At 38.8% G+C, this 72089-nt stretch overlaps 1 protein-coding gene and 1 long non-coding RNA gene across 2 annotated transcripts; one reads left to right on the forward strand and one right to left on the reverse strand.

Annotated features, from left to right (window-relative positions):
* Positions 1-23863: 23863 nt before the first annotated feature.
* Positions 23864-26886, forward strand: LOC309653877. The gene is made up of 2 exons (XR_014259587.1): positions 23864-24536; positions 25110-26886. It is a non-coding gene; the product is annotated as an uncharacterized lncRNA (long non-coding RNA).
* A 4502-nt stretch (positions 26887-31388) lies between these two features.
* LOC309653878 (serine palmitoyltransferase 1-like) lies at positions 31389-54567 on the reverse strand. Its single transcript, XM_082478648.1, has 7 exons — positions 54412-54567; positions 51624-51731; positions 48553-48647; positions 41319-41412; positions 40662-40734; positions 32058-32190; positions 31389-31929 (listed from the first exon to the last, which is right to left on the reverse strand). Exons 1-7 carry the CDS (start codon positions 54466-54468, stop codon positions 31920-31922), a joined length of 570 nt encoding a protein of 189 aa, XP_082334774.1. The 5' UTR covers positions 54469-54567; the 3' UTR covers positions 31389-31919.
* Positions 54568-72089: the final 17522 nt, after the last annotated feature.

Consider the following 72089-nt stretch of genomic DNA (forward strand, 5'->3'; position numbering starts at 1 on the left):
CATTAGAGAAATGCAAATCAAAACTACAATGAGGTATCACCTCACACCAGTCAGAATGGCCACCATCAAAAAATCTACAAACAAGAAATGCTGGAAAGGGTGTGGAGAAAAGGGAACCCTCTTGCACTGTTGGTGGGAATGTAAATTGATACAGCCGCTATGGAGAACAGTATGGAGGTTCCTTAGAAAACTAAAAATAGAACTACCATATGATCCAGCAATCCCACTACTGGCATATACACTGAGAGAACCATAAGTCAAAAAGAGTCATGTACCACAATGTTCATTGCAGCTCTATTTACAATAGCCAGGACATGGAAGCAACCTAAGTGTCCATCGACAGATGAATGGATAAAGAAGATGTGGCACATATATACAACGGAATATTACTCAGCCAAAAAAAGAAATGGAGTTATTTGTAGTCAGGTGGATGGACCTAGAGTCTGTCATACACAGTGAAGTAAGTCAGAAAGAGAAAAACAAATACCATATGCTAACACATATATATGGAATCTAAAAAAAAAAAAAAAAAAGTTCCGAAGAACCTAGCGGCAGGACAGGAATAAAGACGCAGACGTAGAGAATGGATTTGAGGACACAGGGAGGCGGAAGGGTAAGCTGGGACGAAGTGAGAGAGTGGCATGGACTTATATATACTACCAAATGTAAAGTAGATAGCTAGTGGGAAGCAGCTGCATAGCACAGGGAGATCAGCTCGATGCTTTGTGACCACCTAGAGGGGTGGGATAGGGAGGGTGGGAGGGAGACACAAGAGGGAGGAGATATGGGGATATATGTATATGTATAGCTGATTCACTTTGTTATAAAGCAGCAACTAACACACCATTGTAAAGCAATTATACTCCAATAAAGATGTTAAAAAAATTAAAAAATAAAAGAATCTGAACAAATAGTTTAAAAAAATAAATAAAATAAAATTCTGCCACAAGAAAACTGAAACAATAAGAATTTGTGAAAATGTAAAACATGAATGAGACAATGGACTAAATATGTCAGAATAAGAAATGAAGGTCTAGAGATAATCACAAAGAAATAAAATCAAATTAAAAAGAACAAGTAAATTCAAAATAAAATTTATAGTCAATAAAATGAAAAACTCAATTGACATTCAAAGAATAAAATTAAAATAACTGAAGCAGGTCTGGTGAAGAATGGGTTAAGAAATTTAGCCAAGAACTAAACCTACATAAAATAATTAAGTAGGAATTTTAGGACTTACAAATGTAATAATTGAAATTAGGAGCTTAGTGGATAGGTTAAATGAATAGATCAGACAGAATTTGAATCTAATGGACACATCTAGGAAGAAAACTGTGTCCAATTCTTCAGAATACATATTCTTTTCATATATATACATAGAACATATGTGAAAATTGCCAAATGCTGTTCCATAAGTCAAGCCTCCACAATTTCAAAGGAATGAAATCATGGAGTACTTTCTATGACCACAGTGGAATTAAGTTAGAAATCAATAATAATCAATAAATAATAATCAAAGTGGGAACTAAAAACATTTTTATGTTAGAAAATTGTGAAACAGCAATCTAAATAATCCAATGGTCAAAGAATAAAACGCAAGAGATATTTTTAAATATTATGAGCTGAATGATAATGAAATAATGGAAAATCAAGACTTGTGGGATGGGGCTTCCCTGGTGGCGCAGTGGTTGAGGATCTGCCTGCCAATGCAGGGGACACGGGTTCGAGCCCTGGTCTGGGAAGATCCCACATCCCGCGGAGCAACTAGGCCCATGAGCCACAGCTACTGAAACTGCGCGCCTGGAGCCTGTGCTCCGCAACAAAAGAGGCCGCGACAGTGAGAAGCCCGCGCACCGCGATGAAGAGTGGCCCCCGCTTGCCGCAACTAGCGAAAGCCCTCGCACAGAAGCGAAGACCCAACACAGCCATAAATAAATAAATAATTTTTTAAAAAAAGACTTGTGGGATGGCTTAGAGGGACATTTATAATAGCTTTAAATGTGCATATCTGAAAAGAATTTCTTAAAAACAATAATCTAAGCATCCATCTGTGTAAGCAAGAAAAAGAACAGCTAAAGCAAAAGAAAGAAGGAAAAAATAAAGATGAGAGCAGAAATCAATGAAGAAGAAACACAATAGTTTTAACATTGCAAAAACTAGTCCTTAGAAAGACTATAAAATTAATAAACCCAGTGGCATTTGGTAAATTTTTCTTATAATCTGGAAACCTTCTATCAAGGGACATTTTGAATCTGGATCTGAAAGATCTTCCCACCCTCCACACCCCATCATATATAGGGCTCACAAAACTCTGTGCTGTCCCTCATTTCACGTTTTTTCCATTCCAGAGCATTTATTTTAGAATGCAGTTAATAATGGAAAAAATGAAGATGCAACTAATTATTTCTGGGTTTATAAAAATGTGAGTTAGAATGTTTCATCCATTCAAAATAGCCAGTTGTGAGATTAAAAACCTAATTCATTCATTTAATGCTTTTCAGCAGACATCACAAGACTGAAGACATTCTCATAGCTCAAAACCTATGTCCAGGACATTTTTTCTTGCTTCTGATTTCAGCAGCTATGGAGTAAAAACTCTTTTATCTCCAGGGATTGTGTCACTTAACATAAAGCCTCCAACAATAACAACAAAAAGAAGTAGAAGAAAACATGAATTCAGCATACTAATAGTGATCATAGGTATGAAGATATATATTTTCCAAACCTGATAACTGTAATACTGTTCAAGTTACTATGTTTTTAGAATAAAAAATTACCTTTCTGAAGCCACTTGACTGATATAAGAACAAGAAAAAAATGACATCCACGTTAACAGGAGCTGTCAACAAATGGATTAGTCAAATGTACAAACTAGATCATTCGTTTTGTAACTTTATGTCTTCCAAGCAACATGGTGCAGAAAGTTGAGGTTATAGTGTTCAGAAAATATAACAAACATGAAAACTTTGATCCTGTGGTCGCTGTCACATGCGTCACATTTGTGACATTTGAATGTATATGCCACAGAATAATTACACACACACATATCCACACACATACACACCCACTTACACACAAATACTCACATATGTACACATGTATATACACATGTAAACACAAAAACAAACAGAAACGTACACATAGATATATACACACATACATTTCCACTTACACACATAAACACCTACTTATACACATGAACATATTTATACATATGCACACCTACTTACACACACATACACCCATGCATGCATACACATACTACACACACATACCCTACCACACATACACACACACTACAGGGTGTGTGTATAGATGTCCAAAAAATAATTTTTAAGATTGGGGTTTTGAAAATATGGAAACATCCCAATAAATGCTGCATTAAAACCAAGTAAAATATGTAAATGCTCATTTGGACAACAGAACCTTTAGCAAAAGAAATGTCCTTGAAAATATTGTGATTATTATGAGCCGTGAGTACAAATGTACCCTATAATATAAAGCTCAAATATTCTCATTTGTAGAGCTGTTCCATTTCATCCTATCATCTTTTCTTATTCTGTCTCTGCCCCAGTTCTCTCTTCTCCCCCCACGATGTTTCATCCCTGACTTGAAAGCAGCAGAAGTTTAATGCTGAAAGTAACCAGCATTTTACAGGCTGATTGCCATTGCTGGGCTATTAGTAGAAATAAAAATGGCTTAATAAACTCTAGCATTCCACTCTAGTTAATGTCATTCCAGGTGTAGAGAGAAAGAAAGAATTCTATGTCTTCATTGTAATGATATTAAAACAAACTACTGTGTATTAAATCATGCTTGGAAATGAGCAGACACTGCAGCTAGAAGCAAGCTCAAGAAACCATGGGAAACTATTTTGACTACTTCATCCAGTTTCCTTTTGAGGGAGAAGGCTCTGTATAAGGAAATGAGCTGCCTCAGAGCCCCATCTTGACTTACACAAAGACCATCACTGACTTGCTGTGATTCTCAAACACTCAGTGGAAGAAACAGGGGCAGCATGGAGAGGAGATGCAGAGGAGCACGAGGATGGACCACTGGGCAAGCAGTGATCAGAAGAAAAAGCTTATTTCTCTAATATGCAGCAATTCCTAGTCATTTGTGTTCTAGGCTTGCTCCACCATAAGAACTGAAACACTGCCAGGAAATGCACAATATTAGATTCCTTGAGAGAAACTTCCTTGGGCCTGGACACATGTGCACTGTCTTGGGTCATTTTACATTTATCCACAGAGCTCACAGCAGAAGACTGAATAGTTAAAAGATACAACTAATCTTATTTTTCACTTAAAGATTCTTAAATTCTACCAGTGCAGCGTGGCTAATAAATTGGGAAAACAAATCTAACTTTAAAGCAGTGCAATCCTCTATAATAATTTGAAAAATCAAAACTCTTTCCTCTCTGGAATTTTAAACAGATGATAGACTCAAAACCATTTAAAAATATGTTATGTTATGGAAATTGACAAATAATTGATTATCAGCTTAAATTGAAATAACAGTCTACTCTAAATCCAGGACTAAGTACAGATGAAAAGCTTAACTTTGGGGCCTTATTTTTGGACATTGAATTAAGACAGACCAGGAGCAGCAGGCGTGTAGTGTAGGGAAAGGTGGAAGGGAGGCATAAATACTGGGAGTGCAGAGGAGGAAAAGTCGACACCTGTTTCACCCTCCCCCTCTATTTCTACTCCAATGTTCCTGGCTCGGGTACTACCATCTTTCACCCAAATGACTCATGGACCCCACAGCTGCCTCCTTAGCTGATGTTTTGTTCCATTGCTTTCATGTACAACAAAGTAGTGGATACGCTCTGCTTTATGTAACCTTTTTGTATTTTCGGCAGTCCTCGGTGCAAATCTGTTTTATTAAAAACTCTGAATAAACATGGAATTCAGTAACTGCCCAAATTCTAGAAGGAAGTAAAAAAAAGATGTAGGAGGGATGATTCATAGTTCAAGTTGTTTTTTAAACATAATTTCTATAAACTCTGTACATACTGGAAAATATAGAATCAACGCCTTAATCCTTCGTTAGTGTCTGGCTGTGTCCATTAAGGACCGTGCATAAGCACAGACACATATGTTACCCAGCTGTCTGCTTTGTGGGAGTCACAGGTCTCCTATGTCTACGTGCCATCATCCAGGGAGAAACAGGATCACGCCATTTCAGAGAGGCCTTACGGCTGTTGAGCACCCCTTCCTCTGACAGCTCAGGATTGGTAGTGAGTGGTCAGAAAGAAGTGTTCATTGAGTAAGTTTTTTAAGGACTGGATGAAATGTTTTACAACAACAACAATACACATTTGGGGCATAAAAGAAATAGCTCAAAACATTAAACATGCCAATATTGGAAACTATTAGCATTTCCAATCACTGCTAAATTATCCTGATTCAGCTTCCCAGTGACAGTCCTATTTCCTTCACTTTTTTGCTGGATCATATGGTAGTTTTATTTTTAAATTTTCGAGGAACCTCCATACTGTTTCCCATTATGGCTGTACCAAATTACATTCCCACCAACAGTGTACAAGGCTTTTCTTTTCTCCACACCCTTGCCTTTTTGGAACTTTAAGGTAATCCAAAAACATTATCCCTGCATTGTATGTATGCAGTTAAGGTAGAAGCACCAGGGAATGGAGAGAGCAACAATCTCCTTAAGTCAGTGTTTGCATCTGAAAAAACACGAGGGGATTTACGCCTGCCATTATTTTTTAAAAGGGCAGTAGAATGCTGATCACACACAGGTGGGATGCTTAAAGTAAATCCTGCATGTGGACTAAAAAGGAAGAGGCTCCGCCTGGCCCTTGCATGGAATATTCTACCTATTCTTTTTTTTTAAATTTTTATTGGAGTCTAGTTGAGTTACAATGTTGTGTTAGTTTCAGGTGTACAGCAAAGGAAATAAGTTATATATATACATATATCCACTCTTTCTTAGATTCTTTTCCCATATAGGCCATTACAGACTACTGAGTAGAGTTCTCTGTGCAATACAGTAAGTTCTTATTAGTTATCTATTTTATATATAGTAGTGTTTATATGTCAATCCCAATCTCTCAATTTATCCCTCCCCCCCCCTTTTCCCCCCTGGTAACCATAAGTTTGTTTTCTACATCTGTGACTCTATTTCTGTTTTGTAAATAGGTTCATTTGTACCATTTTTTTAAATTTCACATATGATATCATATGATATTTGTCTTCCTCTGACTTACTTCACTCAGTATAACAATCTCTAGGTCCATCCATGTTGCTGCAAATGGCATTATTCTTTTTTATGGCTGAGTAATATTCCATTGTGTGTGTGTGTGTGTGTGTGTGTGTGTGTGTGTGTGTATATATATGTGTGTGTGTGTGTGTGTGTATATATATCTATGTGTGTGTGTGTGTGTATATATATATATCTGTGTGTGTGTGTGTGTGTGTGTATATATATATATATATACACCAAATCTTCTTTATCCATTTCTTTGTTGATGGACATTTGCTTCTACTGATTCTTAAAGTAGTCCTCTTCCCGACCTAACAGGTTCAGTGGTGGTTACATGAAGCATATTAGCTATTACATACCTTGTTCCTCTGTTTCTCATTAAGCAGAAGCCCTTTTGGAGTGGGAAATGTCCTGAAGTGAAAGAATTTATTCTAAGATGACTCTCATTGTCTTATAGATAAAATGTCAATACGGCATCAATTCATTAAACAAAAAATATAGATTGTGAAGCAGTTTCCATGAGGTTTCAGGATTAGAGTCACTCCCTAAAACATGCTCAAGTGAAGACGAATCCTTCACCTCTCCAGGATGTGCATGGCCAGCCTTCCTAGCAGTCCCTTGTAGGGGGCCTTTAGGCAGCTCCCCCAGAGCCTGAGGGCCAGGACAGGCAGACTGAATTTTGATCTCCCACAATTAACCACTTCTACACTTCATTCAGCCATTTCTTTGTGGAGCACTTCTGAAAGCTGAATTATGTGATGTGGAGAAGGACAGTGACTTTAGCACCAGCCAACAGAAGTATAATTTCTTCAAGATTACAGTTTTCTCCTCCAATGTTTTAATAGTTTGAGTATAAATATTTCCACAAAGAACATTTATGAGCTATTTTATTCTTTGAATGTGCTCTGTACAAATGAAATCGTCTCTAGCCTCACTGGGATAATAATTTTGGCTATAATTTAATTGTCATGCAGAACCTAGAGCAAACCAAGCATTGAAGAAGAGAAGAGGAGAAGGAAGACAAGACTTGTAGGTGTGGGAAAAATAAAACTAAAGTAGCATTGTTAGTATATTAATGTTCTTGCATTTTTCTAGCAGCTTTTCTTTTTCTAATAATCTTGAAGTATTTCATGAACTGTTGCTGTAGGAAAGCCATGAGATGCAGATTATTAAGAAAAAAAGACATCAGGATTATCCTAACACCACGATTCTGCATGACCTTTGCTACAGTTCCTTTGACAGATAATTACGTGAGAAGGAGAGAAGTAACAGCCATGTGCTGAGCGCCTCTGAAGTCCAAGTATTTTCTCCAGCATCTTCACTGCTAACCTCTACCCTGTGAGGCAGCTGTTACCGGCATTTTACAGAGGTTCCCAAGAATCAAGAAAATGGCCCCAAGTGATGTGTGTGTGGGTGTATGTGTGTGTGTATATATATATATACACACACACACACACAATGGAATATTACTCAGCCATAAGAAAGAATGAAATAACGCTATTTGTGGCAACATGGATGGACCTAGAGATTATCATACTAAGTGAAGTAGGCCAGACAAAGACAAATATTGTATGATATCACTTATATGTGGAATCTACAAAAAATGATACACATGAACTTATTTATAAAACAGAAATAGACTCACAGACATAGAAAACAAACTTATGGTTACCAAAGGGGAGGGGAGGAGAGGGACAAATTAGGAGTTTGGGACTAACTTATACACAGTACTATATATAAAACAGTTAAACAACAAGGGCCTACTGTATAGCATCAGGAACTATACTTAATATCTTGTAATAACCTATAATGGAAGAGAATATAAAAAAGAATACATATATTTATATATATGTATAACTGAATAACTTTACTGTACACCTGAAACTAACACAAAAATGTAAATCAACTATATTTCAATAAAAATAAAGAAAAGAAAACAATAAATTAACCAAATCACATTAAGAAAAAAAAAGAAAGAAAATGGCCCGAGGTACTCTGCCTTGTGGATCTTGGGAGAACAACTGAGCTCCAAATCAGTGCGTATTTCCTTCTCCATTTATGCTCATCCCTCAAATGAAATATGAGACATGTAACTGCTATTTGGCAAGGGTATAGGGCAGGCAGGCTCCAAAATGCAACATTCTTGGCATTACAAAAAGTTGAGGCGTATGCCAATTCCAGAAGACTCAGAGGGAACTGAGCAAGTGCTCAGACTGACCAGTATCACTGCCCAAGGTGACCTGGACATCTTTATGCCAAGGAACAATGTACAGAAATGGCATCGATGGCAGAGGCCAGCAAGGCATGGGTCAGGGGCTCCTTTCCACCCCTTACCAACTCCCCATTCCATAATGCATGTAAGCCCCTCGCATAAAAACAGATACACAAAGAACTTGGATTCCCAAGCAAAACCTTACACTGACTGAGAAATTTCTGCAATGAATTGAGAAATCTGAAATTGACTAGATTATTTTCTACTGTCAAGGAGAAATGAAATGTTATGATGAAAAATGAGATATTTTTTAAATTACAATTTTGCCTCCTTTACTGGCTTTTTGGACTGCAACTATGAAACTTAAGCATGGTTTTAGACTTATTTTCAAAACAGAAATGTTTTAAAACCTTTAATGAAGTAGCAGTAACATAAAATAAACTGCACTTACAGTGTACAGTTTCATAGGTTTGATATATGTGTGCCCATGAAGCCATCAGCCTAATTAAGATAGTGAACACATCCATCACCCCCAAAAGTTTCCTCATGCCCTTCTGCAACCCCTTCCCACTCCCCTCATTCCTTCCATCCCCAGGCAAACATTTAACTACTTTTTGTAATGACAGATTTATTTGCATTTTCTAGGGCTTCATACACATAGACTCATACAGTATTTTTTTCTAGCTTCTTTCTCTCAGCATAATTGAGATTAATCATGCTGTTGTGTGTACCAATAGTTTACTTCCTTTTATTGTCATGTATTATTCTACTGTAGGGATATATCATACTCTCTTTATCCATTCACTTGTTGACGGATATATGGGATATTTACTGGTTTGGGCTGTTACAAATAAATCTGCTATGAACATCCATACACAAGTCTTTGTGTGGATATATGATTTATTTGTCGTGGGTAATATCTAGGCGCAGAATGGCTGGATTATATGATGGCTTTATATGATGGATTTCTGCTTGGCTTTTTAAGAAACTGCCAAACTGCAAAACAGGTACCTTCTAAGAATATTAAAATCAACTGACTGATTTTTGCCAAATGCCAAAGGAAAGTGTACAATCTTCTTTTTATCCCTTTGTTTTTCTACTGAAATGTATTATGTTTTCACTTTGAAAACAGGATTCCCCTCCCCTCTTAATACTGAAACATTTTACTGACCAAAGCAGGCAATGTAAAAAGTATCTCATCCCTTTTAATATTATAAGCCTTTGATTGTTACAACTTTTTTGCTCCTCAGAAAGCCATCCCCTGCTATTCCAGACCCACAGATATGGGAATGGAGTACTGTATCAAGCAGCCTCCCAAGGAACAGGACATTAACCACTGAGACAAGAAAAACCATGGCCTAATTATCATTAATCCAAGTGCACCTCTATTCTAGAAAAACAGAGTGCCGTGAAGGGCAGAGAATATGCCCATTCATAACATTATGTCCCTACTAAGTAACTCGTGATCTATTTCAACTTCTCTACTGATACCCCAAGTCCAGAGAATTACTCTCTGGTTTCTACCAAGGGCCTGAAAAAATAACTTTTTTCCCCACTGATTTTCTTTTTCTGACCCTCAGAAAATTCTATCATATTAAGCAGGTATGATTGTATTTTCAATTCCTCTGCAGGCTCTTTCTGCTTCACCGTCCCCCTGTGAGTTTTCGCAGTTCATCCGTAATGTTCTTCTATGAGTGAATTACACTCAGTGGTTGACATACACTTACCTGTCCCCACCACTTCTATTATCTGGCATATTCCCTAAAATAGGTCTGCCTCCATTTTCCTGGTACTCTTACCTTACTAAAAGAAAAGAAAACATAATCAGTGCCAATGTTTTCACTGGTTTCAGTTAAGGTTGAAGTCAGGAATAAATCATAAACTTTTTAGTGGGGATTTGTTCTTCCCTTTTTTTTTACACTTAAAATAATATTTATACTACTTTTTCCCCATGGAATGTGTTTTTTTATGCCCACTATTTGGATCGTTTACAGCTTTCAAGACAAATCAATAGAATCTTAGCTTTAAGATAAGTCTCAGATTTAAATCCCAACTTTGTTGACCTGCTAATGGTGGTGATTGTGCAAGTTACATAATCTCTCTGCATTGTGTTTATTTCTCCATGAAGCTGGAGTACCTCCAATCACAGAACTCCCTGAGGGCAGGTATCTTGGGCCATTTTGTTCATTATTATATAGCTGATGCCAAGAATTGTGCCTGACATATGGGAGGCACTAAATAAATAATGACTGAAGGTATAAAACAAAAACAGCAATTATAATAACATAACCACCTTCACACAATTTGCTGCACGAAGCCAGTGGATAAACAATACTGTTTAACTTCCATTACATACAAAAGTGTTCTACCAGGAAGAGAGCAAAGTAAGTGATGATTTCACCATCAGAGACTTTAGAGGGAATGATTTCCAGGGATCCTAGACCTGGGATCTGTGATTTATTCCTGACATCAATCTTAACTGAAGCAAATGGAAACATCAGCACTGATTGCCTTATCTTTTCTTTTCTTTCTGTAAGGTAAGGGTACTAAAAAATGGATCATGACAGACCACATGAAATTCTATGCTAAGAAAGTAAGAATTTTACATGCCAACCTTTTCCGGTTGTCACATAACAAAGTGCCACTTTTTAGAGAAATACACCCAGGTCCGTTCTAGTAAAGTGGTTAGGACACAGGGCCTGAAGCAATGCCCAAGACACCCAATATATGGCCAGAAACATAACTGAATTGCCTTCCCAATTTCAGAGCAGAATTACTTGTAAAAATGGAAAGAAGAGATCCCAGAGACATCCTCAGAAAAGAAAAAGAACTCACCTCTAGGCGGGGCTCACTGTGTCTGAGAGTTACTAGGTAAACATATTGTGCCCCTTCGACAAGATTTGTCCAGCATCTACTGCAGCAGATGCTACACACCTTGAAACCTCCTCCCAATGCTATAGCTCACATGGAGAGCAGTGGCTCAGAATATGCAATGGACCCAGTAATAAACAGAAACCATGGCCCTAACTCATCATCAGAGGACAAGGCGGCAGGTAGCAGCACCTTGAAAAGTCTAAAATACCTTCCCAAACTACATAAGGGATAAATAATGAAGACAGCTTGGAATTAACTTCTGATGATGCATATTTTACTATTTATATGTTGTTCAGGATGCATTATATTTATAAAACCAAGGAAGAAGGACCCGGAAAAAAAGTATGATGACACAGGCAGGGCCACCAAGTCAGTGAGCAGAGCAAGAACTCTGGTTCCTGGGAAAAGAGCCTGAGGAGCTGCACTGGAAGTTACAGGACAGTGGTGGGTCTCAGGGCTCCCAGGAGAGGCTCTGATTACAGCTGCCACAGTTGTCAGCCACTTCTCCAAAACTTGGAGTCGCTCTGGCTTGACTGATTTTTAGAAGGTCTTCTTACTCTGTATACCCCTGAGAAAGACAGATTCTCTGTACAAGTGAGATGAAAAGGAAGGAGAATAGGATCCTTCTGTCTCCTGAGGGACAGCTATTCCTCCTGCCTGCTCTCATCCTCCAAGAATGGGAGAACCTAGTCACCAAAGGCACATTGCAGGGTTTATCAATTAAAAACACTCTAAAGAAATGTAACCCTTCTAGGTTTCTTTCTTCTAAGAACCCCTCCCAATGTCCACTCCCAGGAGCATCCATTCCTGAGGGCGAAGTGAGGAGAGCCAACCCCACCGTGCACACAGCTCTGCAGGTCCGGCCCAGACTGACCCTACCTGCACACACACCACCACCCAGTCAGAGAAAGAACAATGCCCATGTTCACATTAATCCTGACTGAGCCAGCCCTTGATTTCTGGCAATGTTTCATCTTTCTCTTTGTGAATGCTTCCTTCAAATCCTTAAGGGTTTAGCATTTCTTGTTTTTAGGTACCATGTTTCTTTCCTGTGTGCATGGAACACTTTTGCAAGGAAAGGTCATTCTTCCTCGATTAGTATGTTGTAGGCTCTTTGTACTGTTTTTGCTAATGGAATTTAATTCATATCAACCCTCCATGGCAAATGTTATCATTCCTATTTTAAATATGCAGAAGCTAAGACTCAGGGAGATTAAGTAAGTTGTCAGTGGACACTCCACAAATAAAGAGATCTAGGTCTGTCCAATTCTAAAATCCCCATTTTTTCACTGTGCTAAGCAGTGTCTGAGAACAGGAGGCACATACATTTAACAAATAAATCTACTAAATTATCTATAACATACCACAATTAAGCCAGGACAGAGAATAGTTCATAAATGGACTAAATATCTCATATGTATCATATGTTCATAATGAATAGAGAAAGGTTTTCAAAGTCATAGGAATAGAACTTCCGAAAAAACAAACTCATATGGCCAAGTGAGAGTTTTAAGAAAAGTTTTCTTGCAAAAATATGTTATTTTCCCATTCGGATATTTTTCTTCTAAAGAAATCTTGTTTGGTCTCTTTATTAGTGGCATACAAGATAAAAAGATAATGATAAGGACATATATATTATACACCCTGTCCCTTCAAACTATAAATCAAGAAGTATTTTTTATCCTCCAACCTAATAAGAAAAGAGGAGTCATGTTGATGTTTTTCCTTACTTTGAAGGAAATAAAGGCAAATTCATTGCTTAAGAATTTTATCTGCTTCAGAGTCATTACGAAATAACTAACAAAATAATGTAGAGTATTTTTTATTAGGGTATAGTTGCTTTACAATGTTGTGTTAGTTTCTTCTGTACAGAAAAGTGAATCAGCTATACGTATAAATATATCCCCTCTTTTTTGGATTTCCGTCCCATTTAGGTCACCACACAGCACTGAGTAGAGTTCCCTGTGCTATACAGCAGGTTCTCATTAGTTACCTATTTTATACATATTAGTGTATATAGGTCAATCCCAATCTCCCAATTCATTACCCCCCCTCACTTTCCTCCCTTGGTATCCATACATTTGTTCTCTACATCTGTGTCTCTATTTCTGCCTTGTAAATTGGTTCATCTGTACCATTTTTCCAGATTCCACATGTATGTGTTACTATATGATATTTGTTTTTCTCTCTCTGACTTCACTCTGTATGACAGTCTCTAGGTCCATCCACGTCTCTACAAATGACCCAATTTTGTTCCTTTTTATGGCTGAGTAATATTCTATTGTACATATGTACCACATCTTCTATTTAGGGTCTTTTGTGTCTCCATACAAATTTTAAGGTTTTTTGTTCTAGTTCTGTGAAAAATGCCATTGGTAATTTGATAGGGATTGGACTAAATCTGTAGATTGCTTTGGGTAGTATAGTCATTTTCACAATATTGATTCTTCCAATCCAAGAACATGTATATGTCTCCATCTGTTTGTGTCATCTTTGATTTCTTTCATCAGCGTCTTATAGTTTTCTGAGTACAGGTCTTTTACCTCCTTAGGTAGGTTTATTCCTAGGTATTTTATTCTTTTTGTTGCAATGGTGAATGGGAGTGTTTCCTTAATTTCTCTTTCTGATCTTTTGTTGTTACTGTATAGGAATGCAAGAGATTTCTGTGCATTAATTTTGTATCCTGCAACTTTACCAAATTCATTGATTAGTTCTAGTAGTTTTCTGGTGGCATCTTTAGGATTTTCTATGTACAGTATCATGTCATCTGCAAACAGTGACAGTTTTACTTCTTCTTTTCTGATTTGGATTCCTTTTACTTCTTTTTCTTCTCTGATTGCTGTGGATAGGACTTCCAATGCTAGCATGGAAGTTAGTAGAAGGAAAGAAATCATAAAGATCAGAGCAGAAATAAATGAAATAGAAACAAAGAAAACAATAGCAAAGATCAATTTTTTAAAAAGCTAGTTCTTTGAGAAGATAAACAAAATTGATAAACTTTTAGCCAGACTCATCAAGAAAAAGAGGGAGAGGATGCAAATCAATAAAATTAGAAATGAAAAGGGAGAAGTTACAACAGACACCACAGAAATACGAAGCATCCTAAGAGACTACTACAAGCAACTGTATGCCAATAAAATGGACAACCTGGAAGAAATAGACAAAGTCTTAGAAAGGTATAACATTCCAAGACTGAACCAGGAAGAAATAGATAATATAAACAGACCAATCACATGTAATGAAATTGAAACTGTGATTAAAAATCTTCCAACAAACAAAAGTCCAGGACCAGATGGCTTCACAGGCGAATTCTATCAAACATTTAGCGAAGAGCTAACATTTATCCCTCTCAAACTCTTCCAAAAAATTGCAGAGGAAGGAACATTCCTAAGCTCATTCTATGAGGCCACCATCACCCTGATACCAAAACCAGACAAAGATATCACATAAAAAGAAAATCACAGACCAATGTCACTGATGAATATAGACGCAAAAATCCTCAGCAAAATACTAGCAGAGAGAATCCAACAACACATTAAAAGAATCATACACCATAATCAAGTGGTATTTATCCCAGGGATACAAGGGTTCTTCAATATACGTAAATCAATCCATGTGATACACCTTATTAACAAATTGAAGGAAAAAAACCTCATATGATCATCTCAATAGATGCAGAAAAAGCTTTTGACAAAATTCAACACCCATTTATGATAAAAACTGTCCAGAAAGTGGGCATAGAGGGAACCTACCTCAACATAATAAAGGCCATATATAAAAAACCCACAGCAAACATCTTCTTCAATGGTGAAAAACTGAAAGCATTTCCTCTAAGATCAGGAACAAGACAAGGATGTCCACTCTCATCACTATTAATCTAAAGTATTTTTAAAGTGCTAAGAAATAGCTGTCTAGTGCTAGTGTAAAGATGTCCACAGAGGGCTGCTGCAGAAAGTCTACACTCTGGATCCACATGGAGCAGGAGTTAAAGATGCTGATTAGCTGCATATAAGAGCATTCCATACAGGAGTCCAAGAAATTACAGACTCAAAAGTTCTAGGGACAAGCAGAAAAGAAAGAAAACACCATGTCTTAGCAAGTCTTAAGATGTTTATTGTATGTGGATCTTTCATTTTTATTAATATTCCATAAGTATCTAGTCCATATGCCTCCATTGCATCTATTAAATCTACAGAAGGCACAATCCTGTTTGTGACAGAGGAACTAACAAAAATAAGGCTATTTCTGACCTTGAGAAACCCTATTACCTGGTTGGTGAGGATGTGGAGAAAAGGGAATCTTAATACACGGTGGTGGGTAAATTGGTGAGCCACTGTGGAAAACAGAATGGAGGTCGTCAAAAAACTAAAAATAGAGCTACTATATGATTCGGTTATTCCATTTCTGGGTATATATCCAAAGAAAAGAAAAACACTAATTCAAAAAGATACATGCACCCCAAAGTTCATAGCAGCACTATTTACATTAGCCAAGATATAGAAGCAACCTAAGTGTCCATCAACAGATGAAAGGATGAAGAATATGTGGTATATATATATACAATGGAATACTACTCAACCACTAAAAACAGGACATTTTGCCATTTGTAACAACATGGATGAACCTGGAGGGTATTGTGCTTAGTGAAATAAGTCAGACAGAGAAAGACAAATACTGTATGTTCTCACTTGTATATGGAATCTAAAAAATAAAGCAAACAGATGAATACAACAAAACAGAAATAGACTCACAGTTATAGAGAACAAACTACTGGTTACCAATAGGGAGACAGAAGGGGAGAGGGGTAAAATGGGGTAGGGGATTAAGAGGCACAAACTGCTATGTATAAAATAAGTAAGCTACAAGTATCTATTGTACAGCACAGGGAATATAGCCAATATTTTATAATAATAACTTTAAATGGAGTATAATCTATAAAAATAGTGAATCACTATGTTGTGCACCTGAAACTATTGATAATATAATATTGAAAATCAAGAATACTTCAATAAAAAAAAGAAAAAGAAAAAAAGAAACCCTATAACCTGGAGGTGCAGACACCTACACGTCAACATGCTTTCAACTGGAGAGAGAGGTGGTTGCTAAGTGTATGAGCCCTCCTTTAAGGAAACAACTCCGTTAGAAATAATAACCCATGATAACATCTGTGTCCAAGGCTCCAGATCACTCAGACTAATTGCTTTGTGGTATAAACTGCTGTCAGTCAATCCTTCCACAGCTGCCAGCACCAACAGGCATGTACAGAAATGCTCACTATGAGCCGTTAGAATTGTTATTGCAGTGTGATTTGGAATAGCCAAAAACTGGAAACTATAAAATGTCCATCAAAAACATAAAGGAGAATAAATTACAAATGTAAAGTGGAAAATAACACAGCAACGAGCATAAATGCTCTACCACTATGTCTAATAATACAGATGAATACAAAAACACAATATTATGCAAAAGGAACCCATGACAAGAGAGTACATGCTGCACCATCTCACTCATATAAAGGACAAGAACAGGAAATATCAAGCTACGTGCAGCTCAATGACAAAAAGACAAACAATTCAGTTATAATATAAGCAAAGCACTTGAATAGATACTGTTCCAAAGAAGACATACAAATGGCCAGCAAGCACATGAAAAGATGCTCCACATCATTATTCATTAGGGAAATGCAAATCAAAACCATAATGAGATACCACTTTACACCCACTAGGATGGCTATAATCAAAACAGTGGAATATATCAACTGTTGGCAAGGATGCGGAAAAATCACAACCCTTGTCCAATGCTAGTGGGAATAGAAAATGGTACAATCAGTATGGAAAACAGTCTGACGTTTCCTAAAAAAATTAAACTTAGAATTACTGCAATTCTACTCGTAGGTATGTATTCCAAACAGGTGTGTAAGTAAAAACTTCTATATAAATATTAATAGCAACACTATTCACAATAGCCAAAAGGTGAGAACAAACCAAAACAAAGTTTGGAAGGACTATTTTTAATATCAGCCAAAAGAAAACATCTGTGAGATTTGGAATTCTGGTCTATGCCTCGCATGCTGAGGTCATCAAATTGTACTTTCCAAAAATCTTTGCATGTGATGTTTATCCCCTCAATCCATATTGAACTAGGAACATCCAGCAAACTTGTAATTTTCCTAATTCAGACATCTGGAGGTCACAATCTAAGTGAGATCTAAATGTATTTCATTTAGGCCTAGGGTCATACTTATCTGGTAAAAGGAATGCTTTTCCATCTTCAGAGCGGGCTTGTTCCCAGAATCCTCTTTCACTGGCCTGATGCTAATGATTCACGTGCGTGAGTTCTAGCTCTTTAGGTGGTCACTAGAACGTGCAACCCCCTGAAGAGAGTACCTGCTTCTAGATCCTTCCTAAATCTCTACCACCAACATTCTTTTCATTAATTCCAAAGTTTTGACTGCATACATTATATGACCCTTAATGAGTATGTGGGCAGTCCATACGTCACACATCAGTCACTTTCCTCTCTTCCTCAAAACAGAGGGTTGTTTTGTTACTTTAAAGAATCTAACAGGGAATATCCAACAAAGCCAGAGGGGATTTTCTGAACACAATGGGACAATGCCTACAACCCAAGAGCCCTGCTGGCTCTTCCCGACTACTTGGCTGTGCTTCTTGCTCACTTTCAGAACGGAAGTGAGGCAACTTGTTCTCACATCTCCTTCAGAACCCTTCCAGTCCATCATCATCACAGTGGAGGTCCTCTTCTTAAAGTCACCTATTCTAGTAGGGGACAGAGGGCATACTGATGAGTATTAAGAAAAACATGAACTGTCAGGCACTGACAGGAAGAGCAGGAAGCTCTCCCTTTTGTGAGATGGAGCCCACTAGCAATGCATATTTCACTTTTAAACATATGCACCAACTGGAGATTTTAAAAGGTAACTTACAGGGCTTCCCTGGTGGCACAGTGGTTGGGAGTCCGCCTGCCAGTGCAGGGGACATGGGTTCAGGCCCTGGTCCGGGAGGATCCCACATGCCACGGCACAATTGGGCCCGTGCGCCACAACTACTGAGCCTGCGCTCTAGAGCCCGCGAGCCACAACTGCTGAGCCCAAGTGCCACAACTGCTGGGGCCCACGCGCCTAGAGCCCGTGCTCCGCAACATGACAGGCCACCGCAATGAGATGCCCGTGCACCGCAACGGAGAGCGGCCCCCACTCGCCGCAACTGGAGAGAGCCTGCACACAGCGGTGAAGACCAAGTGCAGCCAAGAATAAATAAACTAAATAAATAAATTAAAAATAAATTAAAAAAAAAAAACCAAAGGTAACTTACAATTATCTGTTCCTGAAATGGTGCTCCCCTTCTCACTGCAGAAGTCTTAGAGTACTTGCAGTTACTTTACCATTTAACATGCAGTGGTCTGAGCCAGGAATTCATTGAAGGTGATGGATTCACACTGTACTTTTTTGGCTCTCACAAAAGTAAAATCATTTATTTTTGTATATAACTTTCCTCTACTTTTCCTTGACAGAGATTAGAGAAATAAGCAAAAGGCATCCATCAATCCCAAGAATGCATTGATTATCTGCCATGGGCCAGGCAGTTATCTGGATCCTGGAGTCAGAGAATGAGTTACCTGCCAGCAAAGACCATAGACTCTGGCAGAAGCACAACAAAGATGTACCCAATCAATCAATAATCGCCCACTGAACAGTACATGTGGAAGGCACTCTACTGAGAACCGGAGACTGAAAGATCAACAAACGATAGACCCTGTAGTCTTTTTGTCTACAAAGAGAGGACGCCAGACTGGAAGGAGAGGTATTATTAAACACAGGGAGGTAATGGGAGTCATATAGTGGGATTGGCTAATACATAAAATGCCTTAAGAACAGCTGACTGTAAGTTGATAATGCTGAGCTTTCCTAACCATGTAGTACCTTACAACAGTTGATCAAAAACAGAAAACTAGTTAAATGGAGCATTTAAGAGAAACAAAGAGCAAGATCATGAATTCTTAGTCCTTTTACTAGACTTAACCCTGCATGCTGGCATTTAGAATAACTGTGTTAGGTATCTATCACTGCATAACAAAGTACGCCAGAAGGGGCTAAAACAGGATTATATTTGCTCACAATTCTATTTGGGCCAGGCTCAAGTTGTGAAAAGAACTTTTGAAAAGTTCTTTTGCTTGTCTCATCTGAGATTATTCATGTGGCTGTTCAACTGGGGACTGATTCATCCAGAGGGACCTCAGCTGGAAGATCCCATCTCAGCTCCACGTGGTCTCACCCTTTATGAGGCTCTACCAAGCTTCCTCACACAGACACACTACATTCTATGGGGTAAGAGGAAGTCAAAAGTCCCCTTGAGTCCTAGATCAGATTGTCACAAATATTACTCACTCCACATTCTTTTGGTCAAAGCCAGTCACAAGGCCATTCTAGGTAAATAAACGGGATAAAAGACTCTACCTCTTAAAAAGATGGACAGTAAAGCCATGTATTTCAAAGAGGTGTGTCTACAGGAAATGGAGACTTGTTGTAGTCATCAATTTAACAATGTCTTAACATTTAGGACTCCAAATATCTAATTTTCACAACTGAAAGATCCTTTCTTCTCACTTCTCACTATTCACAGTGTAAATATTCCTAATTTCATATAGAAATCTCTAAACTCTAAACATACTAGCTTTATCAATAAACATGTTTATACAGCACCTGTATTGATAACTTAACATTTTTACCACACAGGCTAAGTACAGTACTCTTGCCACGTGAATTACTAAAGTAGGTAATAAGGATAATAAGGTAATAAGCGTGTTCCTTGTTCCAAAACTATTCCCTGCTACTAGGGCCAGCATCTGAGGACTTCTGATTAACATAACACTTTTTTGTATTTGACATTAATTTTAAAGGCATCAGTTAAAAGTACAAATGCTATATAATTAGGTTGAAACAACTTATTTAAACATGTAACTTTTCATGGAGACCCACCTGTCAACAATACTTCCCCTCCTCCTTCAGACACTTGAAGGTAAGTGACCATGAACAAATGAGTAATTCTGATTTTTATATTACAATGTGCAGTTTCTGTTTCCTTGACAAGAGGGATAGAAATAAGAAAATATTGGCATTTTTGAATCTCCTAATTAAAGACAATGTGTTTTGCGTTTGTTTATAACTCAAACTGACTATAATACTTCAAGCACAGTGAAATTCACTTACTATTGAACAAGAGATGACTAGTCTCAAAAATAAACTTCCAATGTTCTTCCAAGGTAATTTTATCACAATTGTTTCTGCTAGAAAAGAGGGAAAGTCCAGGTAATACACTCAAAATTTCCATTAGGAGAGGCAGCCCAAATAGTATCCTATCACCTTATGATTTTCATGCTGCTTTCACCCACCACAGGGTCGCTTGGCAATGTTCTGAGACAGCCTTCTCTGATTTCGCTTGGCAGACTGAGGCAGTGTTTCTACTCTGTGATTGATTGCAGCATTACCTGGATAGTCTTAGTCCAAGCTCCCCTGTGAAAGTCTTGAATAATTTGTAACTCCTGCCATGAGCTCAGCACCTGATTTATTACACCTCATTATTGCAGCTGCCTGTCTGTGTACAGAGGCAGCAGGTAGTGAGAGCACACAGAGTACAGGGAAGAAGACAGTCACCATCCCCCCAAAGCAGCCTAAACAAGACGGACAATGGAATTAGAGTCTACATTACAAAACTCCAAACTAAACACAGAAGTTTTCCTGTTAGAGACTTAGTTAGTGTGGACCTAGCCAATGCCTCCACTCTATCTTTCTCATAACATTCATCTTACCTGTGTCCTAGCCAAATGTTAGACCCACAGTGAAATTATCCCCCATTTTGTTCAATCGCAAATAACCCCATTTTGAATTGAACTGAATACAAGAAAACATCCAAAACAATATAAGCATACAAGTGGCCAAGACCTATATTTAAACCAACAAAGAACAACAGCCAACATTCATTCAGAATTATCTATGAAGCATTTCTCACAAAATCACCTAGGTGTCTAGTTCACAGCATCAGTGTTCCTGTTTTTGAGCTGGTGGTGTCATTGTCACTAATCAATTCTCTTTATGTGAGAAAGATCCCCAAACATTCTCTTTTATCACATTTTTGTTTCATTTAAGAATAGCCTTCCCGCAACACTTACAAAGGGACTCCTCTGTTGAACTGTACACTTGAAATGGATTAATTGCATGGTATGTTGATTATATCCCAAAAGAGGCCTGAGAGGAAAGAGAGAGAGAAAGAGAGAGAGTTTCCTGCCTGCCAAGTTTTCTCTCAGGACTATTGAACTCTGATTCTCAGAGAGGAGTTGTTAACCCTCTCCCAGTGTACAGGTGCACACATCCTACATTAGCTGGGGATGTGGGCTCTATGATTATCTTAAAATCCAATGATAAATGTGGGGGCGATCACCTGTTATGTACTGAATGTTTATGTACTCCCCAAATTCATATGTTGAAGCCCGCAAGTAATGCTATTTGGTGGCAGGCCTTTAGGAGGAAATTAAGTTTAGATGAGGTCATAAGGGTGGGGCCCCCATGATGGGATTAGTGTCCTTATAAGAAGAGATAGAGCTTGCGCACTCTCTCTCCACTGTGTAAGGACACAGCAGGAAGGTGGCCACCTGCAAGCCAGGAAGAGGGTCCTCACCAGGAACTGAATCTGCCAGCACCTTGATGCTAGATTTTAAGCCTCCAGAATTATGAGAAATAAATATCTATTCTTTAAGCTACCCAGTCGGTAGTGTTTTGTTAAAGCAGCCCAAGCAGATTAATATGTCATCTCTGGGCATCTTTACAGTGCGTTACCTTCTTTACGCTTAAGTGCCTTTACCCTTTACCTAAGGCATTGGGCATCAGATTGTTAGCAAAGTTTGTAGTGCTTAAAAACCTTCCACCCAAAGAGCAAACAGAAGACATCTCTGTCTTGATAGTCTGTACTATTTTGGGATCCTTTTAGGCATATTTTGTAGGGAGAAAATGGCATAGGCTTTTAAGATGTCCTGGGTAGAGTCAGAGAAAAAGTCGTTTAAGGTCAAGTTAATAAAGAAAAACGTTCCTGGCGAGAATTTATCTCAATTTCACTAAACATGGCAGTAACAAAGTATTTAATTAGTTCCTTCTTCTTGATACACCTGCCCTCTCCACCAACATCAGAAGCATACTTGAAAAATAGCCTATGAGGTGATCCTGAAGGAGGCAGGCTTGTGGCCTGACTCAAATTTTGATCTGTAAGCTACTGGGTCACAATCCTATGCATAGTTATTTAATGAATACAGAGTTACCTGTTAATATCTGTGTCTCTAAAGTTTTTTTCTCCTTTTGTCTACAGGATAAAACTGTTTTTAGATTTCATAAAAAGAAGCTGCCACATCTACACCCAAAACAGTCAGGTCTCACGGTGTCCTGCTTCTTGCTATTCTTTGAAGGGGACGCTCGCTGCTTGATACCCCATACCACCCCCACATTGTTTTTATTTTTGAAAAAATTAAATAATTGCCAGTAACAACCAAGGTCTTTTATGAAGAATAAAACATTCCATGTGTTTTAATTAATGAAAAACAAGGATGTTATGCTTGAAAAACCACAATGATTGCCCTAGGAAGAAAATTAATGTAGGTCCATTTCTCTACACTGTTATTCTAATGGTGTAAAAGGTATGCCAGCACTTCCAAAGCGAGGTGCTAGGCACAGAGGAGGTCTTTAACAAATAAAAAGGAGGAAGGAAATAGGAGAGAATGACCAGACACCTAAAGTAATTACTAAATGACTACAGTCATCTAAAGTGATAATTTTGACTGAGCATAAATCTCCCTAGAAAATACTCATCACAAAGACCTACTACAGTATAGGAGAGAAAGAAGAGTTTTTGGCTGGAAGCCCCAGGAAAACGTCTGTAGCAGTAATTCTCTAACAGTAACAGAAGGGAGATAAGAATTTATGGTAACATAATGCAAAACCACAGCACAGAGGCAAGAATATTTGGGGTAGCGCAAGGGAGGGCAAGTGCCCATACAGGTAGAAAATGAAGGATTCATTAGTGAGAAAGGCTAAAGAAGTTGCTGGGGTAGTATGTGAAGGTCTTAAGCGCCAAGATAAGGCTGCGGAACTGCATCCTGCACTCAGGACCAGCACCTTGGAAGTGAGTAGCTTGAGCCATATGTCACCATAGCCAGTTGCCTTGCTTATATACAACAGAACCCTGGTAAAGATCATATCTTTGCTTTAGAATGACAACTCTGCTAACAGAGCATAGGATCACAGAGCAAAGAAGACAGAAAACTGTAACAGCAAGAATGGTTAACGGCCTCCCTAGAGAATTGGTTGTACCAACAGAGTAAAATGGCAGAGCAGCCATTAAAATCATGATCTTAAAAAAAAAAAAAATGCTATTTGTAAAAAGGAACATGTTTAGGATAAGAAAAGAGAAAATCAGAATACTAAACGCTGCTATTTCCAATTTGTTTAATTATTCAAGATAAACACAAGAAAAATCTTAGTCGTAGACAAAACACATAAAGTCCATTTCCAGGTTGACAATGTGAGAAGCTCCATGAACCCATTCATGGACCCTCTGAGGTTTCACACTGCTTCACACTGTGGAAGAAACAGACTTCACAAAAATAATCTTAGCCAAGTCACAAAACAAATAAAAAAGCAAATAACAACAAGCCAGGTGAGCAGGGAGGGGAATCAGTATCCAGAGTTGCTATAATACATTACCCAAAATGTTCAGCTTTCAACAACAACAAAAACAACCATATGAGAAGTGCAAAGGAAGAGGAATGTTTGACACATACTCAGGCAAAAAAGCAAGCAACAGAAACTGACTTTGAGAAGGACCAGATTTAACAGACAAAGACTTCAAAACAACCATTGAAAAATATATCAACAACTAAAGTAAATCATGCTTAAAGAAGTAAAGCCTGATATGAAGACACAGTTTCATCAGAGATACCAATAAAGAGGCAGAAATTATTTTTTAAAAAATGGAAATTTTGGTATTGAAAAGTAGTATAAATATTAATAAAAATAAAAATTCATTGGAAGGACTCACCAGTAGATTTGAACTGAGAGAAGGAACACTCAACAATCTTGAAGACACATAAATGGATAGAGATTATACAATTTGAAAAACAGAAAAAAATAGAATGAAGAAAAATATCCGAGCCTCAGAGAAATGTGGACATTTGGTATCAAATATACCAAAATATATGTGATAGGAGTACCAGAAAAGAGGAAAGAGAGAAAGGAACAGAAAAACTATATTTTAAATGGCTGAAAACATCCCAAATTTGCTGAAAATTATTAACTTACACATCCAAGAAGATCACCAGCTCCAAATAAGATAAAACACAGTTAAAATGAGATCCTCATCCACCAGAGGGCAGACAGCAGAACCAAGAAGAACTACAATCCTGCAGCCCTGTGGAATGAAAACCACAATCACAGAAAAATAGACAAAATGAAAAGACAGAGGACTATGTCCCAGATGAAGGAACAAGATAAAACCCCAGAAAAACAACTAAATGAAGGGGAGATAGGCAATCTTCCAGAAAAAGAATTCAGAATATTGATAGTGAAGATGATCCAGGACCTCAAAAAACGAATGCAGGCAAAGTTTGAGAAGATGCAAGAAATGTTTACCAAAGATCTAGAAGAATTAAAGAACAAATAGAGATGAACAATACAATAACTGAAATGGAAAATACACTAGAAGGAATCAATAGCAGAATAACTGAGGCAGAAGAACAGAGGAGTGACCTGGAAGACAGAATGGTGGATATCACTGCTGCAGAAGAGAATAAAGAAAAAAAGAATGAAAAGAAATGAAGACATCCTAAGAGACCTCTGGGACAACATTAAACACACCAACATTCGCATGAGGGGTCCCAGAAGGAGAAGAGAGAGAGAAAGAACCTGAGAAAATACTTGAAGAGATCATAGTCAAAAAATTCCCTAACATGGGAGAGGAAATAGCCACCCAAGTCCAGGAAGTGCAGAGAGTCCCAGGCAGGATAAAGCCAAGGAGAAATACACCGAGACACACAGTAATCAAACTGACAAAAAATAAAGACAAAGAAAAATTATTAAAAGCAACAAGGGAAAAATGACAAATAACATACAAGGGAACTCCCATAAGGTTAACAGCTGATTTCTCAGCAGAAACTCTGCAAGCCAGAAGGGAGTGGCACAATATATTTAAAGTGATGAAAGGGAAGAACCTACAACCCAGAATACCCTACCCAGCAAGGATCTCATTCAGATTCGACAAAGAAATCAAAAGCTTTACAGACAAGCAAAAGCTAAGAGAATTCAGCACCACCAAACGAGGCTCTACAACAAATGCTAAAGGAACTTCTCTAAGTGGGAAACACAAGAAAAGAAAAAAACCTGCAAAAACAAACCTAAAACAATGAAGAAAATGGTAATAGGAACACATATATCAATAATTACCTTAAATGTGAATGGATTAAACACTCCAACCCAAAGACACAGACTGGGTCTTCCCTGGTAGCGCAGTGGTTAAGAATCCACCTGCCAATGCAGGGGACGTGGGTTCAAGCCCTGGTACGGGAAGATCCCACATGCCGTGGAGCAACTAAGCCCGTGCACCACAACTACTGAGCCTGCGCTCTAGAGCCTGTGACCCACAACTACTGAGCCCATGTGCCACAACTGCTGAAGCCCACGCGCCTAGAGCCTGTGCTCTGCAACAAGAGAAGCCACCACAATGAGAAGCCCATGTACTGCAATGAAGAGTAGCCCCAACTCACCACAACTAGAGAGGGCCCACATGCAGCCACAAAGACCCAACACAGCCAAAAATAAATTTTAAAAAATAAAATAAAAATAAGTAAATTTTACAAAAAGACACAGACTGGCTGAATGAATACGTAGTGGTCTGGATAGAAGATCAGGCCAGCCACAACATTCCCTTAAGCCAAAGCCTAATCCAGAGGATGGCCCTAACTCTCTTCACTTCTATGAAGGGTGAAAAAGGTAAGGGAACTGCAGGAAAAAATTAAGCCTAGCAGAAGCTGGCAAATAAAGTTTAAGGAAAGAAGCCTTCTTTATAACATAAAAGTGCAAGAGGAAGCAGCAAGTGCTGATGTGGAAGCTATAGCAAGTTATCCAGAAGATCTAGCTAAGATGATTAATGAAGGTGGCTCCACTACACAACCAGTTCTAATGTAGATGAAATGCTCTTCTATTGCAAGCAAGAAGATGCCATCTAGGACTTTCATAGATATAGAGGAGAAGTCAATGCCTGGTTTCAAAGCATCAAAGGACAGACTGACTCTCTTGTTAGGGGTTAATGCAGCTGGTGACTTTAAGTTGAAGCCAATGCTCATTTACCATTCCAAAAATCCTAGGGCCCTTAAGAATTACACGAAATTGACTCTGCCTGAGCTCTTTAAATGGACCAACAAAGCCTGGATGACAGCACATCTGTATAAAAATATGGTTTACTGAATATAAGTCCACTGTGGAGACCTACTTCTCAGGAAAAAAAATTCCTTTCAAAATATGAATGCTTATTGACAATGCACCTGATCACCCAAAAATTCTGATGGAGATGTACAGTGAAATTAATGATGTTTTCATGCTTGCTAACACAACATCCATTCTGCAGCCATGGGTCAAGGAGTAATGTTGACTTTCAAGTCTTATTATTTAAGAAAGGCATTTTGTAAGGCTATGGCTTCCATAGACAGTGATTCCTCTGATGGATCTGAGTAAAATCAATTGAAAACCTTCTGGAAAGGATTCACCATTCCAGATGCCATTAAAGACATCCATGATCCATAAGAAGAGGCCAAAATATCAACATACACAGGATTTTGGAATAAGTTGATTCCAACCCTCATGGATGATTTGAGGGGTTCAAGACTTCATTGAAAGAAGTAACTGCAGATGTGGTGGACGTAGCAAGAGAACCAGAATTAGAACTGGAGCCTGAAAATGTGACTGAATTGCTGCAACTCCTTGATAAAAATTTAATAGATGAGGAGTTGTTGCTTAAATGAGCAAAGAAAGTGGTTTATTGAGATGGAATCTACTCCTGGTAAAGACACTGCAAAGATTGTTGAAATGGCAAGAAAGGATTTAGGATATTACATAAACTTAGTTGATAAAACAGTGGCAAGGTTTGAGAGGACTGACTCCAATTTTGAAAGAAGTCCTACTGTGGGTGAAATACAATCAAACAGCATTGCATGCCACAGAGAAAATGTTGATGAAAGGAAGAGTGAATCGACGTAGCAAACTTCATTGTTGTCTTAATTTCAGGAAATTGTCACGGCCACACCAACCTTCAGCAACCACCACCCTGATCAGTCAGCAGCCATCCATGCATGCAAACCCCTCCACCAGCAAAAAGATTGTGACTGGCTGAAAGTTCAGATGCTGGTTACCATTTTTTAGCAATAAAGTATTTTAAATTAAGGTATGTACATTTTTTTAGACATAATGCACACTTAATAGACTACAGTATAGTGTAAACATAACTTTTACATGCACTGGGAAAGCAAAAAAATTGTGTGGCTTGCTTTGTTGTGATATTCTCTTTATTGCAGTGGTCTGGAACCAAACCCACAGTATCGCCAAAGTGTGCTGGTAATCCCATTCATGAGGGCTCCATCCTCAAGATTAAATCATCTCTGAAAGCACTTACGTCCAAATATCATCACATTGGGGATTAGCTTTCAACGTATGAATTTGGGGAGGGAGGAACACAAACATTCAGTCTATAGCACTCACCAAGGAGAAGAGAGGGACACAGTAGGAAGAGACAGTTAAATGTTCCTTACTTTCTCAGCATGCCTAAGACTAATCCTGGTCTCCACGACTATCCTCTAGGTCCTTCACTTTTCTCCTCAGATTGATTTACTCGTATTCAGAAACACATCATATTATTTAGAAATACACAATGGATGATTTCTTTTTAAGAAAAATCCAGACTGGTGGTTGCCAAGGGGGAGGAGGCTGGGGGAGGGATGGAGTGGGAGGCTGGGGTTAGCAGATGTAGGCCTTTATATATAGAATGGATAAACAACAAGGTCCTACTGTATAGCACAGGGAAATATATTCAATATCCTATGATAAACCATAATGGAAAAGACTGTTTTTAAAAAAGAATGTGTGTGTATATATATATCTGAATCACTCTGCTGTAGAGCAGTAATTAACATAGCATTGTAAATCAACTAGCCTTCAATTTAAAAAATGAAAAAAGAAAAAATCCTAAAATCAATTTGACTCTCCTGTTAGTTTTATGGGAAGATTAATTTTCTTTGTTGGATGTTCAAATGTCAAGCATAAAGTTTTTTCCACCAACACTTCAAGGACCTGAGGGTATGCAGGTAGTGAGAGGTTTCCTACCTGGAGAGCAATAGAGGCCCATAAGGGTAGTCTCAGTTCTCCAGGAACAACTAATACCAAACCATCAGAAGGACAGCTTCATGCTTTATAGCCACATGAATACTTTAATTTCTTCTCTAATGGTTCAGAAATGGTACTTTGAGGACAGTGAATGACTGTCTTTGTGTGTTACGACATTTCCTCCTCCCTTGATTTGCTCATTATGAACTTGGTTTTATTTTTGGTCTTTGCGGATGTCTTATTTCTCTCCATTTTTCCTGATCATTTGTCCTAAGTTTAAGCCATTCTATTTTTCTCTTGGTACATCTGTCACCTGTGATTCTTCTTTTTCTCATTTTCAAGTCTCATTTCCCTAATCAGTGTCTCTCCTGCCTTGGCCATGAGCTTTGGTACTCACAAGGAAATTCTGGCATTTTCTCTTTTGTTCTGTGTGAAAGTGGGCAAACTCTTATATTTTACCAAAACGCACAGTCACAGAATGAGAGAGACTAGGCACCTATGAAACTCTGTACCTGTTTTGTTCTTTTAAGGATTATCCTTTCTGGTGTTTTTGTGAGGTTTTATTTTTTCCAACTTGAAAATATCCAGACATCCCTGGCAGGCCAGTGGTTAAGACTGCACACTTCAACTGCAGGGGGCAAGGGTTCGATCTCTAGTCGGGGAACTAAGATACTGCCAATCACGTGGCACGGACAAAAAATAAAGATTGAAAATATCCAAAGAAGTGTCCATACTCCCTAACATTCCTGCAAAGTTGGAGCTCAATAAGTACCTGTTGACTAGCTCACTGAGTCTTTAAAATCACCCACCATAAGAGAAATTTTATCTTACCTAACTCAAAATTGTTTCTACTATTAGTAGTTGCCAGGGGCTAAAGAGTGGGTAGGGTAGAAGGGATATGGGTGTGGCAACAAGAGGGATTATCTTGACTTTATCAATGTCAACATCCCACTTTTCAAACTGTATTACAGTTTTGCAAGAGGTGACCATTGGGGAAGACTGGGTAAAGGGCACATAAAATCTCTGTATTATTTCTTACAAGTGTATGTGAATCCACAATTATCTCAATATAAAACATTTCATTAGAAAAGGGTACACAAAGTAATATAAAGACAGAGCGACAAGGAAAGACTTACGTATATAAACAACCATTGTTCTGAGACCTACTGGCAAAGCATTATCACTGTTTACTACAAAAGAAAGAAAATAAAACATCGAACATATTGTCTATGCCTAATGAAATTATCAAAAACAATTTATCAAATAATTTACTAAACACCATTTCTACCTCTAGTGTTCCTACTTTCAAATGAATTTCAGGTGGAATATTTAAAATTATGTATAAGGGAATAATTAAGTTGTCTAGTGACTCATTAGAAACTGAAGTTCTAAGACACCAGGCATAAGATTTGAAAGTGAGTTTAGACTAGGTTTCCTAGCAGTGAAAACCAAAAGGACAATATAGTATTTATTATCTGACAAAGGAAGCATACAAGTTCAACTGTAACTGTAAACTTCTTCTGGACTTTAAACTCAAAAAGGAATTTATGGTGGGGGCTTGTATAAAGCGATATTGGCTGACACTGTATTGTAGTTGTCTGCATCTATGCTTTATTAAAAACCTAGAATCACTGTTTAAATCACTGGCTCTCAAATTTGTGATGAGTCTTTATTATTATTGATTTTTTAAACTATGTGCAAGAAATTAATAGAAACATTCATTTTCATGGTCACATTGGGAAACAATTCTACTCAGGCCCAGGCCATGTGCTGGAGTGCTCCCAGGTAACTGTCACAGGGCTGTGGGGAAGAATGGGACACAAGCGCGCTGAAAACCCCCAGGAAGAGCCAGCCCTGCAGCGTGTGCTTGAGCTTGTTGCACTACAGGTGCTCCGACAGTGAGTGAGAAGCAACAGGATGGTACAGGGACTGAGGTGAGCTGGGCTCTGAAGTCCAGTCACTTGGACCCCTCTTTTGAGCTCCAGCCTCCATTCATTCTCTTACTGAAGGTATTTATTGAGCACCACTAAATGGCACATGCTATCCTAGGCAACGGGCTGGTATGAACTGTTGAAAGTGGTGTAAAAGAGTACAGTGAGCGTGAGGCAAGCTGAGCCAAGAGCAGACGGTGCGGGCGCACATGAGCACACACGCACACACCTGCATATGCAAGTTAAGCGAGGCTTGAGAAACAGTGATTTTGACAGGCACGTAAATGCCTGCATGGTCATGGATTCACAAGGATACCAAACTCCTCTGGCTGTAAAATTTTCTCCACATGCAGCAAGGGGTCTTCACCTGGTCTGAGAGCTTGGGGAAGGCTTTCCTGCAGAGGTGGTATGTGTGCAGGATGAGCAGGAATTAAGTAGGAGATGAGAGGAGGAACAGTGTTCTAGGCGTAGGGACTTAGGGTCTTAGCACGTGCAAAGGCCTTGAGGGGAAACTAGCATATAAGGCTGGTAAGGCTACACAGCATGACCACCTAAGGGGAAATGGCAGAAAACGGGCCTAAAACAGTAGTCTAGAATGTACAAGATCGTAATAAGAACTTGGATATTTATTTTAGGAACAATGGAAGCTCTTAAATGGAGTGTCTGGCTATGGTGTCAAAAAGGAAAAGAGGAAACAAAAGTCACTCTGAAACCTAAATTAAGAGAGTCATTTAATAGTCCACTCAAAAGATAACAGAGGCTCGGGCTAGTGGCAGGTGCTCCTGACGGGTATAACCAGGTGCCTGGGCTATGCCAGCCCTCACTCTACTCCTCTCTGCTCTTCCCCTCCACAGTAAAAAGCAACACCATACATCTAGTGCACATGTATGCAAGTGTGTAATTTGTTCCTGGGAAGTTAAGGAAGTCTGCAACTCATGACTTCTATATTCTTAACAAGCCATGAAGCAAGATCAGCAGAGACCAAGAGTTGCAGCGAGGGTGCTGAGAAGTGGAGTGACTTTATCAGGTAGTATGAGTGGCTATGTGGGCTACGACCATGGACTCACAAGGACACCACACTGTCACAGAGCTGCACAGGGAAAACAGAGGGCTGGTCCCGTCCTACATAAGTTTGGCCTTCCCAACATCAATAAATAAAATCATAATGGCAGATAACAAAGTACCGACACCTTAAGGCATCCTTCCAGTGGAGGTCTCACTAATTCTGCAGAACTACTTGGCTGGGTGACTATATATTTCTTTAAAAATGAAAAAAAAAAAATCAATATTATTTTAGGCAGATGACCTCTAACAAAGGAATTCTCTAGGAGGGCCAATATTATTTCCAAAGGAATTCTGATAAGAAATGTCAGTAAAGATTACTTACACAAACACAATGTCCCCTCTCTTAGAGTAAGCAGGAATAGCACTGGCTATGGTGGCAAATCCATATGAGTATATAATGGCTTCTTCTGTCTTCATAAATTTTGCCAGGCGGTCTTCCAAATCCAAGTGCACATCTAGTTCAAGAGTAAAAAGTTAAATGGTTAAACTGTCTCATAATTCTTTTTCTTTGACTAAAGAATTAATAAAATAACATAAGCAGTTTAGTTATTAATACTGTCACCTTGTGGTCAAAATGTAATTGTTCTTAAGTTACAAGTCATACAATATCTACTAAGATAATTCTGGGCCAAAACTGTTTCTATACTCTGTGAGCTGAATCAGCTACTCATTTGTCTATAAATATGTGACTGGGACAGCTCTGACTCTAGGTTTTGCTTTTATATCACTCTAGCAATAAGAATTCAAGGTCCAGTGACCTTGCCTGCTTTAACTTCCCTCAACCAACAATGCCAAGACTTTACCAATGTACGACATTAACTTATTAACGCCGTTTTGCATTTTAGTAGAAGTGACCAAACCAGGCATTAAGACAACTGTCAACCAGCTTTTAAAAGGAAAAGAAAGAAAAAAGAAAAGTAGTTACGTTAAAAAGAACCCCACATACTCTGCATCAAGAGATAGGAACTTTTTCAGTTGTGGTGGTCACTCCTCTAACAGTTTGTGTCAGCACTTAGTTGTGGCACCTGCCATCACTCTGCAGTACTGAGTTTCTGTCTAAATTTCTTTTTAAGTGTACTGGTGAATTCAAATGTATAGTACAAAGAGAAATATGGTCCTTTTATGGAAGCAGCTTAAGAAGAATGTTGATGTAATTATAGGGATAAACTGTAATTATTAAACTGGTATTTTTTTTTCTCTCTTACATCATCGTTCCATATAGCCTTTCACCTTTCCAGGCTAAGCCATGAGGCTTCACACCCTGGGATGGAGGGACCAGCGATGTCTAAAATAAATAGTGTACCAGCTGGCTGTGAACTGGAAAACTTCCAAGTGTCTTAAAATGAGGCAGAGAAAATTTTTTAAAACTTTCTTTAGCTCTTTTAACTACAGCAGGACCCAAGTCTGGAGAACAAGATCAGAGTTTTACCACATGCTCTGCGCAAAGAGAACTCAGAAGTTGATACAGGAAGGATGCAGCCAGGCCCCTCCAGCCTTGGAGCTTCACGGGAGAAACGAGGAACTCTGAGGAGTAAAGGCAGACTTTCAGAGCCGTGGCATGTCCACTGAGGGGAACTCAGAAGTGTAGGCAGTGGCAGGGGGACCCAGACGTTCCCCAGTGAGGGGCGGTGGAGAGGGCTGATGGCCCGGCAGAGCCCTCCAGCTCAGATGTCGAGGACCTGTGGCTGGGAGCCTCGCTCCAGGAGACCCCTTCAGCATCAGCCTTCCCTCCAAGTATGCCCCTCCCTACCAGAGACATTCCTAGTGAGAAGGGGGAGAGGGAAAAGACCTGCAGGACTGAGATATACAAAAGAAACAACTTAACCCAGCTGGATACAAGGCTGGACACTGAGTGGACTAAATATTTCCAACAGAGACCTGGTTAGCCGTTAAGTGTGAGATTTCCACCAACTTCCGGGGAGGAACAAGTGAGTAAGGTCAGCTCAGCAACAGGAATAAACAACTTTTTAGAACATTTGAATAAAGTGTCTAAAATCTGTAAACCCACTCACTGATTTATCAGAGGCAAGTTAATCTTACTGTGATGCTTTTTAACTAGTAAAAGACAAAATTAAGAATTATAAAAGATACAACTTCACAAAGGACTAAATTTTAATAAGTAATTAAATGAGGGCTGTCCGACAATCTCATTCAATTGTTAATCAAACATTTAGTGAGTATCACATAAAAATACTCTGATAAGCACTGGATCAAAGAGAAATATAGGGTTTCTGCCACTTGACAAAGTGAGACAGCTAAGAGAAGCATCTGGCAGCTGTCAATGGAGAACTCGGAGCCCAGAGGGCAGATACAAGGCTAAGCTGTGCCTTCACTCCCCTGGTCTGAAGCACCTGGGTCCCTTCTACACTCAGAACTACAACACATTCAGAGTGACTTCTGACTAAAGGCACAGAGGTCCCTCGATTGTGAACCAAAGGCTGCTGGGGTGGGCGCCAGCTATTGAGTGAGAGATGAGAAGACACAGAGGGTCCGAACTAAATCTCAATTTGATGGCAAGAGAGGTATAGTGAGGAATTAGAAAATTTAGCAGCAATATCCAAATAATAAAATAAATTGAAGACCACTTCATTTGTAGACTTCTTAAAGGATGATACAGAATTGTGAAAATGAACTATTTATCCCATTCCAATTTATCCCATCAAGTAATGATAAACAACTAGGCATGCTTCTTCCCATTTATAAGTTAAAATGTATACCAACATAGCTTATTACATAAAAAACACATGAAATACCATTTGATTTCCATTACCAATCAGGTAGTCATTTTTATAGAAGTGACACTTTCATTAGAGCAACACTAAATAAATATGAGGTTTCACAGTAACGTGTAGAAGAATGCATCCCGGTTGATCAAAATGGCACCAAAAGAGTGCTTAGCTCTTCAAGCATCAAATCTGTGACATCAACACCACCAAGTCTGAAGACTTGATCCTGCTCCTGACTGCCCGCCCTTCCACGAGATATGCTGCCAGGGAAGTGTTGCAGGCAAAGTCTGGCAAGAACGAGGAAAGCAGCAAAGCACCAGAGAACCAGCTACGTCCATGCAGCTGAGCACGGGCGTGTCTCAGGCATGTCTTCCTTTCCTCTTTGTTAGTGCTCTCTGAGCACCCTGCCCACAGATAGGTCCCCACCACTCTGCTGCCTCTCACTTCTGATGAGACAGGAGGGCAGGTCCCCCATAGGAGGCCTCCTTCAAATTACAATGCTGCCTCTGAACTGGGAATTATCTATCCCAAATCTCAACAATTTAGCTAGCAGATGGACAACCCAAGCCACAGTGAATTGCTCTCATTCAGTATCTCCATTTTAAAAAGAAAAAACATGCTATGGATACAGACAAACTGTTTTTGCCAACTACAAAAAAGGATTTTAAATCATTCTGTAGCTCTAAATGACTCTCTTCATTGATTAGCAATAAAACAGTAAAACAATCTTGGCTTTGTTTTAGGGCTTTAGAGTTAGCTACCCAGTTGATAAAAATTATGTTAGTATTCTCATTATACATACTCATAGCCATTTTTATGTCATTGCCATAAAGTGGTAAGAAGAATCCCTCTACAATAAATCAATGACTTACTGGTTCTTGCCTAGTCCCAAAAGTTTAAAAAAGATGGGCCTTTCCTCCTCCTATCTAAAGACACTGGGTTTTAGCTGATGTCAGCCTTGCAAAGCAGGTTTTGTGACAGGTAAACACGGACAGTTGCATAACTTCTTTTGAAGTCTGATAGCTACTCTGCAAGGAAGAAACTCTTAACCCAAGGGCGGGGGAGGCAGCAAACAGAAAAACTACCAGGGCATGTTCTTTAACTTTGGATGCCTATCTTCTGTGTGTATGATCCATTTCAACAATTAGTGCCACAGATTTGCATGCGTCATTCTCTCACTCACTGTTAGGAACCAATATGGTAGGCAAGAGGCCACGGAGGAAGGTGACCAGAAAGCCTGTGTCTTCTCAGCACTTGCTGCCCTTTCTGGCACCTGCTCCCTCACCAGAACGTAACAGATGGGAGGCAAGGCCAGGGCAGGATGCCCCACACCAAACACAAGGCCTGGCCATGGCAGTCATCACAGGGGGTTCAGACCTGGGCTCCCTCATTGCCAGGTGTGAACCATGGACAGGCCCAAAACTGCTCTGTGCCTCTCAGGTCCTTCCCCTGTCAAATGGTTAACACTTCTACCTGCCTCAAAGGATTGTTAGGAGAACCGCAAGAAAATGCTTATAAAACACTCACAACAATGTCTGGCATCGAAAAAGCAACATGCTGGTGTTTGTTCAATTAACTCAATATTTGTAGAATAAAAAAAAGTAATCTTTTAGAAGGAAAAAAGGTACGCTATCTGCTAATTAAGTTATCCAAATCCTGGATATTTAAGGACTATCTTATATTAAAGCCACTTGTTCAAGTTCCTATTTATCAGAATAAAAGGAGGTATTATGGCCTTCTTGATTGTTTTTCAGAGGAAAGACTATGAAATACCCAACTTTAGAACAGTTTAAAAACAACCAACTATATTTTCTCTTAAAATCTCCATATTTTTGTGTTACATACTTTTTTTAAATCCCTTGAGACTTGGACAATTTTCTTAAAAGTACAAATATCACCTATGTACTCATTAGAACTTTAAAAACAGTGCTGAATGTTTTCCAAAATGTTTTCACATACGGTATCTAATGTGATTCTTACCAAAATGTTCTAAGTTGTGCAACTAAGATCATTCCCTGCCTACACTGCGAAAACTACAATTCCATGACTGGTAGGAAGAAGTGGCAGATCTAGGAATTTTATGACCAAATGCCCTTTCAACTAAAACATGCAGTCATGGTCCTACAACAGACAGAAAATATTTTTTAAAATAAACAAATGAACAATTGTTTACTATTGGCTCTAGAACACAATTACATGCCACTATCTCTCACCATGAAACTCTGCCACTAATTGTCTTTTGATTTAGTTTAAGACCAAAGAGTCAAGTAGGCAACATGTATGCAAAGCAGATCCCAGGCACAGGGATAAACCACATGTAAATGAGATCTGAATGCATTACAAACAAAACAATCAGAGAGGTTCAACAAGAGAAACTATCAAAGTGCATAGGGGCCCCATTAGCCTTAGAGGAAAGGAAGGCTCCACAACCTGATAAAATCACTTGACTGATTCTAAACTACACATTAAAACAATAAGATGAGAAGGTGGAAAACTTCGGATCCACACAGTCCTCACAAGACTATTTTAAGAACCTGCTGGGCCTTCAGGAGGCAGGAGAACATTTAGCCTAAGAAACTAGAAGAATTTTAATTCAACTGTCAATTTTCTTTTTCTGTGTTAATCATCTAGTATCATCTAATATGTTACTATGAAATAATAAACAGAAAATGTTTTAATAAGGAAATTTACTTTTCCAATAAGTGATTTTCATTCACTATCTGAAAAGTTGAGAAAAGAGCTAAAAGAGGGAGCATTTTCATCACTGAAAACAGATGCCTGAGTGATATTAGTACTTCCAGGAAAAGAAAAAGCCAAAATCAAAAGCAACCTTTTGGTGGGCCTGGGAAAGAGACCCTAGCCTCACATGTAAGCTACTAAAATGAGAGGAAAGGGAAGTACACTTCTGCTTTAATGCTCAGTACAAAGGGCAAATGTACCCTAAATATTCAGAATAATTTAATTATAGAGGGTATTTTATTTTTTTTATTTTTAAAATAAATTTATTTATTCATTTTTGGCTGCGTTGGGTCTTCATTGCTGTGCGCAGGCTTTCTCTAGTTGTGGCAAGTGGGGGCTACTCTTTGTTGCAGAGCACAGGCTCTAGGCATGCGGGCTTCAGTAGTTGTGGTGCACGGGCTTCAGTAGTCATGGCACACAGGCTTAGTTGCTCCGTGGCATGTGGGATCTTCCTGGACCAGGGCTCGAACCTGTGTCCCCTGCATTGGCAGGCAGATTCTTAACCACTGCGCCACCAGGGAAGTCCCAAGGGTATTTTAGAGATTTAAAATATAGCCTTAGCTGACCTCAAGTAGCTTCTTGAACTTATCTAACACTGAAATTTCAAGGTAATTTAACACAACTACAGTAATTTAAATGATTAGTTCCAGAATAAGGAAAAACACAGAAAATACCCTGTTGGAAAACCAAGTAAAAATACATACGATATACACATAAAGAAAGGAAAAAAGATGATAAGCAAGCATGGGCAACTGCTGAAAAGGAACAAAACAAGTTTACAGGAAGGACAATGTACTCAAGAAACAATACACATTATTCCAAGCTGTAGGTTTGGTGTCTTATTACAAAACCATCACACTGCCAATTAACCTTCAGCCTTTGTCCAGATACCACAGTCTGTTTGAACCTTCAACTACATTAGGATAAGGATGACACAGTGACCAATAATGTAGTTCAGAGTAGCTAATACACAATTACGTGTTCATTATATTGACTCTGGTGGCCCATTCAGACACTTGAAAGATGAAATCCAATTTAAATTTAAAACGCACTTGAACAGCACACCACATGTATGTGGTATGCTACCATTTTTGTAAAACGGGGGGGAAAATGTATGGAAGTGGTTTGCACACACTGAAAAAAGCCTGGAAGAATGAACAAGAAACTACTGATAGCAGCTGGCTTTTTTGGGGGCGGAATGGCCGTGGGGAGAAGACTTCACTATCTCTTTAAATCTTTGAGGTTTATATCATGGATTGAATTATTCCATCAAGAAAATTAATTTAGGATGGATCAAGAGGGTTTTATGAAAAGTGAAATAAGTTGGACAGAGAAAGACAAATAGCATATGATCTCACTAATATGTGGAATCTAAAAAACAAAACAAACAAAATAAAACAAAATGAAAACAGACTCATAGATACACAGAACAAAGGGGTGGTTGCCAGAGGGAAAGGGGATCAGGGGTGGGGAAAATTAGGTGTAGGGAATTAAGAGGTACAAAGCTCCAGTTATAAAATAAATAAGCAATGGTGATGTAACATACAGCATAAGGAATATGGCCAAAAATATTGTAATAACTTTGGGGACAGACAGTTACTAGACTTACCATGGTGATCATTTCATAATGTATGCATGTCAAATCACTATATAGTATACCTGAAACTAACATAATATTGTATGTCAACTATATTTAAATTAAAAAAATTTTAAATCATTAATTTAACGACCCCCCCAAGTTTAGAGGCACACAGCATCCTATTACACATATTTCAGGTGATCCAAATGAAAAATTGACTGGGCAATTAAAACAACATATTTCCATAGCTCTGGGAAAACTGGTCTTGAAGATTTGAAACTTTTTTTCCACTAAATTCAGCAATAAATCTCTTATCGGTCTTCTCAGATTTAACTCCCGAGCAAGAGCCAAGGCCACACATGCAAATAAAATCTACTAGAAAGAGAGGCTTTTAAGAAAAAATTTCTTTACCCCGCAAGCAGATCATGGAAAGAAAGCCTTGTTGATCAGATTACAACAAACAACCCTGTAAAAAAAATGCCTTTTCTAGTTTTCTAATTCTTATGAAGGAAATAATACCCTACCAATAAAAAGCAGGCAAACAAATCATGTTTGCACTAGGCTAGAGGAAAGAGGGAGCCTCTGATCTGAGCTCTTTTAAGTCTTTGATCTTGCCAGTAATATTGCAAATCAGAATACTTATTTTCTAGTTTTAGGGCTGAAATTAATTAGCTATGTGACCATGAGGAAGTCACTTAACCTCTCTGAGCTTTCTATTCTTCTGAATAGCTGGGATGCTGGAATACAAGATTTTAAAGATCCTTTTCAGCTGTAGGATTCTTGGACACCAACTCCCATCATCTGTTTCCAATAAAAATAATTTAACCACTAAATTAGCTAAGGGATAAAGAAAGGTGCTCCCTTAAATAAAAACATCTTAACTGTTAAAGTGAAAAAAACAAAGACCCAGAAATGAAAATGAGTAGAGAAGACAAAAGAGACTTCCCTGGCCCCATTGTCCCTACCCTCTGACATTTTGTAAACCAGAATGTTATTTCCAGTAATACACTCATTTGGAAAATTATTTAACAACATTTTTGAAATTTTCAGAAGCAAAGAACAATATACATTTAATAAAAAACCACCATAAAATTCCAGGGTCTTCTTTGATGACTCTGATTTAGGGAGTTCATAGTGTTTGAAATCACAACTCTCATGCTAATATGTAGTTAGCCCATCTCCAGGTCATTCACACACAAGGAAATCAATGATCCTTTGTCCTCATTCCAGAAAGAAAAGGGCTACACAGTGTATGACCTGCCCCATCCCCCAAATCCGTTCTCACTTTCCTCCCGGCACGTGGTGGCCGCCCAGCTAGAGCAACTTTCCAGTCCCTCTGCTGGGAGACGTGACCTGGGTTATGTTCTCACCAACAGAATATGGGCAGAATGATGAGCAACCCCACCCGCCCACCTGAACAGGTACCAATGCCCTGCACGCCTGCTCTCCCATACTCATCACCTGGCTTCGGCCACACAGACAAAGATGGTGCCCTCAGGCCTAAAGCAACGAGACAGGGAAAATCTGGGTTCCTGCCCGACTACCAAGAGCAGAGCCACTCACAGCCGGACGCCTCCCCTTACAACTGTCATGCCCGGCAGAAACAGTTTCCTCACACCACTGTCTCCTGGGGCAAATGCAACAAGAGCTCGGGCTTTGCCCTACTGAGACAGTGTGCCTTAGGTACCTATGGCTCTTCTCCACAGGGACAGTCAGCCCCAGACCAGTGCATCTCCTACCAATGATCTCAAACACAAAATCTAGAAAGTTCGCCAGCTTATTACCACAACTCATTAAGGATACCTTTTCCAAGGAGTTCTGAAATCAAACTGAATCTTAATTCTTGAGAGCAGTAGTCTGAAAAATATGACAGAAAACATACCAAATGTGCCATAAAATCCTCTAGGTCCACAAGTTCCCACACCATACTTCTTTAGAGATGCCAAAGCTGCTGCCTTTGTGAAAGTAAAAAAAAAAAAAAAAAAAAAAAAATTAGACTGTAATAATATATCTTTAACAGTTTAAAAATGACATTTCCTATTCTTTAACCCACATAGCTCCCCAGTACCCTGGCTTTCCCTTTCTTAGTACTAAGACAATTCTAACAAGATATAAAGAAAAGAGGGATAGGAAGACTTAGGTATACGACTTAAAACATGGAAAAGTTATATTAGCTTGATCATTAAAACCTGGTTAACTCAATGCATTCGCACTTTCTGGCATTTGTGGGCATAGGTCTTTCCTCAAAAAATGTTTACTGGCCCACAATCCCAACAGGAGATGAAGCAATTTCCTAGATACATCTCCAACTATTACCTGGGTCTGGTTCATATAGTTCTCTGGTTGTCACCCAACACTAAGCCACATTAGGACACCCTTGCCTCCCTTTGTTGAAAACTAGGTTACAGCTCTGTCACTAAAGAGTAAAGAGTAAGTACTTACACAGCCCTTTCTGATATTCTGCATTTGTCTCTTATTTTATGTCCAGATGCTTATGTCAGTCATGTTATCTGTCCACTTCAGCATATGTGCTACTTACCTTGAGCCTAGGGTTATCCAACAATCCAAGAAAATTGAATGAGGCAAAGTTTATGCATTCTTTTCCATTCACCACAATGTTATGGCTTGGAGGGCTGGGGAAAGAGACAAGAGTGGTATACTTCAGCAGTCATTCTTGTTACAGGACACACATTATCAGCTGTCCAGAAGAGGGAAGGCGACAGGACACACAAGTGTTGCCATTCTACTCTGTTTGCATTCTAGCCTCCTATCTCTCTTTTTATTCTTAAAAAGTAAAATTAGACAATAGTATATTAAAAATCAGATACTCGGTCATTAATTCTACTCTTAATAGGTCACCCTGTACTACTTAAATAAAAAAAAGTGAGCTAGAATTCCAAGATGAATAGATTAATGGCACACCGTTGCTTTAGTTTTAAAACTCACTTAAGAAAGAAGTTGCTAAATAAAGTACCTGGAATGAGACAAACAGGGAGGAAACATAAAAAGATCAAGATCAAAGGTATGAAGAGGCAGAGCAAGCAACAATCTTACAGTTAAGTGGTTTAAAAATACATGTTACTAGGACTTCCCCGGTGGTCCAGTGGGTAAGACTCTGCGTTCGCAATGCAGGGGGCCTGGGTTTGATCCCTGGTGGGGAACTAGATCACGCATGCACGCTGCAACTAAGAAGTCTGCATGCAGCAACTAAGAAGTCCGCATGCAGCAACTAAGACCCGGCGTAGCCAAAATAAATAAATAAAAATAAATAAATATTAAAAAAAAAATTACATGTTACCTACAGGAAGCCACCAAAAGAATAAGTAAGCGCTGTTCCCAATTTCTAAAGTTAATGCTGGAATACCATTTAAAAGGAATCCCCCTCATCCAAAAAGGGGGGAAAATAGAGTGGCCAGTTGCATAGGAGAAGCATGGATTGAGTTCAGCTGAGACAAGAGATGGGCTCTTGAGGAGACAACCTATTATGTCCTCTGCTGACAAATACTCTAGCTTTAAGTCATGCTTCAAAAACACTGGCCAAACTATGGGACGTGAGCTATTAAAGGGTTGTGAGATCAATTTACTTAGTCACAGCCAGCCTATTTCACCTAAACTAAGCCATAAGAATAGAACGGAATGGAAATGCACCAACAGGGCCAGGGAAAGGACGGTGGCACGGAACTGTTCTACACATGCATTGCTCTGTGCACTGGGCTGCTCTGTAAAATGCACTGTGGTCAGAAAAGACGGGGAAACACCACTCTCACTGGTATGTTTTAACAGAACTGGTTTTCTATGAGAAAAATAGCGAAAGATGCTGGGAAACCAGGGAAGGAAAAGAATGACTACTTGAAGTAAATTCACAAAAGCAGATGAACTCATACAAGACTCGGTGAAAAGAACATGGTTGTGGAGTCAGGCAGATCCCGTCAGTATTATGGCTACTGACCACTTCAGAAACTCAGGGATGTTACCTGGCCTGCATAAGCCTCAATTTCTTCATCTCTCAACTTGTCATTATAAGAGGTGTTCATTACATATTTTCTTCTTTTTTCCTATTGCTTCAAGAGCTTCTTCTCTTTCAAATAATCCACTGTTATTTAGTTTCCCACTTCCCAGGACTTCTTTAGTTTCATAAGTCCTCCCTGATGTGGAGGTGTTGGCACCCACAAAAAGATGAAAAAACAAAATATCCACGTAGACAAGTCTGTACTAACGGTTGCTGCTGTGAAAGTTGAGGCCATTCTACAAAAACTGTGACACACAGAGAAATCAAACTATCAGGAATAAGTACACCCAAAGCCCCTGACCAGAGTCGATAAGCTGCCAGCATGACGTAGGGATGCAGACATCTTGTTTCTGCCTAGCACATGGGGCAGGAAAGGAAAACAGTTTCCATGAGAAGTGGAAGGCTAACACCTGTGCCCCATGCAGGCTTGCAGCAGTAAGCCAGACAGGGCACTTAACACAGGAATACTGGAGCTGAAGACACTTCAAAGTTCCTCACAGAAGCAAATAAAACCGATACAGAAAGACATCTCCACAACAAGGCTTCAGAAGAGTCAAAGGAGGGAAAATAAAACCCTTCCCAGCCAAAACCCACAACCACACTATTAGTGAGAGTCAGTAATTACATAAGTGAACTTAGAAATAGGACAATGGTGCTTTACCAGAAAGAAACAAATACTACAGACCCCCATTAACAACAGGTTTGGCACTTGAGGGAGAACAGACAACTGGACGAATGAAAGAATCCAGAACTCAAGAAAACTGTGTATACAGGAACACCTCAGAGATACTGCGGGGTCGGTTCCAGACCACTGCGATGAAGCAAGTATAGCAATCAAGAGAACCACATGAATTTTTTGGTTTCCCAGTGCATGTAAAAGTTATGTTTACTCCACACTGTAGTCTATTAAGTGTACAGCAGCATTATGTCTAAAAAACAATGTACACACCTTAATTAAAAAATAATTTATTGGGACTTCCCTGGTGGTGTAGTGGTTAAGAATGCACCTGACAATGCAGAGGACACAGGTTTGATCCCTGGTCGGGGAAGATCCCACATGCCACAGAACAACTAAGCCCGTGCTCCACAACTACTGAGCCTGCGCTCTAGAGCCTTCGAGCCACAACTACTGAGCCCACGCACCGCAACTACTGAAGCTGCACGCTCTAGGGCCCGTGTGCTGCAACTACTGAGCCCACATGCTGCAACTACTGAAGCCTGTGCACCTAGAGCCCTCAACAAGAGAAGCCACCACAGCAAGAAGCTTGTGGACCACAACAAAGAGTAGTCCCTGCTTGCCACAACTAGAGAAAGCCCGCGTGCACCAACGAAGGCCCAACGCAGCCAAAAATAAATAAATAAATAATAATTTATTGCATTGGGAGTGGCCAAGATGGCAGACTAGGAAGACCCTGAGCTCACCTCCTCCCATGGGCACACCAAAATTACAACTATTTACAGAGCAGCTATCAATGAGAATGACCTGAAGACTAGCAGACAAGATCTTCCACAACTAAAGATATAAAGAAGGAATCACAATGAGATGGGTAGGCGAGGTGCAGACATGGTATAGTCAAGACCGATAACTGCAGGTAGGTGATCCACAAATGGGAGAATAATTACAATTGCAGAAGCCCTTCCCAAGGAGTGAGGGGTCTGAGCCCGACAAGAGGTTCCCCAGCCTGGATGTCCTGCACCAGGAAGATGAACCCCCACAACATTTGCGTTTTTTTAAAAAATTTATTATTTATTTACTTATTTTATTTATTTTTGGCTGCACCGGGTCTTAGTTGAGGCATGCGGGATCTTCATTGAGGCATGCGGGACTTTTCGTTGTGGCACGTGGGCTTCTCTCTAGTTGTGGTGTGCAGGTTTTCGCTTCTCTAGTTGTGGCGCGCAGGCTCTGGGGTGTGTGGGCTCTGTAGTTGTGGCGCAGGGGTTCCAGAGTGCATGGGCTCTGTAGTTGGCAGCACGTGGGCTCTCTAGTTGAGGCGCGAGGGCTCGGTGTAGTTGTGGTGCATGGGCTTAGTTGCAACACTGCATGTGGGATCTTAGTTCCCTGACCAGAGATTGAACCCGGGTCCCCTGCACTGTAAGGTGGATTCGTACTAGACCACCAGGGAAGTCCCAAACATTTGGTTTTGAAGGTCAGTGGAGCTTCCTCTAGGGAGAGCCATAGTGCTGTGGGAAACAGAGACTGCACACAAAATCTCAAACACTCCAGGACCCAGGGCAGAAGAAGTAATATGAAAGGAGCTACTATGAACTACTTCATGAACTACTTCTATGAACTACTTCATGCCAATGCATTTGAAAACAAAAGAAGAAATGAACAATTACTAAATGGCAGTAACAAAAACTTACTCAAAAAGGAAATATGAACAGCTTTAAAAACTCACTGAAGACATTAAATTCATGATTAAAAATCTATGCTCAACAGAACAAACACAAATAGTGTTGCCAGGAAAACTATAAGACTAATATACCTCTGATACCAAAGCTGGGCCAGCACAGTAAGGGAAAAGAAAAAGACTAAACTCATTTTTCAATACTGATGCTAAAAATACCAAATATTAGCAAAAAAAAAAAAAAAAAATCCAACAATTAATAAAAATTAACCAAATAGTCATGCTTAAATAGGGTTTATCACTGAGTTGTAAGAGTTCTTTTTATATATTTAATATTTTGGATACTAGCCCCTTAACAAATATATGACTTGAAAATATTTTCTTCCATTTTGTGGGGTTTTGTATCATTTCTCTAGTAGTGGACTTTGAAGCACAAATGTTTTTAATTTTAATGAAGTCCAGTTTGTCTATTTTTTCTTTTGCTGCTTGTGCTTTTGTGTCATATCTAAAAATCTCTGGCCAATCCAAGATTATGAAGATTTACTCTTTTGTTTTCTTTCTTCTAAACTAAGAACTTATAGTTTTTGCTCTTAAATTTAAGCCCATGATTAATTTGAGCTAATTTTTACACATGGTGTGAGGTCAGGGTCCATCATCATTCTTTTACATGTGTATATCCCCTTGTCCCATCACAATCTGTTAAAAAGAGTATTCTTTCCCTACTGGATTGTCTCAGCATTCTGTTGAGAATCAATGGACCATAATTTAAGGTTGTCCACACATTTTTAAGAGTAAGACACTGAAATGCTAATTGCAAGCACTGTGTAAATGGGCTTGGCTTCTTTGTAAATGGTGGGCTTCACTCTATGATAATGAGACACAGACTTGTTTATTCATCTGTGGAGACCCCAAACTCAAAATTTTCTGTTTTTATTCTCTTGACTTTGAGTTTCACCAGAGAGGAATCCTCCAGTGAGGTGTACATGAGGATATAAATCTGGTTTCCAACTTTCTGAAAGCTGCGTTGGAGGAAACGGGATTAGCATCCCATTATTCATTATATACTTGCTTTGTTTTTAGAATGGCACCCGCCTCCTCACACATTCTTAGGACTTCCAATTTATATTTAGCCTTTCCGGAGAGTAAATCTCCCATCTTTCTGCAAGTCTACAGAGCTGAAATCTGGGGTGAGGATGAGTGGCATGGTTGCTTGCAATTTTTCTCGTAAAAATTTATGTATATGCTTAATTAATGTAAAAAAAATCGATCAGTACAATTTAATATAGCAATGAATTAGAGGAGAAAACTCACAACCATCTCAATAGATAAAAAAAAAATTTAATAAAATTTAACACTGACTTTAAAACTAACAAAAAGTTCCCTTAGCAAACTAGGAAGAGAAAGGAAGGCCTATAACACCATACAGGTTATCCCTTAACAGCCATCCGGAACAGGATACAGAGGCCCTTGTTACCACTCCTATTCAACACTGCATGGTAGGTATCCTAGCAAATGCAATAACACAGAAACAAGAAGAAAATGATGCCTCATGACAGAAGTGAAAACTCTCTGGAACCCAGAGACGAAGCTATTAAAAGATATGCAATGTTAATTTCCTGGTTGTGCTACTGTACTATAGTTAAGCAAGATGTTACCACTGGGGGAAACTGATGAAGGGTATATGAAATCTCTCTGTATTATTTCTTACAACTGCATGTGAATCTACTATTATTTCCAAATAAAAAGTAGGGAAAAAAAAGTTAAGCAAAATCTTTATGAAGAACGTTATGTAACTTCTCTCAGAGACATAAAAGACCTAAGTATACAAGTGACACACAAGGTACGTGGTGAAGAGATTCAGTATTAGCAATATACCAATTCTCTCCAAATTAATCCATAAATTCAATGCATTACTAGTCACAAACCCAAACCCATTTTCTGGTCAAATCTGAGCAGCTAAACCTAAACTCATAGTGAAGAGTCAAGGATAGCCTAGACAATTGTGAAGAACAAGGAGGTGAAGGACTCACTCTAGTCAAGGCCTATTATTAAGCTGTGGTATAAGCGAGGTTCTGGCACAGGGAGAGATAAATATACCAAAAGAATAGAAATAAAGCCAGAAACAGATCCTTTATAAGGGAACTTGACATATGAAAGAAGGGAAATTTCCAATCAGTAGGTAAAAAATGGACTATTCAACTAATAATGTTGGGACAACTAACTGTCATACGGAAAACAGGCAAATTAGACCTTTGTGGTAGGAAGGATTTTATAACCATAACATTAATGATTGGTAAGTCTGATTTCAGGACAAGTAAAACTTTCATGAGACCAAAGAAATTCACGAAAGTGAAGAATACAAGCCTCTCTCAGATCAGACCAGAAGTAGAAGGACATACTCAGGAAAATATCCTACAACATATTTTTAAATAGAATACTAAACACTTTCATGGCAACAGGCATGCTGTGGCAAAAGTATAAATATAAGCAAAGGAAAAACATCTACCAACTTCAAGATGGTGGTTATCTTGCCTGGGAGGCAAGAGTAAGTGATAGATGGGAAGGGATTTCTTTAGTGATACACTTGACCCCTGAACAACATGGGTTTGAACTGTGCAGGTCCACTTATACACAGATTTTTTTCAACAGTAGATACTACTGTACTACATGATCCACAGTTGGTTGAATCCATGGATGTAGAACCACATATCTGGAGGAACTGGGTATCTGGAGGGCTGACTCTAATTTATATGCAGGTTTTTGACTGCCCAGAGGGTCAGGGCCCCTAACCCCCATACTGTTCAAGGGTCAACTGCATTTCTAATGTTTTATTTCTTTTAAAAAATAGATTTAAAGTAAAGAGAGCAAAATGTTAATACCTATTACTTCTGGGTGGTAGATACATATGTGCCTGATATTTTCTGTATACTTCAATTTAAGAAATAAAAATAAAAATAAATAAAACACTGGAAGCCAGGAGGTAGGTAGCATAAGTGAGCTGAAGTTTCATAATTCATATTGTGAAAGTCAACAGGCACTGCCTATCATTAATCAATCAAGAAACAGTAGTGTAAGCATACTGCTAATATCTAGTTATGAAGGTAACCTCCAACAGATCTAAAATCAGAAACAATCCAGGTGGGAAAAAGTAGGAATGCTGTTTTTCATTTTAACTGTCTTCCCATTTGAAATATTACATGTGTGTATTACTTTAAAAAATATATATATATATTTTTAAAAAGGGACAAACTCAGAAACCCAAATTGGAGACTATTAAAAAGCAGTTTCTGATCTCCAGAAATTTCTAAAAATCTTATTTCAGTTAAAAAAGGAATACTATATAAACCACTGGATACTTTGTTGAGTTTACCTACAGGAAACCAAATATAAGCCCTTGACTAGCAAAAACAATTTACCCTGAAACGATGTTGTAGTTGAGAGCAGGATGGTCTTTTGAGACAGGAGGAACAAGAGGTTCTGGTTGCCACTCTTCAATCAATTCTTCCTTTTCCTACAGGAGAAAAGCAGTTAAAATACAGTGCAGTGCTAATTACTGGACAGCAACTCTAGCGGTATCTAAGCTGTTCGTTGTAATGGAACCATCATAATGAACACACTGCTAGACACAGACGTCCAGCTGCTGTGCCTGGAAATGACACAGAATCACTATTGAGTTTTGTGCACGTAACCCCTCACCTCTTTCCTTATCTCAGGCTAAAGGCTCTTTTTCCATGAAGCTTTGTGGCTGACTGGAAATTTCTTAAAAACTGTATTTCTATGTTCAGGATTTTTCACTGTGGGAAGTAGGAAGTATAACTGCTACTGATGATAAAACAAAAAGTCTATAACACAAAGGTGAGAGGCATGACTGCAGGTAAGGGAGCTCAGCCTCTACTGCAAGATATGACAGACAGCCATGCCTTAAGTTCTTACAGGCATGACTGTCACAGGAAGGGATCAACTAGACTACAAAGCACTGTTTCTACAAGCCATTGGCAAGGATTCAGAAGTAACTGAAATATACCAAAAGACTCTCTTATAATAATTATTGTAGTAGGATTTAGTTGTTTGGAAATTTCTCATAAAAAAACCACTTTATTCTTTTTACCTGTTATTTCATGCATTCCAAGTATTTTGACTATTTTGAGTTTCTTATCCTTTCTTGAACTAGAAAACAATGTAATTTTGAAAATGTAGTCTGGATGTACAGGATGAGATGAGGCACCTGATGAACATGACAGCCACAGCAATTCTTGCCTTACATAGGCCCACTCTCAATACTTCTGTTTTCACACTCCTGTTAAATGCTTCCGTGCACTTTTCTCCTAATAGGCAATTCTAGGGCATGGCTAGGAGCATATTCACCTGATGCTCAGGCACTCAAAAATGCTGGCTGAGTAAATCAGCCAGTAAATTCCTCATCTCTTTCTGCCAATGACTGCACAGAACAGCAGCCTGAACAAGCCTGACGTATGTATCATGCATACTGTCCACTTGCTACCACAGAGACAGATCTGAGAATCAACTCAAGACTGCCTGGTATTCAAGAGTCTCTGCAGGGGACTTCCTTGGTGGTGCCGTGGTTAAGAATCCGCTTGCCAATGCAGGGGCTATGGGTTCAAGCCCTGGTCCGGGAAGATTCCACATGCTGCAGAGCAACTAAGCCCGTGCACCACAACTACTGAGGCTGTACCCTATAGCGCGTGAGCCACAGCTACTGAGCCTGCCTGCCACAACTACTGAAGCCCGCACACCTACAGCCCGTGCTCCGCAACAACGGAAGCCACCATAATGAGAAGCCTGCGCACCTCAACGAAGAGTAGCCCCGCTCGCTGCAACTAGAGCAAGCCCACGCGCAGCAACAAAGACCCAACACAGCCAAAAATAAAATTAATTAATTAATTAATCATAAAAAAAGAGACTCTGCAGACCTATAAAACTGAGAAGGGCATTTCTTCTTTGTTGCCATAAGTTAAGCTTTAGAAACACTCATGTAGTTTTTTTTTCTTCCACAGCTTTTAGGGTAAGATGTCAGTGATTACTGAATCTTGCTCTAGGTAAATTCTGCTTTTAGAGGGTTAGCCTAAAATTATGTTTCAGTATCCTTCTTTTAAAATGCATATTTGTGTGGATTGACTTGTTTAAACTTAAACTAAGAATATTAGGAATGATCAACCCCTTAAAAAGTTGGGCTAGAAATCTATTCCATGGCCTCATAATCATTCACATGGAGTTCCTAAATACTAAGGGAAAAAAGTAGAGACAGGATTTCTGGCCCAGATAGCCCAATCTTACTGCAATACTATCAAAAGTGTGTTCTATGGCACACTAATCTCACAAGGTATTCATAAAAAAAAGGCAGGGGTGGGGATCTATGGTCAAGTTTAGGGCAGTTCTCCAAACAGCAGTTCAAATATCCACTGTCATATTAAAGGTTACAAGAAATCATGCAATGAGACACCTCTTTAGTCTCTTTACCCAGGTTTCCAAAACTTATTTGCCCTAAGAACCATTTGCTGCATATCCCATATCCCCTAGGGGGGATACTGCCTGACCATCTCATGACAAATATTAATGATCAGGACAGCAGGGGCAGCCAGTGAAACCAGGGAAACAATCGCCACATTGCTGTAATTCCATTCCACTTGCACTTCCTTCTGTGAATGCTCCAGAAGAGAGCAGTGCTCCATCATTGTGCCGCACTCAATGCTGCCTTGTGAACCAAAGTTTCAGGCATTTTTGTGGGAAAACATCTCTCACCGTCTCTGTATCCCTAAGTAGTATTCTGGCACACTGCTACAGAGGCTGGATAAGGAAACAATCCAAGCTACAGAAACCACACTGCAGTCAAAACTGCTCTTCCTCTCACACCTGGGGCACAGTTATTAAGTGTTTCTACGTGCGTGAGAAGGTAGGGGATTCCACAAACCCCTTGGTCCCTCATACTAACAGACTCGAAGTGGGCAGGACTGCAAGTCCTCTCGACACTTCTGCTTCCTAAGGTTTGCCTAGCTTGGGCTGGAGCTGGGTCCCTTACCATACAGAACACATCAAAATTTGATTTGGGGTGGGAAGGTGGAGAGCAGTGGGATGGGGAGGATTCTTTCTAACTCTGAATTTCCTTTATAAAGACCACAGGGAAAACTTTCATTCAGGCTTCAGGAATAGTGGTGCTTTTCCCGAGCAACTCATGTAATCTTTCTTGTATACGGACATTTGAAATGCAGCATGCATCCATGCTTCCCGTCCAGCATCTAGTACGTTCCCAGGCTGCTGTTTACTCCTAGCAAAGTATAAAGGCCTGTAACATGGTACTGCTTTGTGTATTCACTTTATCCCTGGCTTCCCCGTATTTTGCTTACCCTGATTTCCTTACATTCCAGAAAATATTTTAACATTGATAGTTGAGCCACCACAAGTCCTTTTTCGAAAGATGTAGCAACTATAATCATACACCAAATAATAAAATAGAGATTTAACTTCTTACCTTGACTGTAAGATCAGATCGTTCTTGTAACTTGTAAGTTTTAGAGAAAAGAAGTCTGATTATCCAGAGTATTAAAATTCCTTCCAAAATAAGATGATAAGCAGGAGCCTAGGAGTCAGTCAAAAACAGAAGCAAACAAGAAGTGAAATAAACATTTCCAAAACCTGCACATAAAATTTAATTCACTTGCATATACTGCTCCCATGACCTTTAACCTATTTATTACTTCTTAAAATTTACTTTCAAAGCGCACTTCATTTCTACTCATTCCTTTTCCCATTTCTAACAGAAGGCAATTTCTCCTACATGAAAAATCTCTAAAACTGCAGCGTTAGGAATAAAAACAGCTTTAGGAATAAAATTAATTTTTAAAATTAAATCTGACACAGAATTCCAATAGTCAAACAATATCAACTATCAGATCCTTCAGGTAATTTATATTTTTACTGGTGGGAAATGACTGTAACAAACATTTCACAGCTTCACAAGCCTTCTACAACCCCCACATACCATGGATAAATTGAGAATTATTTGGACACCAGTTTCCATAATTCTCAAAAGACTTTTGCACAACTTACTATATTTCCTGTATCCCCAATAGGCCTCTTTAAATTCTCCTTGGAACGTGGCAGAGAAAAAAAGACTTTATAAGTGCTTAAAGAAATAGCAGGTCTCTTTTCTACCACAGTTCCCCAAAAGTATGTAGTGTTTTCCGTGTCAACATCCACAAAGGTACCTTAATGAAATTATCCACATCAGGTCTTCTTTTCAACTGAACATTTCCAGGATAAAAGCCAGGCTGACTTCTATGTCTTACACAACTAGATACAGTAAGTGCATATAAAAGATTCCAGATATCAACTAAACCTCCATAAGTCAGTTATCGGGTGCTACATTCCAAGAGGTTGTCATTGAAAAGTCATTTAAAAGAGGTATTTATGCAAGAGGGAAGATATATGTACATGTACAGCTGATTCACTTTGTTATAAAGCAGAAACTAACACACCATTGTAAAGCAATTTTACTCCAATAAAGATGTTAAAAAAAAAAGAGGTATTTAGAAACGTAAATACAAATTATTTTCAAACATTAGACAAAAAAAAAGCAATGATGATTCACAATAGTTAAAAAAGTTCAGAAGGGGGGACCAGGGAAACTGCTGACTATTTCATAAATAAACTTTCAGGTCATTGGACAAATAACTTTAAAACTCCATACATGTTACATATGTATGGGTACACAGCAAGACTCCTCAAATTCTGCATACACCGTGCACAGAAATTAGAAGCAAAACCAGAAATCTAAGACTATTTTTAAAATTTGCTGATCCCTCCTGACTATAATTCATTTAAGAATGAGGACTCGACTAAAAAAATCCTTTTGGTTTTATCAGTAATTGGATTATAGTTGACAAACATAAGTCCAAGTCACTAAACATTCCACTCCACAAAGAAATCCTAAGAAAAGTTGAAATGTCTACTGAATTAATAAAAATCACAAATGTGGCTTCTTTTCTTCCCTAGGAAATGTTACATAAAGGAGACCTTCTCTCAAGTCCCACTCATGGTCAATACCAGGGTATGAGAAGTTACATAGTCAAAGGGCAGTCTTCAAAAAGGCAGCAACAACATATAGTAGAAATTATTCATTTCTAAAAAAGAAATCTTAGATTTTAGTGGTTCTTCTTAGTCACTATAATCTACCTAAGGCTGGACATCACCTAAGCTCTATTTGCTCTCTTAACTGTTTTTTTTCAAAAAGTCCTGATGGGTTTTGCAATAATACATCTTGCATCAGCACCCTTACCAGTAAACGCTATATTAAGTTTTAAGAAAATTATCAAAAGGAAACAGATTCACTTTAAGTGAATGTAAGCTCTGTAAGCACAGGGACTTCTACCTGTTCCCTCATTGCACTATTCCTAGCATCTAGATCTCTGCTGTCCAATACTGTAGTCACTAGCATCATTCAACTATTTAAATACACATCTAAATTAAATTAAATGAAAAATTCAGCCCCTCAGTTGCACTAGCCACGTTTCAAGCGCTTAACAGCCACATGTGGTTAGTGGGCTACTGTACTGAACAGCTCAGAGAACACGCAGAAAGTTCCATTGCACAGTGCATGGAAACTCACTAAATGTCAAATGAATGAACATTCTCCAAGACTGACATTTAAATTTCATATTATTTTACCTACTTGAAACAGCTGGCCTTTCAAAAAAGCTCCTAACTGGTCTTTCTTTAAATTTTTACTAAAATAATTTTATCTTTACAAGACAGAAGATGGGACGTAGGCGGGAAGAATGACAAACTATTTCACATACCTAAATCATTCGGCTTCCTTTCTAACCCCACGTCCCAACAAAAACAAAGTCCAACTTATTACAATTCTTTCCCCTATTCCCTGCTCCACAGTTCCGAGAACCTGTCTTCCCTGGGACCTCTCCAGACTGAGATTTTCCACTCTACTTTCATCACTCCGTTTTACCATCAGTCCCAACTCTTGTTTTTGACTAGCCTCTCTCCTGTATCCGGGCAGGACCTGGAGAGGGCTCCGCGCTCGCAGCAGCGCAATACGAGACCCCCGGCTCCGGCTCCCGCCCGTGCCTCCCTACATTCCGCCACTGGGAAATGTGTGCGCCTATGAGCCTTTCCAGCGAGGGACGCCGGGGGTCCGGGCGTAACCGGGCCAGGCCTGCCCAGGCCTCAGACCAAAAATCCACACAAAACGTCCCACCTCCCCAGGGCTGGGTGTGGTCGTGGACCCCTGGGGCCGCCAAGCTCACCTCGTAGAGCGCCTGTACCATCTCCACCAGCACCCACTGCTCCGCCACCGTCGCCATAGTTAGCCGCCAGGGTTTCCTTCCGGAAGGCGGGCCGCAGGCCCGTCAGATATTGCGCGGCGCGGTCCAGTGACGTCTACACGCCCGGAAGGCGGGGCTGCCGTGAGTTGGGCCCCGCCTTCTCGCGCCTGCGTACTGGGCGACCGGTGGCTGCGCTGGCTGAGGAAGGTTTCGGGGTGGAAGGTCAACTTGAGGTCTCGCTTGGGTGAGGGGAGGGGTGGGAAGCGGCAGGCTGGTCCCCGCAACAGGTATTCACAACGTGGCCATTATGTGCCAGACCCTGTGATAGGCTCTCAGGATGGAGAGATTTTAATAAATGGCCCTCGTGCTTGTTAGGCAGTTGGGTGCAGGGAGTTATTAATGCAATCGCAAACATATTCTTTGCTTTTAAATTACATAAGTAATGCAGGAATGCATTATCGTAAAAAAAAATAGACAACTCTTATATAGCACTTACTGTGTATAAAGCCTAGTCTAAGGATTTGCAGGTATTAAGCCATATAGGAGTTTGGTGTGGAACCTTCAAGAGCCTCTGTATCCCAACGTGGTGTGCACACACACTTCGGTTGGATTTCTTAAATATAACCGGGAGCATAGGGACAATGTTGATCTACAATTGCTTTTCTTCCATTCTTTTTTTGGCTATAAATCTTGTGTTTTTAATCAACGAAGAAGCCTATTTATTGGAATAATTTGTTATGTGTATTTCTCTTTCCATTTTATTTAAACATTTTCCTATTGGTGAACACTTAGGTTTTTTCTACTTTTTCACCTATTACAAACAATGCTACAGTAAACATTGATGTGCCCTATTGTCTTTCTGTGCGTGTTGGGGTATATCTGACAAGTTTCCTCAAAGTCGAATTTTACTCAATATGCATGCTAATGTCGATAAATACTGCCATACTGCTCTCCAGAATGGCTCAACCAATTTTAAATGTTTGAAAGTGTATTCACGCTCTATCTCATGATGGATATTATCAATCTTTTAAAATTTTTGGCCAATTTAATTTAATGGAGATAAAATGTCTCCACTGAATTTTACTTTCCATGCTGCTGGTTATTCATGGTTATTCTTATATGTTTATTGGCATTTGTAGTCCGTTTGTGAATCATCAATTCATATTCTTTGCCCAGTTTTCTATTAGTTATTTTTCACTTTCTAATGGATGTATGGAAGTTCTTTATGCATTCTGAATATCTTATATTTTCCTATTTCATATGTGACAATTATTTTTGCCCAATTTCTGTCTAGTTGTTTACATTGTCTTTTGTCATACCTATATTTTAATTTTTATGTAATGTGTCAGTCTGTTCCTTTATTGCCTGTGGGTTTGTATCTTGCTTAGAAAGACCATCTTCACCACACTTAGGTTTTCCTCCCACGCTTCAGTTTGTTGTTTATAGTTAGCTCTTTAATTATTCTGGAAATGATATTTTTGTATGATGAGAGGTATGGGCCTTTATTTTTTCCTAAAGGAATAACAATTTTTCTCAGTGCCATTTATTTGAGTAATCCTGATTTTCCCAAATTCTGTGAAATGGCACCAGCACTATGCACTGCACATGAAGTTGCCACTGTGTACCCGATGGTGTTGGTGCCCTGGGATCCAGTACCATGCTTGCGCACGCTGCCTCGCCCAGGTGCATTCACTCCCAACAGCCAGCTCCTGCAGTTTTCAGAGGCCTACCTTCAGGCTGCCAGAACCCATGTTTCCTACTCTCATGGAGAACTGGAAGGATCTGAGAACATGTTTTCTCAGGCAGCCCTTTACTGGGTGGGTGACTGATGGTTGCTGGGGTGTAAAATATTGGAGCTTCCTGGCGGCACAGAGCAAGACGATTCGAAGGGGTGAACCTCACCATCTCCTCTAGATTGAGTCAAGGGTACTGTGTGCAAATTCTTTGACACACCCATCAAGAGGTAGAGTCTATGTTCTCTTTGCTTGAATCTGGGTGTACCTTGTGACAACTTCTACAGTAGATTGCTGCTGCCATGTGGAGAGATCATGTGGGTACCTCATACACAGGAAAAGAGATGGCGAAGTGACCCCACCTGCTCCAGCCCCCTGCTGTTTGAGTCTTACCAGTCCAGGTGCCAGACATGTAAGGGAAGTTGCCTTCAAGATGACCCTGGCTCTAATCACCCTCTGGTTCAACCACCTGAGAGACTTTGAGTGAAAAATGTCTAGCTAAGCTCAGACAACCCCAAAATTTGTGAGCAAAACAAATGATTGTTATTGTCCTAAGCCACTGCTTTGGGATTGGTTGCTATGTAGAAGTTATCTGCTACAATAGATCACTGGAATGTGTACCCTGTGGAACCTTTCAGGCTTTTGCACTCTTGCATGGTCCCTGTATTATTTTCCTAAGGTTGCCATAACAAATTATCAGAAACTGGGTGGCTTGAAACGACAAAAATTTATTCTCTCACAGTTCTGGAGGCCAGAAGTCCAAAATCAAGCTGTCCACAGGGCTGCACTCCCTCCAAAGACTCTGGGGAATAATCCTTCCTTGTCTCTTCCAGCTTCTGGTGGCTCCTGGCATTCTTTAGCTTGTGACTGCACAACTACAATCTCTGCCTCTGTATTCACATGATCTTCTCTGTCCTATATGTGTCTCTTTACACACACTTGTCATTGGATTTAGGACCCATCCTGATAATCCAGGCTGATGTCATCTCAAGAGCCTTAATTTAATTACATCTGCAAAGAAACTTTTTCCAAATAAGACCATATTCACAGGTTCCAGAGATTATGACATGGACATGTACTTTGGGGGCCCACAATTCAACTCAGCTACAGTCCAATCTCTGGCCCACAATTCACATCTGTCCCACATGCAAAATACATTTGCTCCGTTCCAACATTTCCAAAAGTTTCAACCCTCATCTAAATCAGTTCAAAAAGTCCAAAATCTCATCATCTAAGTCATCTAAATCAGATATGAATGAATCTCTAGGTATAACCCATCCAATGGCAAAATTCTCCATCTATTGACCTGTAAAGCCAGAAGATCACATACAAAATACAAGGGTGGGACAGGAATAGGATAGACATTTCCATTCCAAAAGGGAGAAAATGCAAGGAATAAAGGAGTCATCAGTCCCAAGAAAGTTAGCAATCCAGCAGGGCCAGTTTCATTTTGTTTCAAGACCTGAGAATAATTCTCTGTGTTATGAAGCTACATCATCTGGGCACACAGCTCCATAGGCCTCTGCACCTATGGTAGATTGGTAGGTCTCTGCTGCTACACCTCCAGCTTCTACCTCTTGAGTCCATGGCTCTGCCCTTATAGTCATTCTTCATTTTTCTTGAAGGGGAGCATATGCTTATAGCTAAGAAGCTTTAACAGCCCTGTAGAATTCTGGAAATTCAACAGAATTCTGGAAATTCAACAGCACTCTTTCACTTTGTCCTGTCTCTGTCCCTTCAGGCCAAGCTGACCGTGTTTCTGCTGATACAACATTCTCAGAAACCTTGTGGGTCTCCCATGTATGTCATGAGACTGTGCCATAAACAGAGAGTCCTCCAGAGATCTTTTCTGAATAACCCCATCTCTACTTCTGGCTCTGCTGAGATGATTGAGTGGATCCATGAGTCACATATTTAATCTCTTTACAAAAAGTTTGTCCAGCTGCATCCTTGGCCCTCTCTCCAGAGCATACTTTCCCAACAGTGACTCTACTAATTTTTTCATCCTTTGCAATATGGATAACCCAAGAACCTCCCAAGTCATCAAGTGCTGTGTTCTTTTTTGCCTGACAGTTCCTTCCTCAATTTACCTCTTTCCTCTCATATTTTTGAAGAAACAGCATGAAGGAACCAGACCACACTTTCAACACTTTGCTTAGAAATTTCCTCAGCTAATTATCCAAGTTCATTACTTAAAAGTTCTGCTTTCCACCGTAGCTACAGGATACAATTCAGTTAGGTTCTTTGCCACTGTATCACCACGATTGCCTTTCCTCTAGTTTCTAATAACATGTTCCACATTTCCTTCTGAGCCCTCAACAGAAAGGACTTTAACATCCATATTTACTAACATTCTGGTCATGATGGGATCCCCATTCTCTAAGATGACAGACATTTTCTCTACCATGCTCTTCACTTTCTTCTGAGATCTCACCAGGATTATCCTTAAAGCCCATATTTCTACTTGCAGACTCTTCAAATCTTTTTCTCTCATGCACCTCAAAATTCTTCCAACCTCTATCCATTACCTAATTCCAAAGCCACTTCCATAGTTTTAGGTATTTGTTACAGCAGCACTTCACTTCCTAGTACCAAAATCTGTATTAGTTTCCTAGGGCTGTCATAACAAATTATCACGAATGGGGTGGGAGAAAAAAAAAGAGAAATTTATTTTCTTATATTCTGAGAGGTCAAAAATCCAAAATCAAGCATTTGCAGGGCTGTACTCACTTTGAAGGCTTTAGGGGAGAATGTGTCCTTTCTTCTTCCAGGTTCTGGTGGCTCCATTCATTCCCTGGCTTGTGGCTGCATCATTCTAATTTCTATCTCCATCTTCACATGGTCTTCTCCTCTTTCTCTGTGTATGTCTCCTCTGTGTTTCTTATAAAGATACTGTCACTGGATTTAGGACCCATCTGGATAATCTAGGATGATCTCATCTTAGAATCCTTAATTACAACTGTTACAGCCCTTTTTCCAAATAAGGTGACATTTACAATGTAGGATTAGGATTGGGATAAGACCATGTCTTTGGGGGCCACTATTCAACTTACTACGGCCTCCTTTCTTTTCTGATTCTACCACCAATCTCTCCCACCAGTTTTTCCCGAGAATGCTTCTTAACAAATCATTTTCACACATATCCTTGCCTCGTAGTCTGCTTCTGGAAAACCATACTTGATAGAGTTTGTATCTGGAGCATCTATTTGATTCCATTAATCTATTTTATTTGTGCCCATTCTGATACAATATTACTTAAAAAAAATAAATTACTTATTTTGAAATATTTTCAGGTCCATATGGCATTGTAAGAAATAAATCAGAGAGATCTCATGTCCCCTTTACCCAGTTTTCTTCAATCAAAACATCTTGCAAAACTATGGTACAATATTAAAACCAGAATACTGACATTGATACAGTCAGGATACAGAAGCATTCCCTTGCCACAAGGATCCCTCATTTTGCCTTTTTATGGCTACACCCACTTCCCCTTCTCCCTCCTCAGTCTCTGTCCCCTGACACCCCCTAATCTGTTCTCCATTTCTATAATTTTGCATTTTTAGAATTTTATATAAATGGAATCATACCATAGGGGAAATTTTAAGATTGGCATTTAAATTTCAGCGTAATTCCCTAAGATTCATCCAGGAAGTTGCATGTATTAATAGTGTTTCCCTTTTCATTACTGAGTGGTATTCTGTGATATGGATGTTACGTCATTGTTAGGCCATTGTTAGCTCTGCTCATTGTTAGGCCATTCACATGTTGAAGGACACTTGAGTCGTTTCCAGTTTTAGAGCTCCTATTAAGATTTGTGTACAGATTTTTGTGTGAACATCAACTTTCATTTCTCTGGGATTCATACCCAGGAGTGAAATTGGTGGGTCATATGGTAATTTTATGTTTAGTTTTACAAAACCTGCCAAACTATTTTGCAGAGTGCCTGTACCATTTTGCTTTCCCATCAGCAACATATCAGTGATCTAGTTTCTCTACATCCTCACCAGGTGTTGTCACAATTTTTTACTTTGGCCTTTCTGATAGGTATGTAATTATATCTCACTGTAGTTTTAATTTGCATTTTCCAATTTTCATATGTTTATTTGTTATTAAATAAGGATGAGAGAGGTCTGTATATCAACCTTGGTAAAATGTCTATTTATGTCTTTTGCCCCTTTTCCAACTGGATTTTATGTTAACTGTTCAGTTTTAAGAGTTCTTTGTGTAATCTAGATACTATTCCTTTGCCATTAAGTGGTTTGCACCATGTTTTTTTTAATTCACTGTAGTTTTGTGGTATTTTGTTCTGGTGAATGTAGCAATTCAGTTGGCTCATTATTTCTTATTCATAACAGTCAGTTCTTCTTTCATGAGGTTACATTTTCTTTTCATTTACTCTTTCAACTGATATTTAACCACTACCCACTATAAGCCTAAGGAGATAGGGACAAAGAAGTGAACAAAATCTTCAAAGATCTTTTTCTTCCTGGAGCTTATATCCTACTAAGGAAACCAGAAAGAAACAAGACAGACAAGGAAAATATATAGTGTCTTAGATAGTGATAAATGCTAGAGAGAAAGTAATAAAGCAGGGAAGGGGGTTATAAATTGTTTGCGAGGTTGATATTTTAGATCGGATGACCAGGGAAGGCTTACTGAGAAGTTAACTTTTGACTTAAATACTAGTTGCAAATGAAAGAGCTAGCCATGCAGATACCTAGTCAATACTATTGTCTTTTGTGCACACTACAAAAATTTCTCAGCTCCTATGAACTTTGCAGGTAGAGAGACTAACAGGTGCAAGGCCCTAAGGTTGGAGCATTCTCAGAATGCTCAAGGCAGAATGAGGGGCCAATCTGGCTGGATTGGATTGAGCCAGAGGACAGAAGAGTAGGAGGTGAGGTTAGGAGTGAGGAAGAAGCCTGGTCTTATGGGGATTGTAGGTCGCTCTCAGGACTCTGCCATTTCCCAGATGACATGGGGGCTGTTGGAGGGTTCTGAACAGAAGAGAGACACGCTCTGGCTTGCATTTGCCAGGATTTCTCTGCCAGCTCTTTGAAAATTGATTGATGGGATCATTTTAGAAGCAATGTATCAGCTAGGGTCTAACAAGGAAAAATAAACCACTTGAGTGGTGAGAAAGCAAACCTGACACTTTGCTCTGAGTCAAGTTTGCCCTGCCTGAAGTTCTTTAGCACTTTTAATGGCAGCTGCCACCTAAGTAAATAGCTCTGCTCAGGGGCAACCTCACAACAACCTACGTCTAACAAATATTGCTAGAGGCAGAATAAAGAAGAATCAAAAAAGGAAGAATCATGGGATTCATCACAGAGGAATGAAAATCTTTTGATAATTATTAAGAAGTGGGATATATAAAACAAACACTGATGTGGTTACTTACTCCCCTACTCATCCCCCCAACATTAAAGGGCCCCAAACAAGTCTGCTCTATTTACCTCAGTTTGGAGAAAATGGGAATATTTGAATGGGCTTTATGTAAAATGGTTGTGTCTCTTTTGCCTGATTGTTTTGTGGGAGTGAACTTTGTGTCTCACTGTGGAATGCTTCCCCTGCCTGGTATTGTAAGACAGGCCATATAAATCCACCTTTTGGGCAACGTCATACGTGAATTGAACATACTAAAAGAAGTCAGTAGGGTTGCCTGATCCCACGTAGTGTAAGGTGGAAACTGGGGGTTGACAGGAGTAGTAGCGGAGGATTTTTATCCCTAGGGTGAACTGGTTTAGGGTTGACTTATGCACTCAGATAGAGGGCCTTTGTTGAATGCCTTGTGCAGATTTTTTAAAGATGTGGTACATAAACCCCGAAATTCTAGAACATAGAAATATTTTGATTTCCATTTTAGTTGTTGGAAATCTCCTTGATATAAAGAAGCAAGTGAAAGAAAATGTAATTGGACCAGCAAGTCAGCCTTTTCATATCATTTAGGCGGCAACCCAGTTCTTTGGGGAAATTGAAAACATTGTCTTGTAATCTCTACCTAATCAGAAATGTAAACACAGCTCACTATTGCCTAAGACTGAGCCCTGTGACCTCAGTCAGGTAGTACCTGAAACCAAAGGGGGAAAAAAGAGGGAAAGAGAGCTTTAAAAAAGTACAACCTGCTGGAAAGACTTCCTTGCCCCAAAATCTAATTCATACTCTCTGTAAAGATTTTTCAAGGACAAATGCAAATTTTAAAAGTCTCTTCCACAAATAGTAAAAAACCTTAGTCTTCTGAGCAGATAAACAACTTATTCCAACTGTTATTTATAAACTAGTGAGTTTTATATTGTAATACCTGATTCATGACTAAAGTTTTAAAATGAAGCTATGAGATCACTGGTTGTGTCTGTATGTCTGTGGTGTATGTTGGAGATACGGTATTTTTTTCTACCTCTGATAGTATTATTGAAATTAATTTGTAAAAGAGCTCTGTTTACTTTGCTTAAAAGTGCTTACAAATTAAATATTTTTAAATGTAATAGAAACAAACGCAAATATTTTTCAAGTTCATGTGATCCAGGATTAATCTTTAACAAATAAAAGTAAATTTAAGGTTATCAGTTCAATTAAAATAGGCATGTGTTTAGAGTTGTCAGCATTAAATGTAAAACTTTTATTCAACCTAGGTTTATTAAAAGTCAAGGGGGCTTCCCTGGTGGCGCAGTGGTTGAGAGTCTGCCTGCCAATGCAGGGGACACGGGTTCGAGCCCTGGTCTGGGAAGATCCCACATGCCGCGGAGCAACTAAGCCCCTGTGCCATAACTACTGAGCTTGCGCGTCTGGAGCCTGTGCTCCGCAACAAGAGAGGCCGCGATAGTGAGAGGCCCGCGCACCCCGATGAAGAGTGGCCCCCGCCTGCCGCAACTAGAGAAAGTCCTCGCACAGAAACGAAGACCCAACACAGCCATAAATAAATAAATAAATAATTCCCCCAAAAAATGTATTAAAAGTCAAATAAGTTTATGTTATCTCTGATACAAAATTTGCCAGCAAGAAAAATAGCTTGGGATGTTGATCGGCTTTGTCTAATGTCTCCTGAAGTTTTCAAGGGTGATCTAAACATGATTTTTGGGAACAAGTGATGTAGATAAATGTAAGTAAGCTAAATCTTAAAAACAGCTTCCAAAATAATTTGGTAACAAAACTGTACAGTTTTGCTAAGTTAAATTAAATGATGAAAATTCATCGAATGTCTAGATCATTTCCAAATATGATAAATTGCTGAAATATTAATTGCTAAACAAGTATAAATATACCTACTTTTTGTCTTCTTATTACAGAAAAACTAAATATGTTTAGATTTATTAGAAACATGTCATGTACCACATTGAAAAAAATTATTATGTTATGAGGAAATGTATGTTTCTAGAAATTATGAAATGTATTCACATGTTTGCCAACCAGAAAATACTGGTATAACAAACAGGTCACAATTGCTTACTCCTTAGTTTTCACTAGAAATTAAGGTTTCTATGGGTTAAGAACTCTAATTAATATAAATAATTAAAATTATCAAAATTAATAAGGAAAACATCTTTATATGTAAGGGGAAAAAAGTATAAGGAATGGAAATGCATTTTGTTAAGGGGAAAACAAGTAATTTTGTCCTAAAAAGAAGTTAAAAAAAAAAGGAGAGAGAGAGAGAAAGGGAAAGCATAGGACAAAATCTGAATATACAAAAGAAAGGTGTTATAGAGGTTTACGGAAAAGAAACCCTGAGAAAAATTTTTGTGCGTGGTTAGGACTGGCTAAGAATAAAATAGAATAAATTTAGAATAAATATAATAAATTTAATTGAGCGAATGAATTTTAATATTAAAACTAAGCTGTTGCAAAACTAGAATTTGAATTTTTCTCTCTGTTAAGTGGACAAAGTTATCTTGCAATATTGATCTGTTTTTGATAGCAGATTGTAAAATTTCTTTACCTTTTAAATAATCTGTTGTAAGTTTCTGTATTTGCCTTTGAAATATCTTATTGTCACTTCGGTTAAGTGAATAAGTATCCTTTCACAGTGACCTATGATCCTATTTGACCAAGTGTTTTAAACCTTTTGATATCTTTGAGAAATTTCCCCAAATCAAATTCTAGATGAAGTCTTTTTGACCTCTAGCTAACTTTGAGGTTTTCAGAGGGCCCCTGAAAAATCTCAAAGAGAGATATTAAACTTATTAGGCTTATTTGGTATGTTAAATTACATGGAAAGCATTGTCAAATGAGTGATAATTTGAGATAAACCTTAGGTTATATTGTATGAATGAATGTTACTAATATAAATGCTATAGAAATTATATAAAATTCTATATAAAACTCAGATATGTCCTGGTATAATATCAATTACAATTCTAGTTATTATTTTATAATGTTGTATGTCACAGAAATAACCAAATTTCCTTGTCAATTGCATTATAATAAGATCTTTAACCATACCATTTTAAGTATTTTGTCATTTATAGACAGTTACTGTTTTACTCTGATGCTTTTACAAAAATGCTTCATGTTCAAGAAGATTTATAGAAAGAATTTTTTGACATATATACCTTTCTGATAACTTTCAAATCATATACTTAACTGAGTAAGAAATTACAGAACTCTAATGAAAACCCTGATGGCTTCATAAAACTGCTAACAAAGATCAATGTCAATAAGAATTAATTATACCAAACTGAATGAACTGATGAACATGATCATAAGTTTTATGACTTTTCATCTGAACTATTACAGGTTTTTTAATCTTTGCTTTCCAGATATAAGGAAATCTTTCCTCTTAAGCTGACAATATTATAGCTACTTGGTAAATTATACATTTGTAAGTAGAATTGAAACATTTATCTTTTTTTCTCCCTACCTGATTGCTCCAGAATTTGGAGACTCTTAGTGAGTATTCTTATTTTCATGGCAATATAGTTATTTGTATAAGTTCACTAAGAATATGTTCCCCTTATAACAGGACCCAATTGGAAACTTTGGCTATGGCTTTGGCTGGAAAGTCATATTTGAGAATGTGCATAGAATCAGATACAACCAGACAGCCTTAAGGAACTGAGGCTGACTTTAGGGAGCCATAAAATCCCTTGGAAAGTTAGCCTGGTACCCTGCTAACAGGTTCTCAGTGGCCTTACCAGGTGAGTAAGGAAGGTCACTTCCTGGCAGGCACAAGAATCTCAGAATATTTTGGGGACCTCAAGAAGAGAGGAATTCACCCAAATATATAGGTATTACAGGCAAGTCAGATGGCAAGTCCTTGGTGTGGCTTCATGGCTTCCTGGCCTCCATAGGCTAATAAAAATTTAATCTGGGATTCCTTGTGAAAAGTTCCAGTGAAGCAAATTTAAAATAGTCTTTATGGTCAATCACTATTCTTTCTGGATTTAAGTAATCAGGCTAGGTTTAATGAAACTAAATTTATTTGGCAAACAAATTAAATGTTAATTCAGCTATCTTTGTTAGAAATGAGGATGACTTTAGAGAAAAAAGTTGTTTTTCAGTAGAACTTTAATACACAGTCATGGGTATTAGATTCTAGTTCTGTTAATTGTCTTCAAGGTTTTGCTTTTCCACTCGTTAGCTGGTCTGGATCCTGAATTCTTCTAGTTTACTCAAATCTTTTACTACAACTTTTCAAACTAATGTTTCCAATTTTTCTCCCACTTTGGACTTGGAATCGTTGAGAACTAAAACTGCCCTTTCCCTGAAGCCCTGGGAACTGAAACTGAACAACTTGATATAAACTTAAGAGAGGTTACCTCAATAGCCCATGTTTAGACCATCTCTGTGCTTATTGCTGTGTAAGGCACTCAGAAAGTTTACCTGAACACCTGATGACATCCTCAGAGACATTTCAAACTGCAAAAGATGCTTCAATCCTGACATCGAGAAATCTTCTGCACTGGCAGCAATCAGAACTCACTCAGACCGTGAGTTTATAACTTGCTCCAATCATTAACCATTGTTTTTCTTTTGTCTCCGTAGAAATGCCTCTTATTAAATACCCAACTTCTCACACCCTATAGGCCTAGCTTTGGGAGCCCACCTGCATCTCTGCTTCCTGAAATGAGTAACTGAACTGACCTATTATCAGGACTAAGATACTGGTTCAGTGAGATAAAAAGCAATCTATCAACTTAACTTCTGGACTGTGAAACTTAAGTTTCAAAAGTGGGACTACAGAGGAGCAAAATTTCTCACCCCAAAATGTTTCTTTGGCATGCAGATTATTTTGAGCTGAAAAAAATCAAAGCCCAAAAGACTCAGGAAGAACCTTTGACCTTCCTCCTAACTGCCTAAAGAATGTAGATAGAGGACTGTTTCAGGAAGGGAGCTATCACCATAGATAACTATGGTATGAACTTGGTGTGTACAGAGGGAGGAACCTAGCAGTGTGTTTTTTAAAATTCCTCTCTGTCTCACTGTCTCTGCATGGCCAGCAAACATTTGTTTACCAAACAGTTGCTTTTCCATCTCCATGTAAATTGCCTTCCCCCTCTTTGAAGTCCCAAACTGCTATCCCCAACATCCTATTTTGTCTTTAGCTGAAGATGATATGTAAGGTGAGGGTTCCTGCCATTTTGGTGAGTTATCTGGTTTTCCTGGGTCTCTGCAATGTATACATGTTATTAAAATTTTGTGTGATTTTCTCCTGTTAATCTGTTTCATGTCAATTTAATTCTTAGACCAGCCAGAAGAACCTAGAAGGGTAGAGAAAAATTTCTTCCTCCTGACAGAGTGAACCTGCAAAACCCTACACACCCCAACCTTGGACCCTAACAAAGGCAGAGCCCCTGATTCTTGCTAGATTCTCTCTCTCTCTCTCTCTCTCTCTCTCTCTCTCCCCGCCATCCCTCCCTCCCTGCCTCCCTCCCTCTCCGTGACCTCACAGTGTGGCCCTGGAGCTTGCCATGTACCCTCCAAGACCTGTGAGTAATAAACCTTGTTCCTTAAAGTTCCCTGATGGTTTTTGCTGAAGTGCATCCTGCAATCATAATAAGTACTGCAAGGACCAGACCAGCCACAACATTGGCTCAGGTCAGGGAAATGTCTGTGGGGACTGGCTGCTTGTAATATAGGCCCTGGGCAAGTGTCTCAGGCATTCCTAACCATAAGCATCACTATCAAGAGTCTGAGACTAACACAACACACACACACACAAGTATTATATGTAGTAATGTTAAACATTTTTCATTTATTTTGCTGGGTACTAGGTGGTTTCTTTCAAGCTGAAGCATTATGTCCTTCTTCAGTTCTAGAACAATTTTTTTGACTATTTCTACCTCATTATTTATGTTACCTTTAAAACAGTTTTTTATTTATGGGAGAAAATATTTGCAAACTACATAAATGATAAGAGATTAATATCCAGAATGTATAAAGAACTCCTGCAACTGAACAAAAACAACAAAACAAACAACCAAGTTAAAAAATGGGCAAAGGATTTGAACAGATATTTCACCAAAGAAGGTATACAAATAGTCACTAAGCACATAAAAGGATGCTTAATGGTGCTGAATTATACACTTAAAAGTGGTTAAAATGGTAAATTTTGTTATGTATGTATGTTTTACCACAATAAAGAACTCCTTTTTCTTTATATGTATGTATTTAAATTTTATATAGATTAACTTTTTTTCCAAAATTTCCAATTTTTGTCCTTTTAAACTTCATTCTGGTAAAATTCCTGGTGTCAATATTCTAGTCCACCATTTTGTCTTTAGTTGTGGCTATTCAGCCCATCAGGTCATTGATTTAAAATCTAATTTCAGTGACCATTTTTAATTTCTAGAGAAGTAAATTATTTAAAATTCTAGATGTGGAATTCATCAACATTTATTTATTGAGCACTTACTTCCTAAGGCACTGGAGCATAGAAATGCACAAAAAATGTCACATCCCTGCCCTCCTGGTGCTTACGCTGTAGTGGGTAGACAGGTAATAAACAGATAAACAACAAAATATACAGCTTAATGTCATGAAATGTTATGAAGAAAGGGAAAGTATGTATAGAGATAAAGAATTACAGAAAGTGGACAGGGAAGGCTCTCTAAAGAGTTGTTGTTTGGGCAGAACTTTTAATAAAGGAATGAAATTTATGAATGTTTGGTGAAAGAGTGTTATAGGTAGGGGAAAGACCAAGCGATGAGAAAATATTTTGGGAGTTCAAGAAATACCAAAGACGAGAGTGTGGCTGGTGTAGGGTGAGGGGAGCTACTGCAAAGGTCCTGACTTAGTTAGACGCTGGTGGTAGAGTTGGATGAGGTGAGAAGTCATCATACCAGAGACAGTTTCAAGATAGAACTGATAAGATTTGCCACTGTGGGATGGGAGAGAAAAGTAGATCAAGGATTCTCCAAGGTCTTTAGCCTGAATCACTGAGTGAATGGCATTACCATTTTCTGAGATGGGGAAGACTGAAGGTGAGCAAGTTTGAAAGCAGATGTTAGACATCTGCATGGAGATGTCCCATAGGCAGGTGGATGTTTGGATCTGAAGTTCAGAAGAGAGGTAAGGAATAGAAATGGAAATGAGTGTAGATACAGGAGAAAAGAGGTATAAAGGCTCTGCCTTAAAGCACCACTTACTGGGTATATTAACTACATTTACTTTAAGATGGCCTCCTGTTTTCCCTATTAACCATATTTCCTCAGATATTACTTCTATTTGGTCATATTAGGTATTAGTTTCCAGTACATTTGAAAAAATTTCTAAAATTTAAAAAATTTTTCTAAAATTTTAATTTTTTCCTACCTTGGACTGCTGCCCACTCAGACACTGAATAAAGTGAATGTTAATATAGTGACAGACTTTACCATAGTCACTGAAAAGACTTTTTTATTAAAGCCCAGTAAAATCCCATTTACTTTATATATCAGGATTTTCCTAACTCTTAAATATTAATGGTCATCCAAGAGTCACCGCAGAGTTGAAAAAATAATTTAACATGAAAGAAAAACACCAAAACAAAGAATAAAAAGAGCTTGGCACAACTGGCTTTGCAGTTGTGACAAATGCACCATACTAGTATAAGCTGTTTAATTATAGGGGAACTAGTTGTGAGTTATATAGGAACTCTACTATCATCACAATTTTTTCTGTAAATCTAAAACTATTGTAAAATAAAAAGCTTATTTTACAAAAAAGGAACTTGGGGAAACAGGGTTAATGTGAAATGAAGAAGGAAAAAATATAGTTTCATGGAAAGAAGAAGAATATAATGCAACCATGAGGCAAGAGCCATATGTCATAAAAAGGAACATCTAGGTAATAAGGAAGAGCTCTTGGGAATTAAAAACATGGAAGCAGAAATGAAAGAATGTGTTAAAAGTCTTGAAAGATAAAGTTAAAGAAATGTCCCAGAAAATATAACAAAAAAACAAAGAGATAGAAATTAGGGACAAAAGACACACAGATGAGAGAAACAGTTTAGGAATTGCAAGATTCATATACTTGAGTTCCAGAAAGACAGCACATAGGAAAAGATGGAGAGGAAACAATCTAAGACATAATAGAAGAAAATTCCCCAAAGGACATGAGTTTCCAGATTGAAAGGCTCCCTCAAGTGCCCAACATACTGATTATAAGAAGTCCCACAACTACTTATACCATTGTAAAGTTAAAGAAAAATGAAAATAAAGAAAGCTCCTAAATCTTCTAAAAGGGGGGATAGGAGGACGGGTCATATAAAAAGGATCAAGTGTAAATATAGGGTCAGACTTCTCATTAGCAATATTAGAAGCCAGACAGCATAGACCAATGTCGTCAAACTTTTTTTTTTAATTAATTAATTTTATTTATTTTTGGCTGTGTTGGGTCTTCACTGCTGCGAGCAGGGGCTACTCTTCCTTGCGGTGCGCAGGCTTCTTATTTCAGTGGATTCCCTTGTTGTGAAGCACCAGCTCCAGGCATGCAGGCTTCAGTAGTGGTGGCACACGGTCTCAGTAGCTGTGGCTTGTGGGCTCTAGAGCACAGGCTCAATAGTTGGGCACATGCGCTTAGTTGCTCCGCAGCATGTGGGATCCTCCCGGACCAGGGATTGGACCCCTGTCCCCTGCATTGGCAGGCGGATTCTTAACCACTGCGCCACCAGGCAAGTCCTCAATGCCTTCAAACTTCTGAAGGAAATGATTTCCAACAAAGGAGTCTATCATTAACTATTACTCAATAATAAAAGTAGAATGAAGACATACAGTGTATATCAATTAGGATCAGTTAGCTGATGCTACAGTAACAACCATCTCCCAAATCTTTGTGGCTTATTATAACAAGTTTATTTCTTGCTTATGCTACACCCCTTTGTAAATCTGAGAGTAGGGGAGATTCTGCAACACTGCCCTTTTTCATGATCCAGGCCAACACAACAGCCACCATCCTGGACATCACCTATCATTGTGTTAGTGCCAGTTTCACACTAGCAATTAGTGCTGTGACATGAAGGTGACATGCCACTTCTACTCATGTGGCGAGGAGGTGTGATGTTACTCCATGTCTGGAAAACAGAACAGCACTGATGCCTGCACACAAGTTCTTAATAACCGATCCACCTTGGTACTCTTTCTCAAGAAACTCCTGGGTGATATGCCACTCCCAAATGAGTAGCAAAACAAGAAAGAAGATGACATGGGACACCTCACACAGAAAAGAAGGGAAGGAGATTCCAGGATGACAGCTGTGGGCAGGCCTAAGTGTGACTAGGCCAAATTGGATTAACGGGATGGAGGACAGAAGGAATGGATCTAAGTGGGTCCAACATCAAGAAAATTAACAAAAAGAGGCAATTAAACCCAGAAGAAAAATGTTACAGAGAGGAATCACTATTTGGCTTGACAGTGAACAACGTTTAAAGTCATTTAATAATAGAAACACTGTGAATGAACTTAACTGAAAAATGGGTTCAACTATATTGAGAAGATGGGAGTTGGTGAAATGTTGAAATGTGTGTGAGGGATAATGTTAAGACACCTGAATCTTCATCTTCTATAACATGTTGTTAATGAATAACAGCAAAATGAAAACATCATAAATACAAGAAGAGCAAGCTGCTTAAAAATATAAAGAAATTTTTAGAAGTAACTAAAAGAAGTAGTTGCCTTTTGGAAATGGGAATCTGGGGTGGGGAAGGGTGGGCCAGGACAGATTTTTATTTTTATAAACCTCGTGCTTTTATCTGAATTCTTAACCTATAATATATGTAAGTATATGTGTATATGTGTATATAGTATACGTACTAAAAAGGAAAAAAATCAAAATTAAGCCAAGTTGTATCTTTAATTGTTCTTTATAATATTTTACCTAACGTATTTAGCATTATGTGTCAGTCACTGTTATCAGTGATTTATGTGTATTGAACAGTGGAAAAATATCTTATTGTGGGATGTAGAAAAATTTCTGTTTGGATCTAAAATCAAATAGATTTGTTGGCCTAATATTAAAATTAACTGAAAATCCCTTAAATCTCCCATTACCCTGCAGTATATCAAACAGGTAGTTTTGTATACACACCCTTGAATCCATTCCTGCAACCCTTTCTTAGATAATATTTCTTAAGGGCTCTCAATTCATTATTATTATTTTTATTATTGTAGGGGTATAAAGTTGAGTTATTCAGACTGCTAAGTTTATAAATCACTTGTAGTCTCTCTATTCATCCATCCATTCGTTTCCCCCCACTTTGTCTCCAGTCCCCACTCCCATTCTCATCCCTTGTCCTTCTGGACACCTGCTCTAATGTCTTTAATTATACCTGTAGCCTTGCAAAATATGCAGTGATAATCAATCAATCAAATAATTTGTGAAAAATTTAAAAAGTGAGGTTCAGGTCATCCCTGGATAACTCCAGTCCTGTGGCTCAACAAAGCTATTGAAGCCTCTGGTTCTTCTGAGATCTTTGTTCCACTACCCACAGTATCAACTTCTTTGTAAGACCAATAT

The sequence above is a fragment of the Balaenoptera physalus genome (genome assembly GCF_965194825.1).
Source record: "Balaenoptera physalus genome assembly, contig: HAP1_SCAFFOLD_1367, whole genome shotgun sequence".
In the NCBI taxonomy this organism is placed as follows: Eukaryota; Metazoa; Chordata; class Mammalia; order Artiodactyla; family Balaenopteridae; genus Balaenoptera; species Balaenoptera physalus.

Bases quoted from the DNA above. Each gene is read 5' to 3' on its own strand.
- LOC309653878 (XM_082478648.1), bottom strand. From the start codon at position 54,468: ATGGCGACGGTGGCGGAGCAGTGGGTGCTGGTGGAGATGGTACAGGCG. The intron at 48,648-51,623 runs GTAAGAAGTTAA...TTTCTCCTGTAG, and splicing joins GATCTGATCTTACAGTCAAG to GAAAAGGAAGAATTGATTGA. The intron at 41,413-48,552 runs GTAAATTGTTTT...CTCTTTCCCCAG, and splicing joins AACTACAACATCGTTTCAGG to CCCTCCAAGCCATAACATTG.